Source organism: Panicum virgatum, chromosome 5N (assembly GCF_016808335.1).
Source record: "Panicum virgatum strain AP13 chromosome 5N, P.virgatum_v5, whole genome shotgun sequence".
Taxonomy (NCBI): Eukaryota; Viridiplantae; Streptophyta; class Magnoliopsida; order Poales; family Poaceae; genus Panicum; species Panicum virgatum.
Window position 1 is genome coordinate 17,925,526 of NC_053149.1, and position 71,130 is coordinate 17,996,655.

Consider the following 71,130-nt stretch of genomic DNA (forward strand, 5'->3'; position numbering starts at 1 on the left):
TCGTGTCCTGCGTAACATGAGCAAAGGAGGCCCACAAACCAGACCAAACCGACCAACCAAGCCCCCGCACCGACCATCTAACATCAGGACCCACAAAGCAGCGAACCAGAGAAGGTCGGTGGGAAAAGGCGCCAAGGGGGGGTTGGCCGACCCCACCTGTCTGCCTCTCCCACTGATGTTCGGCGGAAAGCTTGATCCTATCCTCCTGAAGGCGGTTTGGCATGTTTCCATGTTTAGAGATGGCGGGAACCGACCTCTCGAGCTATAAAAGGGGTCTCCCACCACTCTCACCACACACACACCACTTGAAGGCATCTCTCTCTACACTCTCTTGTGACTTGTACTCCTTAGGATAGTGGAGATAGGCTAGTACTTCATCTCCTTAGAGAATCCAGTCGTCCTCGGGGTCGGCGAGCAACCCTCGGCCTCTGGTATGGCTTTATATTCTGACTTTCTCTATGCTATTCATATTGAGTTCGTTCTTGATTATCTTGCTATGTTAGTAGCTTGCTTAGCCTTGAACTGTACTTTATCAAGTTATTCTAGTTGCATGCTTAGACCAGATGATCTGGGTAAGGATATCGGTTCGTTGTGCTTTCGGGCTTGCCTTAGCATCATATTTGTCCATCCAAAGGGTGGGGGACCTGGGGGTGCTAGGGTAGTGACCTCATATGCGGGCATGGTGCCCGAGTATGCGGGATCCTTCGGATATGATGGTGCTCCACGGTGTGACTGGGGTAGACCGCAGGTGGTGACAGTCCTGTCGGTCTGCTGGGAAGCTGCTTCTCGGTTAGCGTACTCCCCGACGTTCGGGTACGGTGTAGGAGTTCATGCAAAGATGAAACGGGACTGGATGTTCTCCAGTGCGGGTCATTCTCCCCGATGTCCCTAATTTTCCGGTACCTGCAGCTCTAAGCAATGTGGCTAACGTAACTTATCTGCTAACATGAATAGTATACTATGAATCTTTGCCTATGCTCCCACTAATCTTAGGATTGCTTGTTTATTCTTTATTCATGAGAGTTGGTTATTCTGTGTGTGTCACATTACCCCTGATTATCCTTTATATATCACTTACTCCTGTATAGTCAGTGGTCTTCATCTTACTTCATACGTGTCATGGTTATGCAACTAAGTAAATACACTTTACACAACCTAGCCATCCCTTGGGAAAATATAAATAACGATACTCTGAGTACTTCCGAGTGAAATCCTACAACGGTATATCCGTGCGCTTGCGGATCCTTCTGTAAACATTAAGACATACCACACCGGCATTTTCGAGGCGCCGTTGCTAGGAACTAACCACTCCTAGTGATGACACTAAGAAATGCCAACAAGCATTTCTGGCGCCGTTGCCGGGGACTAACCACTCCTAGTGATGACGCTAAGAAATGCCAACAAGCATTTCTGGCGCCGTTGCCGGGGAAGGCACTAGGTGTAAAGTTATTTACTAAAGTACATAAACATGACAATATAAGTAAGAGGTAGCTACTGCTTATACAGGCTAATGTGTTTATCTTTTTGTTTTCTCCTGATTGGATGAAAACAGGGTAGTGTATGTCTGGTTTTTCCTTGCCAACAAATTTTGTTGAAAATCCCGAGAAGCTCGTGAGAAGGGTCCGACCTCGCGTCGTTCCTCCTCCGATCTCGCAGTCGACAAGCGAACCAGCTTCCCAAGCACCATCAACTGAACTCATGGCTGAGAAGACTCTCCGCGACTTCTCCGTCCCCTCAGCTGCCAATGTGGCAACTGGACCCAACGTTGATGTTGGGGACGTGAACTTTGAGCTGAAGTCCAGCCTCATAAACATGGTGCAGGCTAGCCCATTCTGTGGCAAGCCGAACGATGACGCCAACACCCATCTCCAGAATTTTCTGGAACTCTGCAAGACCGTAACCATATGTGGCGTTATGCCTGATGCCATCATGCTCCGCCTATTTCCTTTCTCCCTTCTAGGGAAAGCGAAATAGTGGTTTTATCATAATAAGGAAGCCGTCAGCACGTGGGACAAATGTTCCACGGCGTTCCTCGCTAAGTTCTTCCCGTTGGGCAAAACCAATGCCCTGCGCGGAAGAATTTCAAGTTTCCAGCAGACAGGGATGGAATCCATCCCAGAAGCTTGGGAAAGGCTACAAGAGTACATACTCGCCTGTCCTCATCATGGGATGGACGAGTGGCTCGTGCTCCAAAGCTTCTACAACGGGCTAACAACAACATCCAGAGCCCACCTTGATGCTACTACTGGAGGAGCCTATCTCAACCTCAATTGCCAAGGCTACGGCCTTAATTGAGAAGATGGTCTCCAACCAGGGCTGGAACGAGGAGCGTTCCCAGCCCAGAACCAAAGGCAGAATGCACACCATCAAGAAGACGGATATGCTCACCACCAAGCTTGACCTCCTACTGAAGAAGATTGATGAAGGGAACCGGCAACACATGCCTGCTCCTGTCCATGCCATGAACTCATACTTTATGTGCGAAGTTTGCGGTGACAGTGGACACTCGGGGAATGACTGCCCCGAGACCCGTGAAGACGCATCCTACATCAACAACAACAACACTGGGTTCCGTCCACAAGGAGGCCAGGGGTGGGGTCAAGCACGCCCACCATTCCAAGGAGGAGGTAACAATTTCAACTCAAATTTCAATTCGAATTTCAATTCGAACCAACCCTCCTTGAGAGACCTAGTCTTTGGCTAAGCTAAAATCAATGAATCTTTAAACAAAAAGCTTGCTGTCAATGATAAAATTTTAGAAAGCATACATGCAAAATTTGAAACTCTTTCTTCTGCTCATAAAAATCAACTAAGTTTCAACAAAATGATAGAAACTCAACTGGCTCAATTCGCTGCTGCTGTTCCTGTCTCTGAAAACGGGAAGATCCCGAGACAACCCGAATCCCCTGTTGAGACTGCAAATATGGTATCTACCGGGTGGGGCAACCTTCCCCGGCAGACTACTCGAACTAACCATGCAGGCAGGAACAATCCCCCGAGGAATGACACTTGGGATGGCTAGTAGCAGCAATTCAAGAAGATCCAGGGGTCCCCATGATCAGCTGCTCAATCTTTGATTAATACTATGAGCACGCGCTCTGCGACCTGGGGGCCAATGTTAATATTATGCCCATGGTGATATACGAGAAACTTTTATACCCTGCTCTCTCCCCAACATACATGTGTGTGCAGCTCGCAGACTCTACAATTCGGTACCCCGAGGGGATAGCCAAGAATGTCCTGGTCCGCGTGCGAGATTCCTTCATCCTTGCAGACTTTGTGATCATGGATATAGAGGGTGACCTCGGAATCGAGCTCATCCTTGGGCGACCATTCCTGAGGGCTGCCAAAGCAAGAATAGATGTGGGCAGAGGAGAAATCCGCTTCCGCGTTGAAAAGGAGGACATGTTCTTCAGATTCAAACAGAGGGAAAGAGCAGCGCATCCTGAACCGACGGGATGACGAAGGGCAGGCAATCTGGGATGCACCAGAATCCCCACTACCAAAACCTACGACCACATGATCCAAAAGAAGACGCGCGAAGAAGCTTCAGCTATACTGCACCAAGGTATCAGGCTATTCTTACAGAGAGGGCCAAAATTGATGAAAGGAAAGATAACAAGCGCAAGTTTCTGGAAAGCAAGTCTCGTCAGTAGGATCGCTTCCAGAAATGAAGAAGCTTCAGCTATACTGCACCAAGGTATCAGGCTCCAATGCAGTATAGGACTCAATCTCAAGTGACAGGCCCACAAGCCTCTAACACGCAGTTCCGAAGCCAGAACACCATGAACGCCCCGCAGAGCAATGCAAGCCAGGTCACCACCAACAGCAGCAATACTAGGGTCTATTTCAATTGCCGAGAGACAGGACACTTCATTGCCAACTGCCCCTATGCCAAGAACAAGCCTGCTACATCAACCTTCTCCAACACGGTGAATGGACCAAGGCCAGTTCTGTCAGGTGCCAACCGAGTGCCCATCCGCAACAACAGCAACGCCAACAACAACAGTCAGCAGATGAGGCAGCCCCAGCAGTCTTTTGGACGAGCCTACGTCAACCACATCAACGCACAGGAGGCTCAAGGAGCTCAGGGCGTAGTGCTCGGTGAGTACCTAGTCAGCTCAGCTCTTGCAACAGTATTATTTGATTCTGGAGCATCACACTCATTCATATCCTCGAGTTTTGTGGAAAAGCATAACATACCTACAGTACTACTAAAAACACCCCTAATAACCCGGACGCCTGGAGGTGACATCAAGTGTCAAGTAGGTTGTCTACGGGTATGGATCAATTTAAGTGGGGTAGAATTTTTAGCAGACTTAGTAGTACTTAAGTCTAAGGGGATAGACGTGATCCTTGGAATGGACTGGCTAAGCCGACACAATGGTCTCATAGGTTGTACTGACAAGGTGGTACACCTAACAAACCCGGAAGGAGTACGAGTGACCTGCCATACCCGAGTAAGTGGATTAGACCCAATGGTGTTTAGCATGGAAGCCAAGTCCTTAGAAGAAGTTCCAGTGGTAAATGAGTACCCAGATGTTTTCCCGGAAGAACTCCCTGGGATGCCACCAGATAGGGATATAGAGTTTGTCATCGACCTTGTCCCTGGAACCGCCCCTATAGCCAAGAGACTCTATAGGATGGCAGCCTCCGAATTAGCAGAATTAAAGAAGCAGCTAGAAGAATTACAATGAATTGGCTTCATCAGACCAAGCTCATCGCCTTGGGGAGCCCCGGTTCTATTTGTCAAGAAGAAGGACGGAAGTATGAGGTTGTGCGTAGATTACCGGGCACTAAACGAAGTCACTATCAAGAACAAGTACCCCCTTCCCAGGATCGATGACCTCTTTGATCAGTTAAAAGGGGTCAAGTACTTCTCCAAGATCGATCTGAGGTCCGGATATTTTCAGCTCAAGATTAGGGATAGCGATATCCCGAAGACAGTCTTTGTCATCCGATACGGGCAGTTTGAGTTCACAGTGATGTCTTTTGGACTGACAAATGCACCTGCTTATTTCATGAACCTCATGAACAAGGTGTTTATGGACGAGTTAGATAAGTTTGTCGTAGTCTTCATCGACGACATACTTATTTACTCGAAGAGTATTCAGGAGCACGAGCAGCACCTGAAAGTAGTTTTGGAGAAGCTGAGAGTGCATAGGCTATACGCCAAATTCAGCAAGTGTGAGTTCAGGCTGGAGAAAGTAGCCTTCCTTGGTCATATTCTGACCGCGGAAGGAGTAGCAGTGGACCCCGAGAAGGTCAAAGCAGTTTCCAACTGGCAGCAACCGACCAACGTCAGTGAGATCAGAAGTTTTCTTGGGTTAGCTGGGTATTATCGGAGATTCATTGAAGGATTTTCCAAGATAGCCCGGCCCATGACAGAGCTACTCAAGAATGAGAAGAAATTCACCTGGACGGAGTCGTGTGGAAGGAGTTTCCAGGAATTGAAGCGAAGACTGACGACCGCTCCAGTACTAACCCTACCGGATATCCATCGGGATTTTGTCATCTATTGTGATGCATCCCGACAAGGATTGGGTTGTGTACTAATGCAAGATGGGAAGGTCGTTGCATATGCTTCTCGCCAGCTCAGGTCTCATGAGCAGAACTATCCGACCCATGATTTGGAACTTGCAGTCGTAGTGCACGCTCTTAAAATTTGGAGGCATTATTTGATTGGAAATAAGTGTGAAATCTATACCGACCATAAGAGCCTGAAGTACATCTTCACCCAGCCAGATCTGAACCTAAGGCAGAGGAGATGGCTGGAATTGGTTAAGGATTATAACTTGGAAATCCATTACCACCCGGGAAAAGCAAACGTATTAGCCGATGCCCTAAGCCGAAAATCCTATGGACCCAAGGACGATCACCTGCGCGAGGAAATGGCACGATTAAATGTGCACATTGTTCCTCGAGGTTCCAGCCAAGTGCTGAACGTCCAATCCACACTGGAGGACAGAATTAGAAAGGCACAAAGTTCGGACAAGGGGCTGATGGAAATCCGGAGGCAGACTGGAGAAAATAAGGCACCAGATTTTAGGGTGGATAATAGGGGAACCTTATGGTATAAAGATAGAATTTGTGTGCCCCAGAAAGGAGACTTCAGGCAAATAATCATGGATGAAGCTCACAACTCGGCTTATTCCATTCACCCCGGATCCACCAAAATGTATATGGACTTAAGACAAAAATATTGGTGGAATGGAATGAAGGCGGATATTGCACGGTTTGTCGCCCAGTGTGATACTTGCCAAAGGATCAAGGCCAAACATCAGAAGCCAGCAGGGCTATTGCAACCCCTACCCATCCCGGTCTGGAAGTGGGACGAGATAGGAATGGATTTTGTAGTGGGTTTGCCCAGGACCCAGAAAGGTCACGACTCCATATGGGTAATAGTGGACCAACTCACTAAATCGGCTCACTTCATACCCGTACGAACCAACTACGGCGGGGAAAAGCTAGCCGAGCTCTATATGAAAAACATAGTAAAGCTGCATGGTGTGCCCAGCCGAATTGTCTCAGATAGAGGGACTCAGTTTACCTCCAGGTTTTGGAAAAGTCTGCATAAAGCCATGGGCACCAAGTTGGATTTCAGCTTCGCTTATCACCCGCAAACAGACGGCCATACAGAAAGAGTGAATCAGATCATGGAAGATATGTTGAGAGCATGTGTCCTCACCTATGGCAAAGATTGGGAGCAGAGTTTACCTTATGCGGAATTTTCATACAACAACGGCTATCAAGCAAGCTTGGGCATGTCACCGTTCGAAGCTCTTTACGGGAGAAAGTGCAGAACTCCCCTAATGTGGTCAGAAGTTGGAGAACGGGCCTTAGTCGGACCCGCACTCATCAAGGAAGCAAAAGAAAGAGTTGCCGAGATTAGAGAAAAGCTAAAAGCAGCCCAGTCTCGACAGAAGAGCTACGCGGACAAGAAAAGACGGAAAATAAGTTTTAGTCCAGGAGATTTCTCGTATCTCAAGGTTTCACCCATTCGAGGAACCCGAAGGTTTCAGGTACAAGGAAAGCTGGCCCCTCGGTACATTGGACCGTACCGAGTTCTGAAGAAAGTCGGAGCAGTAGCATACCGTCTGGAGCTACCGGAAGCAATGTTGGATATACACCCGGTATTTCATGTCTCACAATTAAGAAGGTGTTTAAAGGTACCCGAGACAGAACACATGCCAATAGAAGCAATAGATCTGCAGCCAGACTTGCGATATCAGGAGATACCGGTCAAGATTGTAGACACTGTCACAAGAAGGACAAGAAATTCTGAAGTACGGATTTGCAGAGTTCAGTGGAGTAGACACGGAGTTGAGGAAGCTACGTGGGAACGCGAAGACGCTTTGAAGAAGGAGTTCCCCCATCTGTTTAGGAGCCAGCCGAATCTCGAGGACGAGATTCATTTTAAGTGGGGTAGGTTTGTCACATCCTGGAAAATTTACCAAATAAATCACACGCTAATTTTTTTTCAAAATTTCTTTCCATCGTTGAGCTCAAAACCCACCTAAACCCCGAACCCTTTTTCCCGGAATCTTTCCATATTCAAAGTGTCCGATTTCCGACCCTCGGCCCTTTCCCTGTTCGCCCTCGACCCGCGAGTCGCAACCGACCGCGCACGCGTGCCCGACCCTGCGCGTGGCCGACCGGGCGCCGCGATCGTCGCCGCGAATCTCTCTTCTCTTTTCCCTGCCGCGTGCACCCAAGCGCCGCTTGGCCGCAAGCGCCGCGCGTGCCCCACCTCCCCTGGCCCGCGCACACGTGACCGACGCCGCGCATGGCCGACCGCGGCCGCGGTCGCCACCGGCGCGCACTCGCCCCCTCCTTTTTCCTTTCCCATTTCCTTTTCTCTTTTTCTCCATTTCTTTTTTCCCTTTTTCTTTTTCTTTTCTCCCTTTTCTTTTTCTCTTTTCTCTTTCTCTCCCTCTCCTTCCTCCCTTCCCTCTCTCTGCCCCGAGCACGGCTCGGCCCGGCCTGCCCCGGCCCCCTTCCCCCCTGTCGCGCACGCCCAGCCGCGCCGCCCCTCCTCCACGCTCGGCCTGCTGCCGCACCTTGCCCACGCGGATGAGCGTGCCCAGTGGCCGCTTGCCCACGCGCGCCGCCCCGGCCTGCTAGTACGCCCATGCGCGCGCACACGCACGCGGCCTCGGCGCGCCGAGCCGTGACACGCGCGCACGCCCACCGCGTGCTCACGCCGCACGCCGTGCCCCCGCCGCTGCCACCTCCGCGTGCCCGCGCCGCCCGCCGGCCCGCGCCAACACCGCCTCCCTGTGCCGCTCTCGCCGCCGGTCACGCGCACGCGCGCGCACTGCTCGCGCGAGCGCCGCCGCCTCGCCGCTCGGGCCACGCAACGCGACGTCGAGCTAAGCACCGGGTCCCTCCACGTGCTCGCCTCCCTCCTGCACCGTGCCGCTGCCGAGACGTCGCATCTGCACCGCCCTCGACGCGCCCGCCACTCCCCGATGCGCGAACTCGGCCGAGTGCCATTAAGGCTCGCCGGGCGGCACCAACCCGCCCCGCCCGCTCCACCGCCTTAGCTCGCCTTTAATAGGGCCCCCAGTGCCGCCCCTCCGCTCCACAGCCGCCTCCACCGCTGCACAGCCTCCTCCCGAGCCCCAGCACCACCGCCACGCTCACCTCTGTCGCTCGCCGCCCGCCGCCGTGGACCGACCTCCTAGCTACGCCCCGGCCCAAGTCGAGGTGGGGAACAAGTTCCCCGAGACCCTCTCTCCCTTTTCCCCTCCCCTTGACCACCACCAAGCCTCCAGGGCTCCGGCCCAGGACCGCTGCCACCTGCTGACCACCGGCCGCCGTGGCCAGGGCGCCTCGGGCCATCTCCGCCCGAGCCGTGGCCGGGGATCCACCCCCTGTGCTGCCCTCCCCTTTTTCCCTCTCATCCCGACCGCCCCCGAGGCCCGGGCCGCCGGCCAAGCCGTCGCCGGCGAGCCGCCTCCCCCTCCCCTGTTTCCCAGCGATGGGAAAGGGGGAAGAAAGGTAGTTTTGCCTTTAGGCCCCCGCCCTCCTCTCTATTTCTTTAAGAGTCCTTCCACCTTTCTAACTATTTTGCAAAAGAAACCCCCTCTCTTACTATATTTCAAAACAGACACTCCCAGCTTATGAAAACATTTAAAAATAAGCCCCTGCCCTTTCTAGTATGCCCCAGACATTTCTGGAAATTACAATCTAGTCCTCCCCTTTCCAAAACTAATTACAAACAGGTCCCTGGACCCTTACTTAACCCCTAAAACCTTATACAACCTATCATTTGATGCGCAAAACGACTTCGGATCGATCTAAAACTTTACCACGCCACTCATGACATAATTTTGTCCATGCCATTAGGAAACCGCCCGAAAATATTACTCCAAACTCCATATCTTAATTATTTCCGATTCGAGCTCGACGATAAAACTTTTATTTCTTTTTCTTGATTGTGTGTTTGTTTGTATGCGTCGTAGATCACGGTGTGAACGAAGGAGAGCCCGGTGACGAGCAGTACTGTGAGCAAGCGAACGAGGATCAGTTCTGCGATCCCGAGCCCGAAGGACAACACCTCGATCAGGACTTCCCCGAATGCTTCGAAGACGGCAAGTTCAATCCCATCCTTTGATGCATGCTTTTGTCCTAGGTTTTATAAACACAACCTATTGGCCTGTTTTACAAAATTGCATATGTTTTGTGTGCTGAAAACACGGTTGGATAGCCACCCCTTGATTTATTATAACCATTCCTTGACCACCTAGATTAATGTCTGAATGTGTTTTGTTTGGACGTTAATCACTGCTAGAATGCTACGCTTAGGACCTTAAATTCAATACAACTTGTTTTATAAAGAAAAGGTGTGTGTGTGGGAAGGGATAAAAATGTGAGATTTCGAAAGATGTGTCTAGACGGGATGGATGGCATTTCTGTGTGATTTGCCGATTGGTGTGCTCGTGCCTGTGTGGCTGGGCAAGGAAGGGAGATATCCATCTTATCACAATTAAGGACCGAGTTGATGTGTCATCTCACCTAACTCCACTATCGTGCAAACCACTCGACCGTTGTATGGGCAACGGCTTAGCATAAACCCGACTAGTTAGTCTGATAGCCATCAGGAGAGCTGAGAGCAACGGGTGATCAAGGAAAAGGGATTAGCTCTGTGTGACTTATGCCCCTGTTAAAACCTCTGTGTGATAGGTCAATGACCCCTTGGTGCATCCTGTGATGGCTAGTCAGGTCTAGCTAAGGTGGGTAATGGCTTTGTTGGGATCTGCACCGACACCAAGGTGATCGAGTTGCGGTACCCCGCTTGTGGGTAAAGTTGCACACCTCTGCAGAGTTAAGAATCTATTCGAATAGCCGTGTCCACGGTACTGGGCGAGTTACGGTGTGGTCACATAACTAGTGTTTAATGTGGGATGGGATGGCGTGAGTTGTTTTGGAAATGTGTCCGGCAGTTGTGCCGTGTGCTATGGCGGATGAGGAGTTCGGTAGCAGTCTTAAAACTTGGATCCTGTGTGGATCAACGCCTCGTGTTACTCGGTACAAGAAATACTGGTTTTGGAAAATGCTTTCTTTTAAATGAACCCCTGCATAAAATATTGCTTTCCGCAAATCAAACCCTAGCCTTATCCTTGATTTACCCTGTGCATTATATTCTGTTTATACCCCCTCCGTGGGTGTGGTTGGACTTGCTGAGCACGTTTGTACTCACCCCATTCTTTATTTTTACAGAAGAAGATCCAGACTTTGTACCTGACGACGTTGAGTAGGGACGTCCTGCACCCAGCCTTGCCTGTGGATTTGGGTCACCCGCAGGAGGTTCCGCATGGCGCAAGACTCTGACGACCCTCTTTTTATAGTTAATATCATTCTGTTGATATGGGTTGTAATCCTCGCGATAGTGGCACTTCTCTGCTCACTATCGCGTAGAGTTGTACGGTAATAAACCATCTGATGTAATAAACGTGTCATCAGCCTCCTGGGACTGATGTTTGTATCACATTTAAGTCTTCTCTTATGAGGGGACGCTTCACCGGCCGAACCCTAGGGTCGGCCGACCCCACCTGGCAACGGCTCCCTGCCAACCTTTTCAAACGGCTAGTACTCTTTGTGTTCAGCTCCTAGCCGTTATGCCCGGGCATTCTCTCTTTAAATAGAGGCCGAGGGGTGAGTGTTGAGCTCTCACACTCAACTCTCATTCACTCACTCCCTCTCAAACTTTGCTCTCAAATTTTCATTAGATTTGTGCTCAAGATTTAATTTCAAGAGACCTCTCTCTCTCATTTCTTTGCTGCAAGAAAAGAAGAGCAACTCAAGGGTAAAAACGTTCAATTTGGTTTCACTAACATAACCCGTTTCGAGTTGCATTCATTTTTGTTCCATCATGAAAGGCATAGGACGGAAGGTCTCCAGCGCATTAAAGAAGATGACGGGTGGAAGTTCATACCGTTCGCGGGGTGGCTCAAGCTCATAGACACCTGAACCTACGCCTACACCAAGCACGATAGACTACGAAGAGGAAGAACAATACGAAGAGATGCAAGCCGAACCGCAAGCCGAGGTCATAGGGATTGATGCGGAAGATGCACCATACCTCGACTTGCGAGATGATCGTGAATGACAAGGCTATGCCATCCTCAAAAATAGAAGCTTCGTACACACCCGAGCCTTCGATCCGGACCTCCTCATCAAAACAGGTATGTACAAAGACTTCTCTAACGTTTGGCACACAATTGGATGGGATAACTTCATTCCCGTTGAGGAGTACGGTTCCCGACTCCTCACCATCCAATTTCTTTGCACTCTTCGGTAGGTGGAAAACAGGGTTTATTTTTTACTTTTCGGGGAAGAATATTTGCTTTCTTGGAAAACTTTTGCCAGCCACCTCGATTTCAACAAACGCTGGCCTATTTCTCTGGACCAAGCTTGCCGAGGTTTTAATCGTCATGAGTTTTGGGGCCAGATTTCGGGTCAAGTTGTCCATGGCAAGTTTGCACTTCGGTACAGCGATATTCATAATCCAACTCTTCAGTTGATGCACAAGTGGTTGACCATCACTCTCTTTCCAAGAGATGATGTCCGACCCGTGCGCAACGATGAGTTGCTCATTCTCTATGCCATGGTCAACAAGATCAAAATATCCCCCGCGCAAGCTTTGGTTAAGCAATGGCTTTCGAATTTCAAGATGACGGGTCCTATTGAGTGCACTTCTTTGATTACTCGTACCGCTACACGTATCGGTGCCTTAGAGGGGAATTTTATTCCTTTCATTGAGGGCGACCGTGCGTATATCGACGAGGACTATTTGATCCAAGGTCACACACTCAAGAAAGGCCCGAATGACTCTTTGATTTTCTTTTACATGGGCTATACAAATAAGATTTCACTGCCCAATGCAGAGTTCCATTTGTATAATTGACATTCGCTAACCATCCCTCTCGTTCCACGAGAAGGGGGTCGTAGGCATAGATCTTCTAGTTTGCCTGGCAGGATGACAAGAAGCAGGACCAGAAGGGAGATAGAGCCGACGCCACCGCCTCAGCAGCCACATCACTCATATCAGCATGAGACCGGTGGTTCGTCATGGCACAGTGCCAGCACTGAGGAGTGGACACGGCAGGCACCAGGCCGCCGGTCCACTAGTTCCAGCTCCGGTGGAGCCCCGAACCTCATCAGACGGACATCTTCGTCCCGAGGTTTCGGTGCCATCACCCAGCAGCTAGGTGAGCTGCGGGTGCAGGGCGACAACATACAAGAGACGCTGAACCAACACATCGACAATACCCAAGCATGGCAGCATCACACTAGCGAAAGACTCCAAGACATGGAGCATTCGTAGTTGCAGCGACAGGAGGAGTGGAGGGCATACTGCTGCTGGACGGGTTTCAACCCCGATCAGTCATAGTGAGCCTGAAGCTAGCTTGGGGGAGGACTCTCACAAGAGGTAACTTATATCATTTATCTTTACTGTTTTTTCATAACCTTGCATGAAACCCATAAAAATTTGCAAAATCAGAAAATCCATAAAATTTGCATAACTAAAAACAAATAAAAATTTGCAAATCTTAGAAAATACCAAAAATATTTCTTTAATATGTGTAGTAAAGCATGGTGTAAGCTTTTCCTTGTTGAGATGATGAATAGTTGCTCTGTTAATTTCATTCATATGCTTAGTTACAACTTTATGCTCTACCTAGTTTTGGGTTTGGTGGCTTAAAAATGTTCATACCTTAAACTTGAAACTTGTGGGTAGCAAAGAGCATGATCCAAATCTAAGTTGTTGTGAGCTATGATATGGTTAAGTAGAGTTGCTATGATCCTCTCTTGTGTGATACTTGACATCCGGAGTATTTAATTTTGAAAACACAAAAATATAATAAAGTTCCTCGATGATATGAAATTCCTATCCAAAGCCATATGTTGTTTTTCATTGCAAAACCTTCCACATATGCAACTTGCTATCTCATTGAGCTTTGTCAAATTATTGTGACCCTTAGTGAGATTCATTTCATACTCACATGATCAAGATCACGTACACATCTCCACCACATGCTATGCTTCTACACTAGAAGTAATCAAAATTTCATCCATCCACAAAATAAAACTCCAAGTCCATGTATGACACCTCTCTCTCAAAAATACATCAAGGATATGGGGCTATGAGAAAATAAAAGATGCATACCCAAAGAATGTATGCCACATGCTTCGGCATGTCAAAAAAAAAAGAGAATAAAAGATGCATACCCAAAGAAGGTATGCCACATACTTAGGCATGTCAAAAAAAAGAAAAAGATAGCCCCTTATCCAAAAAGAAAGAAAAAGAGGGAGTTGATGCATACAAAGGAGTTCATACACCATCCACCAAAAATATCCACACACTTGCACATCTTGATCAAGGTTTATGACTTGTTTCTCCTTTGGATCCGGTCTTTGACTTAGCAAAATATGAGAAGCAGATATGCCTTCAAATCCTCCATACCTACAGCTCCACAAAAATAGCCATTAGAGATAGGTTGAGGAAGAAAGACAAAATAAAAAGGCTTGGTGAGGAATTATACACATTGAGCGATCCGAGAGATCATCCGAGGAACTTTATAAATCTCTTTTTGAGAAACTTTACAAAACCTCCGGATTGACGGATGAACTAAAGAGAAAGAAATATGAGCACTCTATGATACCATTCTGACTCTCAACCACCAAAGATGAGGTGAAGCTATAAGCACCACAGGAATAAGGTAAGAGGTAAGAACAAAAGGGCAACTTATTCAAAATCAAGGTAAGAAGCATTCGGTTGTGCCTAAGTATAAGTTGGAAATTCAACATTGTAGCAATTCCTGATCAATAACAAGCGCCTTGTTTTGCTCAGGGACGAGCAAAAGGCTAGCTTGGGGGTGTTGTTTGATGGTCGTTAAGTGCGAAATATGACCGTCAACTATACTCATTAAAGAAAGAAAACTATACCCCTTACTCGCATATTTGTATCACTAACCTAGCTCCACAGTTGTTTTCGAGAATTTATGTTTTTAGGAGCACAAGTCCGAAATAAGACGAAAACACGACGAATACGCAAACAGAAGTCACAGACGATTGTCCTGCGTAACATGAGCAAAGGAGGCCCACAAACCAGGCCAAACCGATGAACCAAGCCCCGGCTCTGACCATCTGACATCAGGACCCACAAAGCAGCGAACCAGAGAAGGTTGGTGGGAAAAAGCACCAGGGGGGTCGGCCGACCCACCTGTCTTCCTCTCCCGCTGATTTTTGGCGGGAAGCTTGATCCTATCCTCCTAAAGGTGGTTTGGCATGTTTTCATGTTTAGAGATGGCGGGAACCGACCTCTAGAGCTATAAAAGGGGCCTCCCACCACTCTCACAACACACACCACTTGAAGGCCTCTCTCTCTCTACACTCTCTTGTGACTTGTACTCCTTAGGATAGTGGAGCTAGGCTAGTACTTCATCTCCTTAGCGAATCCAGTCGTCCTCGGGGTCGGCAAGCAACCCTTAGCCTCTGGTATGGCTTTGTATTCTGACTTTCTCTATGCTATTCATATTGAGTTCATTCTTGGTTATCTTGCTATGTTCGTAGCTTGCTTAGCCTTGATCTGTGCTTTACCAAGTAATTCTAGTTGCATGCTTAGACCAGATGATCTGGGTAACGATATCGGTTCGTTGTGCTTTCGGGCTTGCCTTAGCATCTTACCTGTCCATCCGAAGGGTAGGGGACCTGGGGGTGCTAGGGTAGTGACCTCATATGCGGGCATGGTGCTTGGGTATGCGGGATCCTTCGGATATAACGGTGCTCCACGGTGTGACTAGGGTAGACCACAGGTGGTGACAGCCCTGTCGGTCCGCCGGGAAGCTGCTTCTCGGTTAACGTACTCCCCGACGTTCGGGTACTTGTAGGAGTTCATGCAAAGATGAAACGGGACTAGATGTTCTCCAGTGCAGGTCATTCTCCCCGATGTCCCTAATTTCCCGGCACCTGCAGCTCTAAGCAATATGGCTAATGTAACTTATCTGCTAACATGAATAGTATACTAGGAATCTTTGCCTATGCTCCCACTAACCTTAGGATTGCTTGTTTATTCTTTATTCATGAGAGTTGGCTGTTCTGTGTGTGTCACATTACCCCTGATTATCCTTTATATATCACTTACCCATGTATAGTCAGTGGTCTTCATCTTACTTCATACGTGTTATGGTTATGCAACTAAGTAAATACACTTTACACAACCTAGCCATCCCTTGGGAAAATATAAATAACGATACCCTGAATACTTCAAGGTGAAATGCTACAACGGTATATCCGTGCGCTTGCGAATCCTTCTGTAAACATTAAGACATACCACACCGGCATTTTCGAGGCGCTGTTGCTAGGAACTAACCACTCCTAGTGATGACGCTAAGAAATGCCAACAAGTATTTGTGGCACCGTTGCCGGGGACTAACCACTCCTAGTGATGACGCTAAGAAATGCCAACAGAGCTCTTCTATGGCACAAGTAAATCTGGTCATAGGTCGAGTTTGATAGGGTTGGGTCAAAAAAATCTAGTGTTTTTTCTTCAGCCTGACCCAACACATGGTCGAATCGAGTCGGGTTAAACCTGATTTTTTATGCACAATTTTTGGAGGAGATTGGCCTTTTCAGATTTTGGGTAAAAAAATCAACCCATTCCTCTCCTGATTTTTGTTGTAGATCATAAATTTTAGCTCAAACCTAGAAAACATATTGGTTGGGTCGGGATTTCTTTGGGCAAGCCAGGCAAAGTTCAGAGTCTGGCAGCATAATTATATGCCATGAGGACTATATGGACTAGGTCCAACCCATAGGAATGGGCTTTTAGATTTAGCATCAACCTCTGGAATGGGTTTATGTGGAAATAGGATGCTGGGATAATTGTACATTGCTATTTTTATATATCCAATTTTAGTCATATGTATTTATTGTGTTCTTGACTTGTACTGGAAAAACATTAAGAAATTTATTATCAACAAGTTGCAGTTAGCATGTATTTTAGTGAAATAGAAGGAGTTTGTCCATGGGATGGAAAATGGTACATACTCTTGCATGGCTTTGAGACATAACTATGTGTCTTGCTTCCATATATATTTGCCTAGATTTGTATATTGATGTTGAATTTTAGTTTCATTGATCCACCCACTTTACATAGCTGAACATTAATAATTTTGTAGATCGTAGCTTTCATCTCTATATAAGCAACTAAAATAATACAGCAGACATGACAAATATTTATTTTGGGATGCATATGTCGAATTACAGTAAGAACGATTTTGCTACGATCTTGGCACATGGAGCTTCGTAATGTGTGTAGCATGGCACGACAATATCCAACAACAATATAGTCGTAAATTGTACATACATGAACTTGTTGAGACTTAAGAAAGTATGATTATGCATAAGTGGTCATATGTTACGAAAACAATTTTCGTGGCCATCAGGTCTTAGACATTACATCACTACAAAATGTTTTCTCCAAATATCTTCCATACATTTTTCACATACAATTCATATTATGAGCCAGCTGTGGACATGGTGATGGTCGCCTCATGGTCCATTATGTGAAATTGCATTGTCACATTTATACTTCTTAAGGAACCGCTTAATAAATCAACTACTTGTACAAATGTGCTTTACATACCGCTCATAAACCTATATATGAAATAACTCCATTTTTGCCCTTTTTGTATTTTTAATTAAAGTGAGTTTAGAGATAGAGTTGTGTGGAGAAATTGTAATACATGTCCCCATCTCTAGTTTAATTTATAAATATTATCAGATTGTTTATAACTTGTCAAAATGGAATTTACACCATTGAGACAATCTTCAGCATACCAAAAGATTTGCAAATATTTTATAATAATTTTACTAAAGATGGGAATGGACACTTCCTCCATATAATCTCATAGCTAAACTCAACTTAATCACAAAAACTATAAAAATATAAAAAGAAAGCTGGAAGGAAGGAGGAGTCAGGGTTTAGGAAGGGTGGAAGCATTTTAGCCCAACAAAATTTTCCATGGGCAAAAAAATTGTCATATCCTTATGTAGAAGAAACTACAAGCAGAAAGCTTGGATGTTAAACCATTAGGCATATTGCATTCTTTCCATCCTAAATAAGCTAGACCTAGTCGTAATTAAAAAGCTCATCTAGTGAGTTGATTTATTGGAGGTCTGCACATGAGTTAAGTCTTTGAGATAATGTAGTTGCTTCGAGATGAAAACTAAGTATTCAACGTTGCAATTTCAACATGAGTAATAAGAAACTAACGATCTACATGTCTAGAAACTTCAAACTTAGTTTATAGTACCTACTAAGAGAATGGCCCCGCAATTACTGGACTGTAAGGCTTCTCCAGCGAGAGGTTGAAAGTGAATCTTCATCTAACTTGGTACGTGCATGAGTTGAATATACCGCTGAAGAAAGCAAATCTCATCAGGGAGAGAGGGGAGTCAAATCATAGTTGAGAATCGATCTTGACAAATAAAAAATGGATCGGTCCCATTTATCAAGCTTTATTACTCGGGCATTTGCAGCTTTAGAAGGGAAAAAACCGTTCTTTTATGGAGTGTGAGACCTATAGATTGGTTTGGTCCAGAATTCGTGTGGAGTGTGAGACCTACAGATTGGTTTGGTCCAAAATCCAACTCAAGTAAGAGCAAGTAACATAGAGAGAAGAAATCGGACGTTTGGCTTACCGCCGCCTAAAGTGGGTATTCCAATTTCTACTTGTGGGTCTGAATAGACTCAACCGCTAGCACGAAAGCAAGCGCATACAGCCAGTTACATTATTAGTCCTCCTCTAGTGCTTATTATTATGTGGCTGCGTTTTAATGATGGGTCAACTCGCTACTTGAGATGGCCTACGCGTTCAAAAATGGCCTTCTGTAAGTGCTTAATTAGGAGTCCAAACACATCACGCCGCAGTAAATTCGCATCCATGCTTTGGCCCGTAGTGATGGTTTTATCTGTTGGTCTATGCGCCGGGTTTACGTAGGTCGCATTGCAAACCAGCGAGGCCGGCTTCGGCGCATCGACAAAATTGGTCTCGGCAGCTGACGGCCCCACCGTGTGTCAATCCGGGCCCACAGGCAGGCAGGCGGGCGGCACGTGCACTCGTCAGATCACTATCAGGCGCGGTGCCACTGGTTCTTGCCCTTTTTTTCTCTTTTTTTGAGATGGCTACTGGTTGTTGAGTGAATGAAATGGATTCGCAACCGAATCCGTGGCACCCCTACTTGGATCGTACTCCTACTGCTAGGCATGGCCAATGCCCAATGGAACCGTGGGCCGCCACACGGAAGCGAGGGGCTGACGCCGGGCCCACGATTGGAAAGTGGCCCACATGTCATCGTCCCGCGCGTGGGAGGAGGGTGTTTAGCTGGGTCAGTGTGGGCTTTTTGGTCGGGTGGAGATCCCGAGGTCGTGGCACTGATCGTTATGGGGAGGAGAGGAGGGTTGTCTGCTGTCTCTGCGTGGGCCCCGGAGGGCAGAGGCAGAGCTCGCACGGTTCAAGCTCCGAGGGTGGCTCCTGTTGTGTATACAAGTGGCGTGTGCGTGTCACCCCAAGCTCTTGTAGCTCTACAGTACACGGGTTCGTCCACCGAGCACATGGCCGCACGATCAAATCCAAGACGAACGAAAGATGTTTGACTTCTTGATGACTAATCAAATTCTTGAAAAAGTATTCTCCGTATGGGATGTACGGTTGAAACTAGAACCAAGAGAAGTTTTTGAACGAGCAAGAATCCGAAGTTTCTAACAGGTTGTTAACGAAATGACAAAGATTTGCTTTTAGAGAACTCTTGCTATTTATTTGTCCAAAGATGGCCTTTTCCCCCTTGGTACAAGTCTTTCTTATTTGTGCCTGTCTTTCAAAACATATTCGCCCCCGGCACACTCGTTTCTTCCCTTGTTAATTAGTTGGGGCCCGGCGTCTTTCGTTAAGAACAATGCAGCAGCATGGACCAAACAAATGCATGCCATCCATGTACAGCGACAGGTCAGCCGACGCGTCGTGGTCTAGCTGTTTAAGCACACCGGCAGGCACACATAGCTTCTAACGCTCCCCTGACGCTAACCCCCAACAAGACCTATCAACGTGCGGATAGCTCCCTAGCCCCTAGTGTAGCAGTCGGTCCACGGTCGCTTAATGATTCCTGTAGTTGCAATCCACTGCCCACGCCAGGATTAATTTGGTTGCGATGCCAAGACTGAAAGGAACAAGAAAGGGTGTCTGGTTGCCTGGTTGGCGGCTAGTGGTTGGTACTCCAGCTTGGTACATGGCACAGATGCATTACCAGATCCATGTTCTTTTTCCGTTCTGATGAATGGAATGCTTTGGAGAGCCTTCAAGTCAAAGCAAGTAAACAGGTGAGGTTGCAGCAAAAGGGACAGAGAAAAGAACAATTGATAGTGGTACTAATCAGTTAGTTATGCCGTAGTAGCATTTTTGGTATTCTTGATAGGTGTGGCACCGTAGCCTGACACTTGTTTTGAGTGTCATGTATCAGCCAACCACTAGTTCAGCTGGCACCATCTCATTCAGTCATTCGGACTTTGGTCCCACTGCAATTGAGTCACTAACCCACGCATCAGCGATCGGCAACAAGACCAGGAAAGTCTCGTCCCTCATTCGTGTGCCCAAGAATAAAAAATCACTAGGTGATACCTCGCGATGCTTGGGATTTCTTAAATAAAATTTTAAAGTCAAATTTGAAAGTAGAAATACTAAGATGATTGTATGGCAGCATTCACAAAAAAATTGGTAGAAGATATAAATAAATAGTCCTATCCTAGTGGATAGTGATGTGACGTATGATATAATGAGTTCCTATATGACGTGGATATATAGCTGGCATGTTGAAAAACATAGATGATATAAATTTTACTTGCATGTTATTTTTTTAATCAGATGTGGTAAAAATCGATAAACTAATAGAAGAAACACCAATATAATATTTGATCACATTATAGAAGAATAAGTGATGAAAAAACATCGATATATCACTTTACATTAATAGATTAAAGATCAAAAGTATTGCATAAATAACATGGACATTTTTTTGTTTATCGGATCAGGTAAAAGTCGATACGCTAGTAGAAGAAACCCCAATAAAATATTTGATCAGATAGAAGAGTAGGTGATGAAAAAATAACGTAGATATATGACTTATATTAATAGATTAAAGATTAAAAGTATTACATATAGTGGAGATGACATGAATATTTTTTTGTAATTAATAGAAAAACATGAATAAATTGCATAAAAGAATTGGGACACTTAGTAGGCAATGATGTGGTCACTTTTGCATGAAGAGATAAAAAGTTAGCGAAGGCCATCGATATAGGGTATCGAAGCTCTCTATTCCTGCGGAATTCACGCCCCAGGACCGCGGCTACGTCGCTCCTTTTGGCGACCATTCGATCGGAGTAGATCCGGCCGTCCATAAGCAGCCAGGCAGCCGCGTGGAGTTTTGCAAAAAAATCCTTCGTGTCTATCGAAATCGACCCGCAGTCCGGAGAGGCCCTTGGCCTATAGTCGGAGTGGCTGTTTTCTTACATAAAGCCCCCTGCTGTTCGGAATAATTAACACGAATAAGAGAGAATTTGAAAGCTGGTAGCCAGGCGCGTGGAGTTTTCCAAAAAACCCCTTCCTGTTTACTGGATTCAACCCGCGGTCCGGGACGGCCCTTAACCTACAGCAGGTGCGGCTGTTTTTTTAAACTAAGAACCCCTGACGTTATGAATACTTAACACAAAGAAGAGAAAATTCGAGGTCGCCGGCAATTTTGCAAAAACACGCCCGCAGTCATTTTCGCGGAGAACCCCCTGCCGCCCTCTCCACGCGGCGCCTGTCCGCCCCTCAGCCTTCCCCCTCTCATCCAAGGATTACCTTATCGGCGATACATCATTTATCAGTGACCTCCGGTAATGATAATCGATTGATAATCAGTGAATAATCGCCAAAATCGATTGGTAAGAGGAATCAAATTCAAAAAACGAAAATCGGTTGATAATCGATGCAAACCGAACGATTTATCGCTTCGCCAACTGAAAATATGTTTTAGCAGTAAAAAAATAGAAAAGTTTGATAGCATTTAATTTTTTAGGTTATGTATAATATCCTATTAGATAAATTACACATAAATGCACAATTTTACATATGGAATTGCCTAAGAAATAAACATGTTTACATATTTTGCCCATGAAATTGCATGAAGCACATGAATTTGCACATATATACAAACCACGAAGTGCATAGTCCATATAAACAAATGAGTGCATAGTCCATACAACCCTCATAGTTCACACAAAGAAAAGAATGCATAGTTCATACAAACCTCATAGTGCATAGAAACAAAAGAGTACATAGTCTGTACAATCCACATACAAACTAGCAAGCTCATAGTCTATACATGAAGGCATTCGGCATATCAATTTAATCATTCTTCGTTCTCTTCTTGTTGTTACGTGTGATATCCATAATAATATTCCTAAATATTTAAATGAACTCAAATAAGAGGGGAACACATATCGACGCCACGATCACAGCTCCCTCGCTCCCAGCTGCAGCATCATCGATAATCACCGCATATCTATTGATTATCGGCCTTAATCGCACGACAACCAGTGGATGGTAACGGATCGTTAGATAAAATTATTTTTTCCCTCACCAAATAATTATTGTTTTCATCATGTGACAGCATTCTGGAATCAAGAGAAACTCTAGTTTTTTATAAAAATAAGTTCTCTATTTTTTATGAATTTTTTTAAATTTTTGAATTTTGCATTGAAATCCATCGAAATTCCAGTCGGTTTTTATTTTCAGCTAGTATCGATAACGATAAATGATCGATTTTGAATTCCCTGCTCTCATCTCCCCCCTCTCTCTCTCCTCTCCCCCCTTTCCCCGCCGCTGCCGCCTCCGACACCGCACCGCCCGTCGCCGCTACCCTCGTCGAGCTAGAGCTGCCTCTGCGGGCTTCCCCTGTTGGTGCCCGACTCCCTCACCTTCCTCGCGTCCTCAGGGCCCGAGGGCGCGGCGCGGTGACTGCGGCCCGCGGTCCTAGCGCGCCCCCGCCGCAGCCGTCCCCTACCTCGCCGCCGGCAACGAGGTGCTGACATTATCATCATCACCGTCATCGTGTCTTGGTGCGTCGACATTGCCTCCGCCGGGAGCGACGCTGTCGTTGACTTGCTTCTTGACAGCTCATGTGGGGGATCACACGGGCAGCCTAGGCCCGCGTCTCTGGTGATTGATTCCTAGGTAGTGGCCACGGCCTCGTGTTGCCTGCTCCAATTCGCCTTCTTGTACCAATCCACGCATAACAAGAACGTGATGCCAGGTCCTAACGTTTCTTCTCTTGTTTGGATTTGGCTAGTTGCCGTAATTTAGTTTGGGGAAAACTTTGCAATAGTCAAATTCCACGGAATTCTTGATTATGTGCTGCACTTGCCTCTTATCAAGATAATTTCTAGCAGTGAAGCATGATTCTCTTATGTCATGTAGTAGTATTTAGATGTTAAGATGCTGTGTGAATAAAAGCTAGGACCCGAGCTTACAAGTGGAAAAAAAGATCATACTCATGTTTTGCAGTACTAGGATGTCAATGTCATGTCATAGTATGTGCTGAATTTGAGCGTTCCTTGTTTTTAACCTTTTATTGTTGAATGGGTTATAGAATGGAACCTATTTCAATGGGTTTCTTTTTTAGTGCCGAAATTTATATTGATTCCACTTGATTGATTGGTAAAGCTTCTTGCTGGGAGTTCTTTTTTAGGAATATAGAGGAAAGGTATAGACGGGTAGCCTGATGGGATTTCTTCCTTGGGAGTCATAGGAACTGGTAGCAAATGAGAGCTCATCTATTTGGATGACCAGCCACCACCACAGCTTCTCTGCCACCTTTCAGGTATTGCTTTTGCTACTTAAGGATGTGATTTTATTATGTCAAATGTTTGAGTGCTATTTATATATGTTTCGGTTCATGTCTTGCTTCCGTTGTGCTTGTTAGCCGATGAGAGATGCCAGGTCCAACCAACCTGTTCCTTCCTGATTCTGATTTTATTGCTTTTGTTAGCATGCTAAGCAAGTTCATTCTGAGCTGACATCACTGTCTAAACTGGTATATGGGTAGGCTATCTGTTACTACTTCAGTGTTGATGAGATGAATTGATGTATGTTTCAGAGCTTTGGGAATTGATTTAGCATGGATTGTGTCGTGGTGCTGCAAACCACAGCCGGGTGGCGGAAGGCACCCGCCCTAGCCCAGAGTACATGGCTGTTGGGTCCCCGACAGGTGGGCCCAACGATATAGTATAAAATAACATACTGTTCATACATTATGGCGTCGCAGGCAAAGGAGATCTCTCTCCTGGATTCCCTTGCCTGCTCCTGGAGTCCCTCGTTCATCATGTCCAAGCGCTGTCTTGTCAGAACGGTGCCAGACGTAGCTAGTGGCGTCGTCTGCCACGTAGCTGGACGGGCTGTGTAGCTTGCGGCGTAGGCGGCATGATGGAAAAGTGATGTGCCGTCGTATCCATTTAATGCTGCAGACGGGCTCTGCGCGGGTGCGGCATAGGCGGCTACACTGTATACCTTGGTAATACGCGGTGCACAGTGAGGCCTGACAAAGGCTGTCCCGCGTCCGGCGGCGGCAGAGCACACCTCAGCCATCTGCATTAAATGCGGTGGGTGGGCGAGTCTTCCAGCGGAAGGCTCGCGCTCGAACCCGTGCCTCCAGGACACGTGGCGGCTACGGACCCCCACGCAGTATGGGAGATCCGGATGGACGTAGGAGGTCCCGGATCCCTATGGGGGGGTCCGAGGCCTCGGCTGTCGATACGGATCTTCCCTTCCTTAGGGGCACGTGGCGTCTCCGGACCCATCCCCAGGCGGAGAACAGGTCCGGGGCCATTGGCCTGGTGAGGAAGGAGCCTGGCCCATGGGCCTGGCTACTCCGTCCTTTGCGCGTAGTTACGGATAACTACGCGGGTCCTGCCTTACTGCAGTAGGAGTGGGTATCCCTGCTACAGGGTACCGACAGTGGCCCCCGGGCCCACCTTGGGGGAGGTACGAACCCGCAGGTGGGGCCACTACTGCGACTTGGCTCTGCATAGCTTGAAGCTTCCTACTGCAGGGGACTTGACCGGCTTTGACCATCTATCGGGTTGTTTGCTGCCTCATCGCTTCGCAACGGCTTACTGACTCATGGCCCCCACATACAGTGGTTCACCTCGTCACGCGCGCGACGCTCGGCATTGTTGCGGCCGGAATAAACGAGATATTTACTATCGCCGCAGTTCCCGAAAAGCTCGGCCACGCCAACGCTTAATACGTGCACGTCAGCTCAGCTTCCACCTCGCTTCGCACGCGGGCGACGGTTCAGATCCCGTCTTTTCACACCTTTGTTGGTTACCCGATCACCCCGACAGGTGGGCCTGGGCCCCCATGTCATGGACTGGGCGGTTAACACCAGGTGCAGGCGTCGCTTGAGTTCCGGCGACGGTTCCGGGGCGCGTCGGTTGAGTCAGGCTTTATAATGGGACGAACCGTATACCGCGGTTACTTTCCCGCATTCGCCTTCTTCCTTCCAACCTTTGCGCCCCTTTGCCTTCGAGCTTTCCTTGCCCCTTGCTCCCCCACGCAGGCTGCTCCTCACCTCCACCGAGAGATGGCATCCCTTGTTCATCCCCGCCGCTTCCAGACCGAGGAAGAGTTGAACACGGTGCGCCGCCTGCTTGGGTGGAGTGCACAGGAGACCGGCTGGGGGGTCCGAGCAGGCTCGGTTCCCCTTGGCAACCTCCGCGCCGGGGAGTTTGTGCTATTCACCTCGCACATCTCCACTGGCGTGGGACTGCCGATTTCTTCGTTCCTGCTACTGTTGCTGGAAGACTTCGGTCTCCAACTTCAGCACCTGATGCCCCACTCCCTCCTCCTGACGTCCATCTTCGTGCATTTGTGCGAGATGTTCGTGGGAGTGCGGCCCTGCGTCATCCTCTTCCGCTACTTCTTCATCCTGGTGAGGTCCGGAAGGAGCAAGGACGAAGTGGGGGGGGTACTACTTCCAGATGAGGAGTGACCTGTCGACTCCTTACATTCCTGGCCTTACTGGCGGGAAGTGGGAGGAATGGCGCAGGGATTGGGTGACCGCCACCACCGAAGCCAACGAGCGCCTCGCCCTGCCGACTGAGGGGCCCACCACCGACCGTGCATCCTGGAGGGCCAAGCCGTCCCTGCAGCCGGAATTCGACTCTGTGCTGGGCAAGATCAGGTCGCTGGTGGAGAGGGGCCTCACCTTGTAGCACGTGCTTGGAGATTTCCAGAAGCGCCGGATCGCCCCCCTGAAGCAGCGGCCGCGCCCTGCTTGGAGCTTCACCGGCCTTAACGACTGCAGCAGGACCCACCACGGAGAGGGGAGCGACCTGACCCAGGAAGCCTTGGAGGTCCTGGTGCGGAATGTGACGGGAGATGCCTTCATCCCGGAGAACCTGATCCTTCCTTAGGGTATTGTTCCCCTATGCGAGGACTCCGCGAGGGTGGCGGTGCTGGCTACCCTGCCAACTCTTGACGACGGGGGGCTGGCCCCACGCCAGACCGGAGGCGATCCGAACCGTGGGCTCCGGATCCCTGGAGCGTCCGGGGATCAAGCTACGCTGTGCGCTGTGGGGTCCGGTGCCACCACGAAGGGGAAGCAGTCCATGGCCAGTAGCGCCGCCACAGCCGGTTCCAGCCAGGTACAGAGTAGCTCTGGTGCATCGTCGGGGGATGCAGGCCGGCGCAGGCTACTCAGGGGTGACGGGACCCCAGTCACGGAGCCCGCCATGAAGCATCAGAGGACCGCTGAGGGCGCGGGCCAGGGTAGCACCCGGGCCACCGGCCCTCGCGGGTCCTCCGGGGCGACTGCGCCGCCACCATCGCCACCGAGAGATCCCTCCTGCCGGCAGCAACAGCAGCAGCAGCAGCCGCGGGAGCAGCCGCAGCGGGCGCGAGAGCGGCAACAGCAGCAACAAGTTCAGCCCCGAGTTGCGCCCGCGCCGCAGCCACGGGAGCAGCAGCAGCTGGAGGAGGAGCAGCCCCGGGTTGCGCCTGCATCGCCGCCGCGGGAGCAGCAACAGCAGCAGGAGCGGAGGTCGAGCCTCCGAGGATGCTGGGTACCCGGCACTTCTGGGTTAGTGTTACTCTGCTTTCTTCCCCTGTGCCAGGTGCTCTGCTTTTTGTTGAAGGCTTCTCCGCTTTGTTGCCAGGGCTCCTCGCTCCAGCAGTTCTTCTACCATCGCCGGCTCGTCGGTGCTGACAGGCGCGTCATTACCAAACTCAGCAGCACCTAACTCTGCAGCAGCAGGGGCGCCTGTGACGGGCACGGCAGGCGCAGCGGCGGCGGAGGCGCCGGTGCTGGGCACAGCCGCATCCGACACGGCGGCGGTGGAGGCGCCGGTGCTGGGCGTAGCCGTACCCGACGCAGCGACGACGAAGGCGCCGGTGCTGGGCGCAGCCGCATCCGACACGGCGGCGGCAGAGACGCCGGCGCTGGGCGCAGCCGCACCTGACGCAGCAACGGCGAAGGCGCCGGTGCTGGGCGCAGCTGCACCCAAGGCGGCGGCGGCGGAGGTGCCGGCGCTGGGCGCAGTCGCTCTTGATGCGGCGGAGGCGGAGGCACCGGTGCTGGGCGCGGCCACACCCGACGCGGCGGCGGCGGAGGCGCCGGTGCTGGCGCCACCGCCCCTGACGCAGCGGCGGCGGAGACGCCGATGCCGGGCGCTACCGCACCCGACGCACCGGCAGCGGAGACGCCGATGCCGGGCGCTGCCGCACCCGACGCAGCGGCGGCGGAGACGCCGGAGATGAGTGCTGCAGCGGAAGCTCCCACCTCCAGCTCCGATCCTGTTGCAAAGGAGGAGTTGGAGGTGGTCTTTGGCAGGCAGCTCCTGCAGCTCTAACTCCCGGAGGAGGAAGCGACTCCCCTTCCCCAGGTGCTGACCCAGGTCCGGCGGTCGATAGTGGACGCAACTTCCTCCACCGAGGCGGCCTTCTGGCAGGAGTGGTCTGCCCTGGAGAGCGAACGCCAGCGCCTCTCCAACTGGCACACCCGCCTGGAGGCGCACAGGAAGGCGGAAGCTTCCCGTGCTGCGGAAACCCAGTCAAAGCTCAAAGCCGACCAGGAGGCCTATCGAGCCAACCTTCTGAAGGTGTTCAACCGGGACCTTGCAGTATCGAGCCGGGAGAAGGCCCTGGCCCAGCGGGAGGAAACTTTTGCCTTGGAGGTTGTTGGCTTCGCGACTCAGCGGTCCGACCTCGAGACTCGCCTCGCGGCCCAGCAGTCCGAGCTGGAGACTCGCAGCCAGGGTCTCGAGGTCCGGAGGCAGGAGCTCGACGTCTTCTCTGCGACTCTGCAGGGATGGCGCGAGCAACTGCAAGAGAGAGCAGGCAAGCTGACTGTTGCCGAGGCGGAGCTGGAGGAGGATCGGAAGTCCCTCTATAAGCGGGAGGCCCACGCCACCGGCATAGAGAAGGAACTTGGGCGTCAGCGGGACTCCCTCAAGAAGCTGGAAGAGTGGTCGGAGAAGAGGAAGGCCGAGCTCGAGGAGAGGTCCCGCGAGGTGGAGGTGGCCAAGGCGGCTCTGGACACCCGGGTGCAAGAGGCGGTCCTGGAGGCGGTCCGGAAGCACCAGGAGGACCAGCGTGTGGAGGCCCAGCGGATCGCTGACTGGGCGATCGAAGCGAGCCTAGCACTGGTGCCACTTGGAATGAGCCCAATCCAGGTGGCGGAGCCGCCAGCTTCGATAGCTGACGCCCTCCCAATGCTGAATTCTGCTTCGGATAGGCTCCAGTGTCTGGGGCCGGTCCTTGCTGGCCAGCTCGAAGCTGAGGGTCGCGAGCTGATCCGGATGGTGGAAGAGCACATCTTGACCTGCCTCCGGAGCCACGACCCGGCCATCTCGCTGGCGCCCGTGGTCGATGGCCCTGTAGCGGAGACGGAGGCCGCCGCTCGAGATAGCGTGCAGGAGGTCGTCGACTTCGTTGCCGCCTACTTCAAGCGGGAGCCTGCAGACCCTTGAGCTGGGCATTGTATCTTTGTATCTTTTGCATTATGTAACAACATTGTACTAGTTGAAATTTTGGAATAGAAGAAACTTCAACTTAGCTTTTTGTTAGTTGTTGGTTTGTGGTATACAGCACCCCGGCGCCCTGGCCCCCTGGCGGATAGGTTCAGTTGATTGGACCTGTCTACCACCTGAGCTGTAGAAGATGCTCCGGACATCCTTGGGCATAGGTGCCGCATAGTTTGCAGACTGAGCGAGTGTCTTATGCCTTTCCCTGCGTAGCAGAAAATTCTACAGAGAGAAGAATCAACTTGCTCGCATGCTAGAAATGATACTGCGACTTAGCTGCTTGACGTATGCAGATGTCGTGGCATAAAGCGAATGTCCCGGCCCCCTGGGAGATAGTCTCAGTTGTTTTTGAGTCTGTCTACCACCGAGACTGGATCTTGATCTGCATGAAACTTTAAAGTGGATGCCGGGACCCCCTGGTAGGTAGGCTCAATGGTTGAGGCTGGCTACCACCATTCAAGGTTTGGCCTGTGTACCACTTCAAAGTTACAGCTTTGTAGCAGGCCCGTGCGAGCTATTCTGGACCGGCGCCCAGTCTAGTACAAGGTCCGGAGCTCCAGATATACAGGTCCGGGCACTTCAGTGTTTGTTACAGAGTGGTGGAGTGTGTAGGCTTAGGGTGCGAGACCAGGCTAAGGCGCTGCACAGGGCTCCGGACCACTCCAGGAAACAACACGAGTTCTCCGGACCTAGATCTGATGCTCCAGACCCTTCCTAGGAGTGGGTGAGGTCACTTTGTCGTATTCGATCCTTTGAGATATGGAGCTGGACATGCCGTGTAGGACTGAGGAATCCAATTCTTGAGCTAGAAGGAGGTCCGAGCCCCTAATTACCCGGCTCTAGGTACTAGAGCACTCGTTACAGGGCGGTGGAGTGTGTAGGCTTTTGGGTACGGAACCGGCTAAGCGGCTACACAGGACTCCGGACCACCCCAGGAAACAAGCACCCCATCTCCAGAGCAGGTCCCTAGGGGTTCGGACCCCTCCCCAGTAGCAAGATGGTCCGGTATCTGTACGGCACTCCAGCAACTCAATACAGATCTTAGTTGTAGCGACAAGAGTGGAAGTCCGCACGGGGGTTAGAAAGGACAAAAACTCGAGAATTAGAAAGCGAATTTAAATTTTGACACAAAGACAGGACTGGGAGAAAGTCTTTCCTTTGCAATCTTGATGTACATGGCTTGCGCGATGGATGCCAGAGGCCGGGTTTACGAGATCGGACCTCTACCGCTTTGAGCCGCGCGTTAGCCGACGGTGCGATGGATGCCAGAGGTCGGGTTTACGAGGGTGGCCCCCAACCGCTCTGGGCCGCACACTAACTCTATCTTATTACAAAGGAAAAGTTTATTTCCCTGCTCTGCCTAGGTGTAAAACTTACGCAAATGCTCTATGTTCCATGGGTTGGGCAGCGGCACTCCATCTTTTGTGGCGAGGCGAACGCATCCGGGCCGGCATACCTCTGTAACCTGGAAGGGTCCCTCCCAGCTGGGGGAAAGTTTGTGGAGCCCTGCTCGGCTCAGGATCCGTCTGAGGACGAGGTCGCCAGCCCGGAGCTCCCTACTGTGCACGAACCGTTGATGATAGCGCCGGAGCGCCTGGTTGTAGGGTGCATTTCGGATTGCTGCTCGCCATCTTCGTTCGACAACGAAGTCCACGTCGTCATGCCGCAGCTGCTCCTGCATGGATTCGTCAAAAGCCTGGACCCGTGGTGAGCCCAGGTGAATTTCTGGGGGAAGGCATGCTTCAGCCCCGTAGACCAGGAAGAATGGAGTCTCCTCGGTGGCTCGGTTGGGTGTCGTCCGGTTGCCTCATAGTACGCACGGAAGCTCGTCAACCCATTTGGCACCATGCTTCTTCAAGCAGTTGTAGGTGCGGGTCTTGAGTCCCCTGAGGATCTCTGCATTCGCTCTCTCAACCTGTCCATTGCTGCGGGGATGTGCCACGGACGCAAAGCATAGCTGGATGCCGATGTCCTCACAGTACTCTTGGAAGAGTCTGCTTTTGAATTGGGTCCCGTTGTCCGCGATGATGCGGTTTGGGACGCCAAATCTGCACACAATGGACTTGAGGAATGCGACTGCTGATTTCTTAGTAATATTCACCACAGGGGTAACCTCCGGCCACTTTGTGAATTTGTCGATGGCGACATAGAGGAATCGGTACCCGCCGATAGCCTGGGGGAATGGCCCCAAGATATCCACACCCCACACAGTGAATGGCCATGAGGGCGGAATCATCTGCAGAGCTTGAGCCGGTGTGTGTATTTGCTTTGCATGGAATTGGCATGCTTTGCAGGACCTTACCAGCTCAACCGCATCCTGGAGTGTTGTTGGCCAGTAGAAGCCATGCCAAAAGGCCTTGCCAACAAGCATGCGAGATGAGGAATGACTTCCACACTCGCCTCCATGGATCTCCGCGAGCAACTCGCGGCCCTCTCCCTGGAAAATGCACCGCATGAGGACACCATTGGCGCCACGGCGGTAGAGATCCCCTTCTACCACCGCGTAGCGTTTAGCCAATCGGACTATGCGCTCAGCGGACACATCGTCATCAGGGAGGATGTTATCTTTCAGGTAGCCCCGGATCTCGGAGATCCATGCATCGGGAGCTTCCTGAGTAGGTGGGAGTGGCTCAACGAGGTCACCAGGATCCTCAACAGAGCACACAGCCCAGGTTGGGCACCATAGGTGGGATGCCACCGGGATTGCTAGCTTCGAGGTGCTAGCTTGATCCCCTTCACCCAGTTCAGCAGGCTGGGTGGTAGGTCTCAGCAGCCGTCTCTCGAAGACGCCCTCGGGCACGGATGCCCAGGTAGATGCTCTTGCAGAGAGATCATCTGCTGCTGTGTTGAGTTCGCGGGGAACATGTTGCAGTTCCAGGGCGTCGAAGTCCTTCTCGAGCTTCCTCACGTGCATGAGGTATGCCGCGAGTTGGGGATTGTTGCAACTGCAATCCCCTCGGACCTGCTTGATGATTAGCTGGGAATCGCCCTTCACCAGAAGCTGTCGGACCCCCAATGAGAGGGCTTGCGTCAGGCCAAAGATCAGAGCTTCGTACTCCGCCATGTTGTTGGTGGCCTTGAACTCAAGGTGCACCATGTACTTCAGCTGATCTCCGTTTGGGTCGATGAGGACAACACCAGCTCTGGCCCACTTCTCGCAGGCGGACCCATCGAAGAAGAGTGTCCAGTGGGGCTCGGTGAAGACTGGTGTCCTGATTTTCGGCTCCGGGGGTCCGGCGTTGACGTCCGGACCCCCAGAATTGCTTGGGGAAGGAGTCCACTCCACTATGAAATCAGCCAGGATCTGGCTCTTGACTGCATGGCGAGACTGGAAGTCCAGTTGGAACTCAGCCAGCTCTGCCGCCCACTTGGCGATATTGCCTGTGGCGTTGGAGTTGTGCAGGATCGCTCTTAACGGGTAAGAGGTCACTACGACAACTCGGTGTGCCTGAAAGTAGTGGCGCAGTTTCCTAGACGCTATAAGTATCGCGTAGATAAGTTTATGCGTCTCAAGATACCTGGCCTTCGCCTCATGGAGGACTTCGCTGACATAGTAAACTGGCTTTTGGACGGTCCGGACCCTGGTTACCGGGTCCGGTTCGCCCCCTTTCACCATGTCTGGTCCTTGGTCCCCCAGCGGCTCTGGGTTCCCACTGGGATGAGGCTCCCCCGGACCCCCTTGTGCGGGGTTTGGCCCTTCAGGCTGGGGTGAGGCTGACGGGCCCCCGTGTCCGGGGTCCGGCTCACCACCCTTGGCCGGGGAGACCCTGGTGTTCCCCTGGCGAGCCTGCTCCGTCCTTTCGGTGACCAGCACCATGCTAACTGCCTCCGCAGATGCAGCAAGATACAGAAACAACGGCTCACCGGGCTCTAGAGCCACCAATACTGGCAGCGAGGTGAGGTGCTACTTCAGTTCCTGGAAGGCCTGTTCAGCCTCTTCGGTCCAAGAAAATGGACCGGACCACCTCAATAGCTTGAAGAAGGGAAGGGCCCTCTCAGCCAGCCTCGATATGAAGCGGCTAAGAGCAGCGAGAGATCCAGTAAGCTTCTGGACGTCCTTGATGCGGCCAGGAGGCCTCATCGCTTCGATCGCCTTGATCTTGGCTGGGTTTGCCTCGATGCCTCGATGTGAGACCAGGAAACCAAGCAGCTTCCCTGCTGAGACGCCGAAGATGCACTTCTCGGGGTTCAGCTTCGTGCGCGTGGCGCGGAGCTGGTCGAAGACGAGGGACAGGTCCTCCACTAGTGTTGACCCTACCTTAGTCTTGACCACAATGTCATCGACATAAACCTCAACAATATCTCTAATTAGATTACAGAAGGTTTTGTTCATAGCTCGTACAAACGTGGGTAAGGCATTCCTTAGACCATATGGCATGACAATGTAGCAATAAAGCCCATCTACTGTTACAAAGGCAGTATGCTTCCTATCCTCTCTAGACATCTGAATCTGGTGGAAACCAGAGTATGCATCTAGGAAAGACAAAAGGTCACACCCGGAGGTGGAGTCCACGATCTGATCGATACATGGAAGGGGATAGGGGTCTCTAGGGCATGCCTTGTTGAGGCTGGTGTAGTCGATGCACATCCGAAGCTTCCCGTTGGCCTTTGGGACGACGACCGGATTGGCCAACCACTCAGGGTGGTGGACCTCCTCGATGAAGCCAGCGTCTAGGAGCTTGCGGACTTCTTCGCGGATGAAGTTCTACCGCTCCACGGACTGCTTCCGAGGCTTTTGGTGCACCGGCGTGGCGTCGGGGTAGATCCTCATATTGTGCTCGATCACTTCCCTGGGGATCCCGGGCATCTGTGACGGTTCCCAGGCGAACACGTCGACATTTGCCCGGAGGAAAGCGATGAGTGCGTCTTCCTATTTCTCCTCCAGGTTCCCCGCGATGCGGGTGGTCCTGGTGGAGTCCGCTCCAATCTGCACCGTCTTCACGGGAACATGGTCCGGATCGGACAGTTGGACCTTGGGAGCCTTTGTAGGTGCCCTGGGTTGCGAGGTGGATGGATCCTCCTCGGAACATGCAGCCTCTGCCGCCAGAGCATGCAGTCTCTCAACTGCAGCGACGGCAGCGGTGCGGTCGCCCTGCACGGTGAGGACTCCGGCAGGAGAAGGCATCTTCAAGACCAAATACCCGTAATGAGCAATGGCCATGAAGCGGTAGAGTGCCGGTCGGCCAATGATGGCGTTAAATGGGAGGTTCACCTCCGCAACATCGAACAGAACGCTCTCTGTGCGGAAGTTCTCCTCGGTCCCGAACGTGACCGGCAATGTGATGCTCCCCAGAGGGAACACCGGATGTGGGCCCACTCCGGAGAATGGGCGAGAGGGAGTCAGCTTGGACTCCGGGATCTGCAGCTGCTTGAACACTGCATAGCTGATGACGTTGAGGCCAGCCCCACCGTCGATCAGCACGTGATAGAGCCTCATGTTGGATATGACAGGAGCGGTGACTAGAGGTAGTACACCAGCTCCGGCCATATTCTCCGGGCAGTCGGATGGCCCGAAAGAGATGGTGGTGTTCATCCACCTCTGGTGCGGCGCCGCCTTCGGGACCCCCGGCTTCACCGAAAGGACCTCTCGGCGAATGGTCTTCACGTCCCGCCGGGAGACAAGCTCCCAGCTTCTGCCGTACATTACGTACAGCTTCTTGCGGCAGTCGCCGTTGCCGGAATCGGAGTCGTCGTCGTGGTAGACGCCCTTCAGCTCCCGAGCGGGGGACTGGTACCCCAGCTCCTTCTCCCCAGCAGCGGCTCCGCTATCAGAGGCTTTCTCCTTGCCAGGCCGCTGGCGAGGAGGGGGTGAACCATCCTTGGAGGACTGCTCACGCCGCCCACTGACCAGCTTCGCGAGCTTCTGGATCTCGCGGCAGTCAGTGGCGCTGTGGCGAGCGGTGGGATGCACTTGGCATGAACCTCCGCTTCCACCTTGCGGGCGAGGGCGTTTGCCATGGGCATTCTGGCCCCCAGCCGCTGCTGCTGCTGCTGCCGGCGCCGCTGCTGGCGCTGCTGCTGCAATGACTGGTCCGCCAGAATGCGGCTCCCCACGACTCCAGTTCTTGTTCTTCTTCTTCTTGCCACCGCCCTGAGCGGTAGCACCGGAGCCACCAGCCTTGGCGTCTCCGTCATGGGGGGCTGAGTGCCATGCACGGCCCTCAGCGGCCCTGGCACACTTGTCTGCCAGGGAGAAAAGCGTAGTGACGCTTTCCACCTCGTGCGTCGCGAGCCTCTCGAGCATCTTCTCGTCACGTACCCCCTAGCGGAAAGCAGTGATAATAGATGCATCTGAGATACGAGGAATGGTACCCCGTACCTTGGTGAAGCGCGAGATGAAGGCCCGGAGCGTTTCTCCGGGTTTTTGCCTCACGGCGTGAAGGTGTGCCTCCACACCATGCTGCTGGTATGCGCTGGCGAAGTTCGCTGTGAACCTCGCACAGAGCTCTTCCCAGGACTGGATCGTCCCAGGTGTGAGGTTCATGAGCCAAGTCTGGGCTGGCCCAGACAAAGCTACATGAAAGTAGCTCGCCATGATGGCGCCGTTACCACCAGCCACTGTGATGGCGGTAACGTACACCTGCAGGAATTCCGACGGGTTAGTGGTACCGTCGTACTTCTCCGGCAGGTGCGGGCGGAACTTGGACGGCCATGCCATGGCGCGGAGGTGCTCCGCCAGCGCAGCACAGCCCACCCCAGCCACTGGTGCGCCTGACTGTATCTGGGCGTTCACCGGGGGCTTGGGCGCCACCACGTCCAAGTCGGTGTTGAGGTTGCGGCCCTCAATGTTAAGACGGCGCTCTCGCGCCCTCTCAACGGAGATGCGGGCATCCTCTCCCGCGCGTCGGCGGTTGAGCTCCGCCCGCAAGTCTTCTGTTCGTGCACCCCTCACGGTGGTGGAGCGCAAGGACGCCGACGCACCGCCCTGACGCTGGCAGTAAGGTACTACCGTGTTGCCGGGCGGAGGTCGTTGCCCAGTCCTTGCAGAACTGGGGGAGGCCTGAGCCAGATGGAGGAGACGGTCAACGTCGTCCCGCCACTGCCTCAGGGCGTCTGGCGAGGCTGCCTCAGCCGGGGGGTTGCGAAGCAACTCCCTAGCCGCTGCCAGCGCTCCGCCGCTCGCAGCTTGTGAGGGGGCTGGGGGCCCTTGATGGGCGCCCTGATTCTTGCCGGCGAGCAGCACGCGCCGCCGCCGACGGTGGCTGCTCCACAGGCACAGTTGCCCCTGGAGCAGGGACGCGAGAGGCGTGTGGCGTGGAGGACACCACACCCTCTGTCATCTCTACGTCGTCCACACGAACCATGGAGACGAAGAAGAGATGAACTGCGACCAGCTAAACGCCCCTACCTGGCGCGCCAAATGTCGTGGTGCTGCAAACCACAGCCGGGTGGCGGAAGGCACCCGCCCTAGCCCAGAGGGTGTGTACTCGGGGGTTAGCTAGTCCTAGTTCGATCTCCCTCAAGAACACGATGAACACAGCAAGATTTAGAGTGGTTCGGGCCGCCGGAGCGTAATACCCTACGTCCACTATGTGTTGTATTGCCTTGCCTCGAGAGAGTTCGAGAGAGCTTGTGCGTTGTGTGACCGTTCTAGTCTGCTTGTCGTGCACAGCGAGCGCCTCCCTTTTATATCTCAAGGGAGGCGCGTACATGGCTGTTGGGTCCCCGACAGGTGGGCCCAACGATGTAGTATAAAATAACATACTATTCATACATTATGGCATCGCAAGCAAAGGAGATCTCTCTCCTGGATTCCCTTGCCTGCTCCCGGAGTCCCTCGTTCATCATGTCCAGGCGCTGTCTTGTCGGAACGGTGCCAGACGTAGCTAGTGGCGTCGTCTGCCACGTAGCTGGACGGGCTATGTAGCTTGTGGCGTATGCGGCATGATGGAAAAGTGCCGTGCCGTCGTATCCATTTAATGCTGCAGACAGGCTCTGCGCAGGTGCGGCACAGGCGGCTACAATGTGTACCTTGGTAATACGCGGTGCACAGTGAGGCCTGACAAAGGCTGTCCCGCGTGCCGCGGCGGCAGAGCACGCCTCAGCCATCTGCATTAAATGCGGTGGGTGGGCGAGTCTTCCAGCGGAAGGCTAGCACTCGAACCCGTGCCTCCGGGACACGTGGCGGCTCCGGACCCCCACGCAGTATGGGAGGTCCGGATGGACGCAGGAGGTCCCGGACCCCTATGGGGGGTCCGAGGCCTCGGCTGTCGACACAGAGCTTCCCTTCCTTAGGGGCACGTGGCATCTCCGGACCCATCCCCAGGCGGAGAACAGGTCCGGGGCCATTGGCCTGGTGGGGAAGGAGCCTGGCCCGTGGGCCTGGCTACTCCGTCCTTTGCGCGTAGTTACGGATAACTACGCGGGTCCTGCCTTACTGCAGTAGGAGTGGGTATCCCTGCTACAGGGTACCGACAGATTGATTGTGGGAAAGGGAAATGTTATTTTAAGCTCAATTTTTCCATGATACCATGTAAACATTTTGACACTACAAAATGAGCTCCTGCAAATTCAGTTGGTTTCAAGGATCTATTATGGTACTGCTAACCAGTGGTGCATCCAGTTAATCATAAACTTTTTTTGGTTGAATATGTTGTTTATGTCCAAAATATTATATCTGAATACCTGCACTACTCTAAATCTGTTGGAGAAATTTACATAGGTTTAGTATTATGGATACTAACCTTTTTCCTTTCTGAATTTCTCTGGTCAAGTTTGCAGAGTTTAATGTTCTTTGCGTGTTTAAATTTTCATCACAGCTTACGGAAACGCGAAAGGAGGATGGCTAGGCCTCCTATTGCTGCCATTTTTGGGTGGCAGTTACATTGCACCAGCTTACTTCAAGATGTGTGCAGATAGTTTGTTGAATATTAAGGCGTACCCAGATGTTTGACAATGCAGAAATCTGCAAGATTTAAATCAGGCATTGGCCTCTTTCTATTGATGCTTGGCAGCTAGCTCCTCAATACAGGATAAACTGATATGGGAGATTCGTTCATGCTCTACCACAACCTTGTCCTCTGCTTAAAATTTTACAGGAATCTGAATCCTAGGTTTACTCAAGATCTTAAAATCTTTATTACAGATGAATAATATAATATAAAACATCTCTATTTTTTAAATCTTGTCCAAACATGCCTTTAAATGTATGAGTCTGCTTTCTATCTATGTAGCACAGATACGGATACGCGTATCGGTATAAGAAGGATACGGATACGCGGATACAGCAATTTCCTAAAAAAACCCGATACACGGATACGTTTTACTATTTTTTAAATAAATAAATAATGGCACATATTAAGTTTGTAAAAGCAATAAATTACCTTGCAATAGCAATTACCAGCCAAAGCAAAGACCGGTTCCAATTGTGATGTCCAATTGTCCATTCTCGAGCTCTCTTTCTCCAAGTCCAGAGTTACCATAAATTCAAAACATAGCAGCAGCTCTCAAATATCCGTCCTATCCTTCTCTCACACTCTCATTCCTCTACTCTCTTCCTCTACTTCTCTTCCCCACCGAACTCTCCCCTTCCTATTTCCCCCTCCGCCCCGTCCCTTCCCATCTTCCACCACCGGCCCCTCCACCCTCTTCCCCCTCTGCTGCAGGCTGCAGCGTGGGGCAGGCAAGAGCGCGGAGGAAGGGAGCAGCGGCGGGCACACGGGCAGCCGGCTCGCAGGGCCGCGGCGGCGCGCAGGCAGCGGGCGCGCGTGGCCGGTGCGGGCGCAGCGGCGGCCGGCGCGCAAGGCAGGCGCGGTCGCGGCTGACGGGAGCAGCATCGGGTGCACGGGCAGCCGGCTCGCAGGGCCGCGGCGGCGCGCAGGCAGTGGGCGCGGCTGTCGACGGCTTGCGGGGCTGCGGCTGTCGGCGAGTTCGCTGGAGCTTGGATCCGCGTGGCTGGAGCCTGGATCCGCATCGTTGGCGGCCGGCGAGCAGGGACGGACACGCCGTTGGATACGTCGCCGTTGGATACGTATCCGTTCGTGAGTTTCTAGCATCACTGTTTAGGGATACGCGGACACGCCGTGGATACGTATCCCAGCCGTATCCCAGGCGTATCCGTGTCGGATACGTATCCGACACGGGATACGCCCCTTCCCTGCCGTATCCGTGTTTCTGAGCTTTCTATTATGATGGTGTTCCTACCTCTTGCCTGATCTTCGTACTGAAGTATTGTTGTCATCACAGGTAAACCCTGATATGGTTCCAGAGTATAAATCAAATATGGTACAAAGGCATTTCATCTCAGCTAGGAGACACATCATAAGGTAAGTTTGTAAAAGAAAATATGGTTAAATGTGATATGTATTACTTTAAGATGTGGATTGTTCACCAGTAAACTATTTCCAAGTAATCATAATATATTCTACATACATTTAAATTTGTTCATGACGATACCGTTAGTACATTCTTTATCGAAAATCTTGCCAATTTAGCACATCATGCTTTCCCTTATATATAGGTTTATTATTAAATTTGCTTCTTGCCAATCTATACTGTTGATTGAACATTGTGTCACATGGAGAACCAATCTAGACCAACCGATCAAGATTATGCCCAAGGTTACAAGATCATGTTTACAGATTGCTTCACGTTTCTGATAGCCTCTCAGGTACAGCTCATGAGTTCATACTTTTATTCAGTTTTGAGATAAGTGTTGTGTAGGAATGTTGCCAAACACAAAACTTGTAGTTCATAATGCTGTTTAATTGTGTTGCAGGACTCACTGGATGCACTAAATGAGATTCTTAAAGAACATGTACCAATGAACCATTTCAGACCAAAGTGAGCATCACACATATTCACTTGTAATTTTGTTTTCTGAATATCTTTTTAATTGGGGTATCCTGATTCCTGACTTGGTTGATAGCTAGATTGTTACTAATTGCGTACTTACCTTCTTACTAAGATATTTTTTTGGTAGTATTTTAGTGGATGGATGCCAACCATATTCGGAGGACCCATGGAAAATCATAAAGATAAACAACCTAATATTTTAAGGCGTGAAGCTATGCAACCATTGCAAGGTAAGATACTGTCACTAATACTCTCCTAGCTTTAATTTGAAATTGATTATGCAGTTTACTTCAGCACTTGATTAGTGTAATTATTCAGTCAGTTTATGTCTTTCAAGAGCCCAATATGCTAGACATTGTTGTAATGACTAATGCACGAACAAATGAGGTGATGGTGACTGCCAATATTCATTCGGTTCTTTTTAGAAAATATATCATTGCCACGTGTAAACATTAACTTTAAATATAAAATTCGTATTCATGATTTTTTTTTTAAACATGTGCGCGCTCTACGGTGACCGGTCCTACGTGCCGAGCCTCGTCCTCTCCATGCGGTACCTGCACGGCACGCTCGCCGCAATGGAGTTCCAGGGGAGCGTCAAGGTCTCCTCCGCGCATGCCTCTTCCGTGCTTGCGATGCCGCCGGCCCTCGGGGTGCCGTCGCCCTCAAGCTTGCCGCTCCTCGTCGCCGCAGCCCGCTTCCCGCTGAGTCTGCACAGCGTGTTGTTAGGCGACGACGCGGCGGGCTCCTCGTCCTCGCAGCTGCCCATCCGGGCCTCCCCGGCCGTGGTTCACGTCGAACCCGCGTACGAATGGCATCTCGTTGCAGGGACACGCCGTCGCCGTCTCCCAGTTCCACATCGGTAACCGGCTGCATTGCCTGCCGCCGGCATTGTAGCAGGTCAGCTCCACGCTGCCTTCCCTTATCTTTCCTTGTGGATTTTGCTCTCTATATTGCCAGGATCTGGTGGGCTAATATTCGCTTCGTTAGGGAATCAGTTAGCAACTGAAAAGGAGGATCTTTTTCAGGTAGACCTTTACAAGTTTAGATTTGGAATCATTAGGTGTTTTCAAATACAATTTTGGGATATGTCTTTTTGGCATCTAGGTGTTCTCAAATTCAATTTTGGGACGATATGCCTTATTTGCATCTGCTGTTTCCAAAGTTCCTTGTTTTTTGAACGAGATAGTGAGCTTAGTACATTAAGCATGAGAGCTTATAACTGGCTCATTTTTCAGCTGGGTGCTTACCAATTGCTGTGGCTGCGGTACCATTGAAGGTTAATTTGGTCGACCTTGTGACAGGATTATCACCTGCTCTAGCTTCCTTTTTCTCTGTTTGCTAACAAAAAAAAAAGTCTAACGACAAGATGATCCATATGTGCAATTTGTGCTTGTTTCGATCTGTTTTGGTCAATTCTTGCTTCTTCTCTTAAATGAACGAGCAGCACTCCTGCTTACTTTTTAAAATAAAAAACTTCTCTGAACACATTGTTATATCGGCATCTTCCTACCTGACAAAGGGTTGCAGGGTAGTTTAGTGTGTCCATTATATGTTCTAGTGACAAATTTGTTCACCATGCATTATAACTTATATACTAGGTGCACTTTTAGCTTAGCCATGACATTTGTGTGTATAATTTTCAATGGCTTGCGATTTTTGCTGCTGCAGATGTTTGGTAACTCCCACGGTCACTATTTTGCTAATGGTGCATAAGTTCTTCATATGAGAGAGAGAAATAAAGAGGTACCTATGATCCTATAGTTCCTGTAATATTTAGGGTGTTTCACAAATGAATAATGTAAGAAAAGGTAAAATTGTGTCATTAATTTGTTAAGCTGTCGTGTTTAGTTCATAATATTTTTAATGCAGACGGTACATATTGACAGAAATGCAGCTTCTAGGGCCTGTCGGAAGGGCAGGTAATATATTGAGAAATTGAAAACAAAAAGGATGAACTGCTATCAGGAAACTGGTATGCACTAATAATTCTTATGTTTCTCATTGATCGGGCTACCGTGCATCAAGTTACTTCTAGCAGTTTTTGCTGACTGCAAATGCAGACTATTTGCACGATCAGTTAAATATACGTTGATGCAAACATGACCAAATTCAAGTGGCAGACATGACCCTACCGGATAAGGCCGGTGTAATTCTGATTGCTTAATATACTATTAACACAACAATTCCTTACCATGCGTCACTACCCAAACAACATTGTAAGACAAAACAGGCATAACAACATAAAAAAACAATTACACTACCAACATTTGCACTAAACTGACGTAAGCATTTTTCATTTTTTTTTAAAGGCAATTTCCTCTTTAACACCGCATTAATGGTGCGCCCCAGACTCTAGTATAAATTAACTATCATACAACAATTTGGAATGACTACACACCTGGCTTCCGCGTCAAAACTTTAAGCCAAAAGTGTCACAAAGGGACGATCAACTTTCAGATTTCTTTTCATCTGCAAAATTACTTGAGGGGAAACCGAACAGCTAGCATCTACTCCTGACGTGCTCATTTTGTCAGTGCTCATTTCTCGACCCCTAAGAGTAAAGCTAATTTGGCGTTTACACCCTCTTTCTTATTATATTCTTCCGTGGCTCCTTTTTGGTCGGTGCAACACCTGACCCGAGGGAAGTCATTCCTACAGCACTCTGGTACAAGTCCTTTAACCTGTACAAATCAAACATCGACGAATATAGTTACTAACCCATTGTTACCAGAGTTTGTACCATGAAATCTGCTGTCAGAAAGCAGCAAACCTTGGCATACTGATAACCAGTGCAATCACAGAAACTCCAACTATGAGCGGAAACACTGGTGCTGGGGTCAGTTCCTGCATCATAAAAAAAAATTACATGATTTCCTAAACAGATAAAAATGCAATTAAATTTGACTCACTAGCATATCAAAGTTTCAAGGACTAGACCAAATCTGCTGGAAAAATGACAAATCATTTCATTTACCCCAGCAGTCCCGAGGGATTACTTCTAATCCCCAAATATGTAAACAAGAATTGAGGTAAATTACATGTTTCCACTTCATTTGCAAATCTAGAATGCATAGAGTATCTTGGTGCTAACAAAAAGAAAATGACCACAGCATTTTCTATTCTTCGTATGCAGTATAAAGTACATAAAATATCTCACTCGGTGCTGCATAAACAAGGAGATTAATATTTTCTACCCCTCATGTGCAGTATGGGTACCTCTTAAGCAAAGTAACTCATGTCCATAGTTCTCATCTCTTCAAGTTTGAGAATGCAAATCAACCAGTGCCAGTTGTGTGGAGAAATTACCTGCTTCTGATGGCGCTCTTCCGTTTTATATTTAAGGGGGCCAACATGAATTTGGGGTTGCTTTTCCAGATCTACTTCGACCAACTCTGATTCAAACCTATGGGTATGTGATGGAAGGCCAGATCGAAGCTGAACAAGATGCTTGCCTTTGGGCAAATCTCTCACTTCAAAGTAGTATGAAAGAGGAACAGGAAGAACAGATTCTACTCTAGAAGGTTCTGCTGCTGATCTGATTTCAACAGACAGATGTGGCTGCAACATATCAATACCATCACCTTCCACGTGACCACTCAAGATTGTTACTTCTGGGCGTTCAAATACCACAAAATCAATACCAGTGATATCTTCATGACCAACCTAGAAATGCATATGCTGTTAAATATAAACAATAAAGGAGCACAAGAAGTGTGTTATCTGTAACTGAGAATGACATTGCAAACAGTATTGGACTTCAAAAAAAATTATGTTTAAACTTACATCAACTGACAAATAATCTGGTGATGCACGCTCAACTGCTGCAAACTGGAGATTATCTTTTGCAGCCACTCTTATAGAGTAAGTTGATCCAGGAACAAGTCCTCTAAGACGAAACCTACCAAAAGAATCTGTAGTAGCTTCCTCATAATAACCTGTGGATTCAGATCTTGCTTCAACAAAAACACCCTCCTTTGGTTGACCAGTTAACAGTGTTACAGAACCCATGGCACTACATTGAAATGTTGGTCAAGTTAGTACTAAGATTGGTAATGTATAGTATACATAAAAATAGTTTTCAATCAAGCATGGATCTTATCATAACTCATGAATCACTTCCCGTGCACATGATGTGGGAACCATACAGCAAAACTACTAGATAACAACTGAGCAGGTTAAGCTAGGTGTTCATCATTTTGTAACAAGACCTACTGTTATCAGTAAAGCACCATTTGAACCACATATGGAACCAAACAAACATAAGTGGTGGGTCCATTTGACACCACTAGTTAGCCACTCATGAGTTGCCCATGCAGCAAATATAGCGGTACTTTACCTGGAATGACACTAAAGCACTACTATGGATCAGTAACAGTGACATAGCAAATACAGAGTCTCATTGTGAACTTGAATAAGGCACAAAGCCACAAACTTTCTGCAACCCGATATGTGTTTCTTTGCATATAGACACGAGAAATATTACAGACCAATAATAATTGTTCAAAAACAAATAATGAAACAGACCTATAAGCCACTCTGGTTGCACGGAATTCAGTCTCTCTAGATTCCCCAGAATTAAGATCAATAGCAACTGCTGATGGATTGAATTTATATTCCTACAGCAGAAACATCCAAAACCATTAGCAGCTCTCCAGAAAAAAAAAACAAATATGATTCTGCAATGTCTCGATGACACATCTTGTGCTCCTCCATGTATTGCTTCCAAATTTCAAAAAGTGCGTCTGATTATGAACTAACAAAAGTTTATGTGGCGACAGGATTTCAAGCACTCAAACTCAACCCACATCAGGGATATTAAAAAAAATCTAAATTCACAAAACTCATTAACCTGTTATCATATTTCTTAGAGAATTAATGCAAACTTCAGTCATAAGTGATAAAATTACATTAAGTAAACATGGGATGGCAACTGATGATTGAAGTTATAGTTCCAAATTAAGTAATTAACATTCATGATACATTCATGAACTTTTACATTATTAAGCAGATGGGATACAAAGATTAAGAGAGAGAGAGCATAAAAGAAGAAGCACCTTAAGAAGAGGTCGGAGATAGAAACTTCCAGGAAATAAATTGTCAAAGATGAAAGTTCCGCCAGAGCTACTAATTGAGTTATTTCTGTACCCTTCCTCACCACTCAAGGATAATAATACTGATGGTAACAGCTCCGAATTTTCACCATAAATCCGGACTGATATCTGACCAAGCTTCTGACAAGCAAATGTGTATGGGCCAGTTCGCTTGAGATGATAACCATCCTGCACGAAGGTCAAAAATGATATGAGATAGGATATTCAATAAAACACCCCTTTGTGATTTCTGATTAAAGATTCCTAGTTATGCTGCAATTGTAGCTTAATGTTGCAGCTTTCTAATAATGTTAGGCCATGTCTCATTAAGCAGAGGCCAGAAGTTTATGTCCAGGGGCAAACAGAATACTAATCCCACCTAGCACAAATGGATGTCATTTTAGAGTTGAGCACAATAACTGGACAGTGATGCTCCCGTAATTGCCACTACTACAGGTGTTGTACATCATCAACACCACAGCAATGACCTATTCCTTAGACATCAGCATCTTGTGTCTTGCGGTAATTTAGTAGGAAGTTTAACTAAAAATAGAAACATATGCTCAAAATGTTATACAAACCTTTGAAGCTTCAACTTTATATTCTATGTCATCGTACAAGGGACCTGCAAAGAATGATCCATCAGAATCTGTTTTTGTCTCTGTTGCTACATCCCCTTTGTTCAGATGGGTATAGCTGCTCTTTCCAGCTGATAGAATCTTGACATCGACATCAGAAGTTGCAGGTGACACTGATCCTTCAAGGTACAGACCAGTTTTTGCAGTGATTTGAGGAACAGTGTCTTGGCATCCATTCACAGACACTGAATACTGCAGTTTAAAGATTGCAAGCAATTACAACCATGGTTTCAAATTTTTTTAAAAAAAAGTTCATTTATCAACTGTCGCCCACCTGTTGTCTTGCTGGATAAAATAGAACCTTTTTCCTTCCAGTGCTGACAATACGGCAAATCATGTCAGTATAATAAAACATTTACATAATTATTTTCTGATAAAAGAAAAGCTATCTCCGAAAAAAAAGAAAAAGAAACATAAATGAAGCAGTCTACAATAAAGATAAAGAAGGGTTGAAGTAGAACTTCAGGCCCCAAAAGAACTAGAGCCTCAAAGCATTCTGATTAATATGAACATCCTGGTTGCAGAAAACAAAGTAATGGAATAGAACACTATACCTAGAATCATGAGGAACAAAGATGAAGTCCTCCCCAAGGTCAGCCCAAATAAAGTACTCAAAGGAAGCAAAGCCATTCTGATTACTCTTTCCAAGAGCAGGTTTGATGGATATCTTTTCTACGAAGCTGCCATCACTCTTTAAGACATCCACGACTATATCCTTGGAATCAATGTTTTCCTGAAGGGAGCCCACGTCCACATGGATTTCACCTTTTACAAGATACTTCTTTGCGCTGATATGAACCAGCTAAAAGGGAAACTTTCAATGTTAGGGTGTCAAAATAAACCTTGTAGGAATATAGATATATGCCAAGCAGGAAAAAGGCTCACCATGGGATTAGCTGTATCAAACAAAACAGATGAGCTCCCAAAGGAAATACAAGGATTTGTTAAATGAATCTCATGTTGCCCTGAAGTTTCGACACAAATTCTTTGAGATCCTTTCTGTCCAAGAAGAAAAATGGATTGTTGTTAAATGAAGGTTCCATTATGCAAACATAATGTATTCCTTTAGTTGTGAGATAGGACCTTTATCGACAAGTCAAGTTTAGAAGAATCTGGCAGCTGAATATATGCTTCAGTATCATGAGTTGAAACTAGCTCAATCCAGTAGCCTTTTTGTACAAACACAATATCCCTCACATCATCAGTGCCAATGTCTACATTCAAGGTATTTTGGTCCCAGCACCAATCATCCTTAGTTGAGCCCTCAGATGAAGAATACTTCACCTGGAAGAAATGTACAGGAAATAGTTAAAGACTTGGAAACACTAGCAAGTTTTTTTGTGTGGGTGTTTGGGGGGGGGGGTGAGCAGTAACTGTGACACGAGGTTTTACCTCTATACGATATTTCCCCGGAAATACTTTTGTGAATACAAAATTGACATTATCTTGCTCCAAAGTAGTTGTCTCCTTTTCCTGCTCAACACCGCCAGCTAATCTAACAAGTGAGACCAGAACATTTTGGTTGCATTCCTCTTTGCACGACACTTTACCATGAACATTTACTTGTGACTGCAACAAAGAGTTAATCCTCTGAGATATTATCTCAACCTAAAACAAATTATAAAACTTGGCGGAAGCTAACAAAGTGTTTCTAAGGAAAAGATAGGTTAAAGTGATGCTTTTGTTTACCTGAGAGAATGCCAGATCAAGCAATGGGCTATTTACATTGACACTAATAGATCCTGGTGAAAACATAAGACTAGAAGAACGTTCGGAATCTACAGGTAATGCAGATAACTGGTATTCACCAGCAGGAACCTGCAAAGTACAGCAAAGATGCCAAAGAAAGTTAATTAGTAATGATGTCATCTAAGGTTCAAATCAAGCATTGCAGAAGCTATTAACATCATAAATCGCCAAGATCATATTTCACAAGGGTATAAAAAATATTAACTGGAATATTATAGCATATACTCCTGTTGACAATCCTTACGGCCTATCAGTGCTTTGTGTATTATTCTCAATGCACAAAGGATTACCCACTGCAGGTAAATGTATAATATGATTTTTTGCAAGGGAAAAATAGGTGGGGGGCACAAACCTCAAAGCAAAATCGTCCATTTTCTCCCACTAATTTCCGTTGCGGCTTTACGTTTTCAGGTCCATGTGTTATAGTCACCTACCATCCCATCGAAATTGTAAGAATAGTTTCTGAAGTGATCTAACAAAAAGATGGATCAAGATAGTACCATTGCTTTTGAATTCGGAGTTACAGTTCGAATAATACCACATACATCATATCTAACTGATCTGATATCATGAATGCTGGCCAAATTTGGTAAAATCTAACAGAAAGAATGTATTTAGTTAAAATGTAAAACCAAGGCATTTGAGCTGTAAGTCTAACCGAAGATAATATTGTCCAAGCAAACTCAACATTACCATAAAATTCTCTAAACGGTTGAACTTATAGTGATCCTTCTCGGCTGTTATAGTATACTTCTTGGATGTAACCTATACAAGGCCAGCACAGAAGACAATTTATTAAAGATGGAAAACTTTATAATAGTGACTTCAATTTAAGTGTCATGTTGAGCAAATGTACAAACTCAAAGCAGGTGAAGTATCATGTATTCTTTTCCATGAAGTTAGGTAACTATTAGGTGATTGCCAAAAAAAATTATGAACCCTTGCCATTTCAAAGGTTCCATTGTGTCAATTCAGGGCCATACCATAACACGAGCTGAACAGTAAAATGGTATATGAAATACTAACACCAATTTTAAATTTCAGGATATATATCAAGTTTGCCGGTCAGCAAGCAAAATCCTCAAGAGTATATGATGCAAGCAAAGTGCACGCATGAATACATAGAATCCAAATTATTATTCTCCCCAAATTCAAGACATCATCGGTGCCCCGAAGCCGTTGTATGCTTTATTGTCTCTGCCATGTAGAGAAAGACAGGATATTATGCCAGGTTTGGAGCTTTGTCAAGCGCATATGCCAAAAGTGGTGTGAAGAAACAAAGTGATGGTAAAATAAACCAAGGGTACGATCAATTTGTTGAATGTTCCAAATGAACCTTACTGAGTTAATTTTATGGCTTGTTGATTTTTGGTGCTTGAAATCTTGCAGTTCACTTATTTTAGGAGTTATTAACCAAGCACTAGGTTTGGTCAGCGTTCTGCTGCGTAGTTTAATTCTTCAGTTGTTGTTTTTTCGCCTGATTGCTAGTTTATTTCCATTACCTTACAGAACTAATTTGCATATACTTGTGGCTGAAAGAATAAAAATAATTACTGAAACATTATATTCGATATCACCTCACTAGTATTGGCCTATTGTTGCAAACATGCAGTAGAATTCACCTTATTAATATTGTTGATAAGCACATAAAATACAGGCACTTCCATTTTGAGCATCTAATATAAGACAGCTTATAATACAGATTTGCAGCTTCTATATGAGACGTATGTTGAGCCACTAAACTGAGTTCATAATTTCTCTTCCCGTCAGTAGCTAACTATGTTACTTTTCACCCTTCATAATGAATGTGTAAACATTACTGTCATCTTGCAACCTGCTAGGTTGCACCACAACGACCATATTGATCAAATAGCTAGAAAAAACAAGTCCCAAAATGGCTACTGTGAGTTCGTAATGAAAAAAGAAAATAGTACAAAGAGAAAGTGACATCAACATGAGTAAGAGACTTCAAATATCAACATAGGTGCTAGATTTTACCAAATAAAACCAGTTTAGTACCTGATCAAGTCTGTAGTAACCAAGACTATCTGTTACGGCTCTCAACTGGCCATCGACTATAACATTGGCACCCTCCACACCCGCACCATAACCATCAACAACACGCCCTCCAACAGAAAATCCAGTAACCTAATTAAATATATATAAAGGAATTGCAAAAAAGTTAGTGATCAAATGAACAGTTCAGGGGGAAGATAATAACAAAACAGAGCATATGAATTAAATCATCAAATGGAATTCTTAAGGAGCAGAAAGATAGTCTAAAACCATCACACAATCCCTAAAACTTGTGTGCAGTCAACATTGCAACAGTTGAGTTTTGGCTCCTTGAATCATGTACAGTTTTCTATTTGTATATCCATTGCCATTTCTAATTACTATTCTGAAAGCATAAAGGCTAATTCAACTGGTGAAAAATCTAATCCTAGATTCTATCAATAGTACATATTTAATTTCTATTTTTTTTCTCAAACACGCAGGAGATCTGTGTATCATTATATTAAGAAAAAAAGGTAAAGAACACTAGTTACACTCACGCATACACCCATGAGGTTCTCAAATATATTCATTTTCTATCATCCTTGAGCGAACGACTTTTACCAAAACTTCTACAGATTGAACACGGATGTGAAGCAATGTCAAACATCACCTGGAATTTTTGGGAAATGGTCATGTGACCATGCTCAACAGAAACAGGAAGTGAAGATGGTGAAATATCAAATACAGTGTTCTCCCCCTTGTAGTATGGCAACAGCTCATAGCTACCTGCATATTATAGCAAACAGTAAAGGGTTAACATTATATAGGACCTGGAAAGAACAGAACATGATCCCCAGCGAATAAGAAACAATTAAAAGTGTTCACCATGAGTACAAGGAATCATGTTTGTGGTATATTTTCTCACTTAGATGTTACTTTCAGTTAGATGAGCAGAGGGATGTAAAACAATAGTTAATGTATTGATGCACTTGAAGACATCACAAGTATACATCTCACAAAGAAATCCCCAATAAATTTTACAAAGAAATTTGACATATGATTTTATCACACTGAGATGACATTTTATTCGTTGAACAAGTTATCAACATACCACAAGGTAGTGATCTAAACATGAACTTCCCATCAGCACCAGATATTGCATGGCAAAGAGCACCTTCCCTGGGTGCATCACTGAAATCTTGTGGGCAAGGGACCTCTGTTACATCATTTGAATATAAGTACAGGTGGACTCCCAATATCGGATTTCCCTGGCAAAGAAAATGCATGGAATATGTTTAATGTAAGAATTTGCTAAACAAAGCAAATCAAAATTCAAAAGGGATGTGCAAAAATATGGTCGCAGTGTTAGTTATTATTATAAATAAAACAGAACCATTCAGTTCTTCCCAACCTGTGCAACCACAGTGCCATAAATGTTGTATCCAGATACAAAGAAGACATCATCTGCCACAACATTTCCAAATCGCAAGTCAACCTGTACATAGTAACATGTAGTGCATAAGACAATAAGATCATTATTACATCATCAGTCAATCATATGTGATCCTTACCTCTGGTGAGCCTCTCAACTCGATATCATAATCAGGATGAGAAGCGTGTAATCTGTAACGCCCTGGAAAAGGGGCACAAGCATGAGAAAGAACAAAAAGGGCTATGCACAAAAAAAAATACACCCTATTTTTCACAACATTAGTTCAAGGTCACTATTGGCACAGAGCCACAGGATATGAAACTCAAGAAAGAATTTCTACAAAATAAATTCTAACCCATTCAGCATTCTCGCATTACTGAACTAATGGTTTGGGGTGACAGAGGCTGACGTGTTGTGAACCTCGTGGTGGTCCAAGGTGCTGGATGTGGGGAGGGGAGAGAGAACCATGAATAAATAAGTTGGCACGCTTGGTACGAGGTGATGAGCATAAGTTTATTTTGGGCATTTGAATCATGGTACACAGTCGCAAAGGCCTATATCCCTTCTTTCCAGTGGCAGAACTCGGGCAAAATCAAAGCAGGTTCCGAATTGTGCAACTTCGATGTGGCAAAACAGGTATCCCAAATAGTAAAGAACTCATTCTTAGTATTTATGATTTTGTAAACAAAACATCACATCAGTGGCTAGAAATGGAATCATATCGTATATAATTTTTTTTGTAAGATAGAACTAGAATATCCTAACAAAAAAACTGTGTGTAACAAATATACAGGAAATGAACAGTACTCGTACCAGATTTTGCATGTACAGTTACATTGTTTATTAAAAATAAAGCACAGCAAGCAAGGAAAAACCTGGAATTATGTTTGTAAACGAATATTCTCCCGATGATGATGTTAATGCAGATGCAACCAACTCATCAGAATCTGTCAACAGCTCAACTTTCACACCAGAAGGTCCTCCCCTTTTCGAGCAGCTCTTACCACCAACAGGGCCCACTACTTTACCCGATATCATGAACCTGCATGGTGTACACATGTATTAACAGCTGAACTTTCAATGTGGCTCTTGTTCATACAGAAAACAAACTAAATGTCTAAAGAAACAAACCCAGTGAATTGGAAATTTATATCTGCATTTCCATTGCATCCATTCTGATCGATGACGACAGGAACCTGAAGTTTTAGGTGGTGTCACCCGAGAAAAGGACAAATGTGCTTAGTACTGGTAAAAAATACAAAATGCAAATGAACGACAGATTCAGTCAAAGCATTATTTTACAGTTTCAGGCTTCCACGACCATCCCTTGGGTCCCTTAACTCTGACCACGAATGAACCCTGTGATGACAGAAGCAACAAGCTTTTTAGTGGCACAGCGAAGAACATCAAAACTTATTTTAGTGGAAATAGGGGAGAACATCAAAATTATGAGCTTAACATCAACATGGTCACAGAGTAACTTACGTTTTGTAATGTTCATTAGGAACTTAACTACTACCTCGTCACAAAATCAGTAGTACAAATATACAAAATATGTGAACGATGTAATGGCATGAAACTACTTTCCAAAGGCAAATATAGCTTGGCTGTTTTAAAAGTTTCAATGTGCTCGGCACAGCTGCGGCGGCTGCCAGCAGCTGCAGCAGCCGGCACCATGTCTTGGGCTGGTCTGCAGCCGAGCGGCTGTGCTGCGGCTGCAGCTGTTCAAAAATGTTGATGGGCACAGTTTAAAAATGCTGACTGCACACTACCCAAAATGTCGCACATTCCATGACTGGAGGGAGTAGTTTCCTTTAACCCTTGTTCTACTCGTAATAAATTCATATATGTAAACAAAATAAGGACGCTTGTAAAAGACAACCCAGAACTAACAGCAAACATAAGGATACCTTGTCATAGACTGGAATGAAATAGTAGCCATTAGGTGCACACTGTGTGCTTTCCTTAACCAAACCATCAGCAGTGCACAGCTCAACCTGATAAAGGAAGTTAATAGGGAATCAGCTTGAAGCTTAGTCCAAATAACAGACATAAAAGCATGTACACCAAGCATAAATATGACTAACAGAATATACTCAGAAACAAAAAAAAAAGTACGCCTACATTTATAGTCATGTGTTAAATGTAAGATTAGTTTTTACAGACTACAGTTTGCATAGTCATATGAGAATATCCCTCTGTGCTCAAGCAGTGAAGAAGAAAACTAGATCATAGCCTTGTGAGACTGTATCAATTTTGATAGAACAGAGAATGGAGTATTCAGCTAATACAAACTTTACAGAAAATGAATGCAAGTGGCTATTCAATACGCAAACCAACTATTATGCTTACAAGTGAACCTCATAACATTTACAGCAAAACTCTAAATGAATTTCCAACAGTTACAGCACTCTCAAAGTTAAGAAACCTCCAAATACATGAAACTAACCCAATTTTCATCTGCCCTATGACTAATTGGATCTGAGCATTCAGCTCAACAACGTGTAACCGATGTCCATCAATCACCAAAGCCACCATTAACTAGATCACAATGTACACAATATCAGCACTCAAAACACAAGGAAGCACAACACTTTAAGTTTGTGACCCTCTAATGACAATTATTAACAATCCTGATAGAATGTAAACCATCTATGCATCCCAAAACTGCAAACTCAGACGATAAGGACTAAGTTGCCGAATCCAAGTAACCAACAAAACTAGAGGCAATTCAAACTAATGCACATCGTTCCACTAGAGGCAGTGAGTCGAGAAAACAGCATCACGCAACCAGGACATCATCAGCTCGGCACGAGGTCCAGTTCAAAGACATCAAGCAAACTGTGCACTGAGACTATCCCAATCATTCATCAAAATACCAGGCACAGCACGATCACCAACGACATCCAGCAGAGCGCAACTACAAGCTTACGAGATGGGACAACAACTAGAGTGGGCCACACGAGGGCTCGGACGGCGTACCGTGATGTCGGAATAGTCGAGCTTGGAGTCCGACGCCTTCCTCGACTTGGCCAAGCCGGAGCTCGCCTGCAACCAAAACCCAAAACCCCAAGCCGCATCAGTGTAAACAACCTCGACGAGGCGAACCAGAGCGAAGAGCACGCGGAGATCCAGCAGCGTGAGGCACACCGACCTCGACGAAGCCGCCGCATCCGTGGATCTCGTCGGAGGCGGCCGCGGCGGAGAAGAAGACGAGCAGGAGGACAACGAGGACGGGGAGACGGCGGGGATCCATAGATAGATCGGATCTAGCGGGAGCGGAGCATGCCACCGGGGAGACGACGACGAGATCGAGGATAGCAATAGCTGCGGTGGTGGCAGTGGAGTTGAGAGATTTTGCTAGCAAGGGCTGTGTTTAGTTATCCATCACATTAAGGCTCTGTTTGGGGAGATTAAGCTTCTCCAAAAGCTCCACTTGGAAAAGCTCCACTTGATTCCCTAGAAAGCTGCTTTTCAGAGAAGCTACCTAGTCTATTTGGGGAGCTTATCCAAAGCGATTGTCAGGGAGCGGAGCTCCGGCCGCGCCGTCAAGGGAGGGAGCTCCGACCGCCACCGACCCCCAGTCGCGCCGCCTAGGGAGCTCACCCCACCGCCGCCGAGCCCCGGCCACGCCGCTCGAGGGCGCTGGAGCTCCGGCACGCTGCCCAGGGAGCTCGCCCCGGTCGCGCCGCTCAGGGGAGTTGGAGCTCCGGCCGCGCCGCCTAGGGAGCTCGCCCCCGCCCCAGCCGAGCCCCCGCCGCGCGCCCTGGGGAGCTCGCCCCTGCCGAATCCGCCCAGAGGAGGTCGCCCCCGGTCCCGAGCAGCGGCCGTGTCGCGCGGTGAGGGCCGGATCTGAAGGCCGGAGCCATGGGGGCTCGGGGCGGTGCCGACCGGCGTGGAGGGGAGGGGCGGCGGCACCGTTGGGCCGCGCGGAGGGGAGGAGCTGCACGCCGCTGGCGTGGAGGGGGGGAGCTGCGGCGGCCGGCGTGGAGGGGGGAGCTGCGGCGGCCGGCGTGGAGGGGAGGGGCGGCGGTGTCGTCGGGCCGTGCGGAGGGGAGGAGCTGCGTGCCGCCGGCGTGGAGGGGAGGGGCGGCGGCCGGCGTGGAGGGGAGGGGCGGCGGCCGGCGCGGAGGGGAGGAGCTGCGGCAGCCGGTGTGAAGGGGAGAGGCGGCGGCGGCGTCGTCGGGCCGCGCGGAGGCGAGGAGCGCCGTCGGGCTGCACGGAGGGGAGGAGCTGCGCGCCGCCAGCGCGGAGGGGAGGAGCGGCGGCCGGCGCTGAGGGGAGGAGCTGCGGCGGCCGGCGTGGAGGGGAGGGGCGTCGAGCGGCCGGCGTGGAGGGGGAGCCCGCGCGGAGATGTGGGCAGGGGATGGGTGGCGTCGATCCGAGCAAAAGCTCGGGAAGCTAGTCCTCAGCAACTTCTTCGCTTGTAGTGTAAATGAGGCTTCCGCAGCTTTTCGCTGGTTGGAGAATCTACCCCGTTTGGGGTAGATTGTAGCTTTTGGAGCTTCCTGCAATCCCAAAAGCTCTCAAAAGCTTCCCCAAACAGGCCCTAAGTGTTCGTTTGAAGTACTGAATAAAAGTCTATTTGCAAAAAAAATTTAAGGATGGGTGTAATTTTTCGAGACGAATCTAACGAGCCAAGTTCCACCATAATTGGCTACAGTGATGCTATAGTAACCGCCTCTAATTATCCTCTAATCATACGGTCAAATGCTTTATTAACTACAGCACAGACTACCATATCATAATTGTGGAAATTATTTTATAATTAAATTTCATTTAATACCACTAATTAGTGGTAAAAGGCAAAAACTTTTTCACCCCTCCGTGTCCGTGGTTTGAGATGGGCCTTTCCCCCTCTGGCTGAGCCTTCGAGAATGGGCTGGGATAATGGGCTTCGCGAAGTGCTCCCCACAATTTTCTTTTCATAATTTTTAGATTCTCATAATATCCCTTTTTTCATTAAACTATAATATACTAAATAGAGTGTCTCTTTCCATTTTTTTGCTTCTCTTGTCAATGTACTATGTCTGTGTAGAGATTCTGTGTAAAAGGGAAAATAGAAAAAAAATCACACATAAGTGATGAGAGCATAACCAGCATACACCATTAGCTTCGTTGCTAATAGATAAGAAATCACTTCACAATTTGAGTAAGAAAGATATAAGAAGCAGTCATCGACTGACAATTAAATACAAGAGCAGAGGTAATAAGAACGGGCGAAAACCGTAACCGAAATGAACAAAGCATAGATATCAGCGACTAATGATATTTTCGATCCCATTTTCACCTTTTGGGTGCCATGGTCCATGAACAGAATGGTATATAACTGGAATATTAATGTGGGCCAAAATAACAGAAAGTAGAACGGTAGTACGATATTTGATTTATAGATGGTTCTATTTCACTAGTTTTCTCCATTGTTATCATCGTCTTGAGGTCTATGTATGCCAAGCTATTGTTAACAAATTAGATTTTTTTGAAGAAATCAAATTACATATTTTCATTTTAATTCTAAAAAATACTAAGTAATTCAACAATTTGTTTAGTGACCTCTCTATAAAAAAAAAGTATGTGCAAACTTCCATGTTTATCACATGTTCTAACATGAGCAGAAACAGTAAAATGAACCGGAGAAGATTAAAAAAAGGATAAAAAATACTCAGAGGTACCAGGTGCCCCGTGGCCGTTCCTAGAACTGGAAATTGCGTCCATCCGAGTTATTTGATGGAGTCAATCTAGCCCATGTTTAAATGCATAAAGTTTTAGGTGTAAAGTATTGTACCACTTTCGTTTGTATTTAATAATTATTATCCGATCATAGGTTAATTAGGCTTAAAAGATTTGTCTCGAAAATTATAAACAAACTATGTAATTAGTTTTTTTAGCTACATTTAATATGTCGGTGTCCTGACCCGGGGGTCTGGCACTAACTAGTAAAGATGCTGCGTGATCCCAATCCCAGATAGTTGATGCAAGAGGTAACACAGACACGCACGGTTTTATCCTAGTTCCGGCCGCGGGGCCGTACGTCCAGCAAGAGGGTGTGCGAGTGCACTGTACTATATTGCACCGGGGGTGCCTGTAGTAGGGGATACAAGCGAGGCGAGAGAGGGAGAGAAGCTCCCAAATTCCTGCTAGAGGAGGTGATTGAGGCGAGTGCCAATATCGGGGCTCATGAGAGCGGGTGTATGTTCTACCAGTCGTGCTGAGCGTTGGAGAGTGAGAGCCCCACAAAGACAGAGCCCGCCTCCCCCTTTTATAGACACAAGGAGGGGCGGTGTACATGTACGGGAGGGGGGAGAAGTCGTCGTTCTTCCCTGAATCGGGGGTGTGCAGTGGCTGACTACTGTAAAAAGTACACTGTGCCGCACTAGAGAGTGAGGCGCCGGGCGTGGCGGTTGTCCTTGGCGTCGTCCTTATCCTTGCGGAGATCGCGCCAACGTCCTGGCAGCTCCAGCGGGTGGCGTGGTGGCTCCTGTAGAGGGTACCGTCCTCTGCGCTCGATGTGGCGGTGTTCCGATGGTCCTGCAGGCGGGGGTCTTGATCGGGTCAAGGTTCGGGCCGCGCGCCGAGGGTCGTGCTCATGCCATTCGAGGCCTGCAGCGAGGAAAGTACGAAGGAAGTACAAGGAATTGGCAGCACAGTGGAAGGAGCAGCACCGCGCACGTTCGCATAGTGCATCACAAGTTCCCACAGTGGTGCCACAGCGCCAGGGATGGCTGTGCAGTGACCGGAGTTGGCGGATAAGACCCTGGTCACAGTCACAGTGCGGAGTGGTGGCTTGACGCCGTCTGACCCAGGTGTTGTGGCGGAGTTGTTAGCATTTAATGCCTTCATACGGCGGGTGGGTGAACGGGTGTCCGTTTGTCCTTTCCGTCGAGAGGTGGCCTCGAGCGAGGCGGAGACGCGGGGCGCTGCTGAGGGTCTTGGCGGGGAGACCTCGAGCGAGGCGGAGACTGCCCTGCGGGTTCGGCGGGTTCGGATGGGCCGCACTGTATTCTTGGGCCGTGGATTGGGCTTTTTTGAGTCTTTTCCTTTCTTTTGGATTAGAGGGAGGCTGTAGGCCTTCGTGGGCCCGATTGTCTAATACGTGTTTGCGTTTTTAGGGCGATTTAGTCCCCTGGTTCTGATTATGGTATCCGACATAATACTTCATGCATGCGTTCAAAGATTTGATGTGACGAAGAATCTCGTAAAATTTTAGAAATTTGAAGAGGCTAGTACAATAATAGAGAGTTGAAATCCCGCCGGCAGTCATATATGAGTATGCACTTGTTTTCACAGCAGGCGCCATAGAGGCAGAGACTTGGAAAGGGAAGCCTCATGATCGCGGAGTTGACAACAAAGGGCGCGGATGGTCCTGGGGTGCAGGATGTGACCCCACTCCGCTGCCGTACAGCACCCGCAGGCAGGGTAAGCGTCCTTGCGTGTTTAGTTGGTGAAAAAATTTGAATTTGACTACTAATATATTTTGTTATTATTTGATAATTAATGTCTAATTATAAATTAATTAGTATTATTAAATTCATCTCTTAGGAATCAATTAGATTATGTAATTAGTTATTTTTTCAACTACATTTAATACTTCGTAGGAATTAATTAGATTATGTAATTAGTTATTTTTTCAACTACATTTAGTACTTCATGTATGTATTTAAAAATTCAATGTGATAGATACTGCACAAATATTTTTGGAAACTAAACGCAGCCTTTCATATCTATCGGGCCCTGTTTAGTTCCCTTTATATAAACGCAAAATTTTTTTGCGAAGGAATCTTATCAATTTGAAGTACTGAATGAAGTCTATTTACAAAACTTTTTGCATAGATGGGTTGTAAATCGCGAGACGAATCTAATGATGCTAATTAATCTATGATTAAGCAATAATTAGCGGATGTTTACTGTAGCATCGCTGTTGCAAATCATGGATTAAGTAGATTCATTAGATTCGTCTCGTGATTTACAGCCCATCCATGCAAAAAAATTTGTAAATAGACTTCATTTATTACTTTAAATTAGTAAGATTCCTTCGTAAAATTTTATAATTTTGTGTTTTTGCGTTTACAGGATGGTACTGGCCTCAATCGCCCACGCCCCCTCGAATCAGTCGGTATTAGGCTATCCGCTCAGCCTCAGCTCACACCACCGGCACGGCGCACAAGATGGCCGTCGCGTCCGACGTTGCCGCCTCTCCCAATGGCCGGTGTTGCTTCACGCGCTTCGCGGACCTCGCAGGTTTGCAGCGATCCGGGGACAGCTAACCACCTGCCCCGGCCGGCGCGGCGCGCTAGATACAGCGTCACTTCGACCAAGGAAGGCTTTCCCACGCAGGAGTTTTGGCCAAACTTTGTTGAGTTTTTTTGTTTGCGAAACAAAGCGTGAAGATTAGCGAGGTGGCCATCAGGCCATGTCCGTATCCCTCCGTGCTCTCCCAAGAAGACACGGAGAGCCCACCACCTGCACCTGCGTGGCTGCGTGCCTTTTTTTTTTTTGCCCGTCACTCCGTCTCGCATCACCGCGCACCACCCTACCCCAGTTTCCTTTAAAATTGCAAAACTTTGGCCGTGTTTGGTTTAAAACCATGAAAATACTGTAGCAACTTTGACTAAAAATTTAGAGTAGTAAGCGAAGTCTAATTACAAAACTACCTCCACAACCCCCGTGTAAATCGCGAGACGAATCTAATGAGGCCTTTGACCGCGCGATTAGAGGATGGTTACTGTAGCATTACTGTAGCCAATCATCACTTAATTACCACCATTAGATTCGTCTCGAAAAGTTACACCCATCCCTGAAAAGGTTTTGCAAATAGACTTCATTTAATACTCCATGCGTACGAGATTCTCTTCTCGAAAAACGTGCGCGAAAAAAATCACACGTAACCAAACACGCCCTTTACTAGATTCCCCGTCACATCAAATTTTTAAACGCATGCATAAAGTATTAAATGTAGCTAAACAAAATAATTAATTATATATGTTGTCTATAATTTGCTAGATGAATCTTTTAAGCCTAGTTAATCCATGATAGGATAATAATTACCAAATACAAACGAAAGTGCTACAATACTAGATGTTGTTTGGTTACATAATCTTTTTTAAAATCCCTGTCACATCAAAAAGAATCTTACTATTTTATAGTATTAAATAAAATCTATTTATAATTTTTTTTGACAACTGAGTGCTAATTCGCGAGACGAATCTAATGAGCATATTTAATCTATAATTTGCTACAGTACCATCTGCTAATCATAGATTAATATACCTCATTAAATTCGTCTCGCAGTTTAGGGTTCTGCCGTTAGTTTTATAATTAACATTTATTTAATATACTTTTAAATGTTAAAATTCTATTTGATATAATATAAACTAAAATTTAGCCCTTAAACCAAACAACCCATTATCCATCTTGCATACTCCATCGGTCCGTCCGAGGCCCAGCCCCAGCGGGCGCAGGGATGTGACGGCGGCGCGTCGGAGGCCAGTAACGTCGCCGTCCGTGTCCCCGGCGGCGACGCGTGATGGACTGACTAGTGACTACTGACCACGGACGCGACGGGCGACGGGAGAGCCCGCCGCCTGGCTGTCCGAGCCTAACTTCATATGCGGGTGACGCGTACACTGTGTGCGTGGGACTGTGGGCCGTATCACCCTGAACGGCCCATGGGCCGATCGCGCGGCCTTCCGCTCGGCTCTGCCGCGCTCGGTTCCTCCCTTGGCTCGGCTGGCTGCCTGGCTCCGTTCCCACCCTCGATAGACGCGACGGGGCGCGCGGGGAACGACGCGGCGCTCGGCGTCGGCAAGCACGCGCGGGACGGAGGAACCCGAGCGCGTACGCCGTCCGGGACCGCGTCGCCTCCGCGCCTGCGCCTTGGTCCGGGGGGCGGGCAGCGGCCTCAAGAAGATGCCGCACCGGCACCGCGTCTATCGGTCGCCGGGAGCGCGAGTTTGGCGGGCCCCGCCCGCAGTCCACGCGGCGAGGCCCGAGGCCACGGCCGATCGGTATCCGAGCTCCCCCCCTCTCTCTCGCTGGCAGCGGTAGTGGAGCACTTCGCCGTAGCCATCACGTACTTCCGTCTCATTCCGTGCGCCCAACGAGGCTCGGCTATGTAGCCTAGCTCCGCGCCGATCAAGGCGTGCGGACTCGCGCATCCTCCCAGACTAGCTAGACGGACAGCACTACCAAAGTACCAACGGAACATTTTTTTCTCGCTCGCTGCCTGTATCGGCCGATGCGTTATACTAGGGCAAGTATATTTTAGTACTGCCCCTTTGTCACGGCTTGTTGAATGGCATCACCAAATCAACATGTTTGATGCACCGTTTCCAATCAGAACAAAGTAGCCCAGGTCTTATCACGGCAACAGTAAACCTGTTGTTCCTGTCACGAAAAGGGAATCATTTGACCCTAGACAGGCAGGCAGGCCTGATGATTTTGCCCGCGACAACAACCTTTGCCTGTGTTTAGTTGTTTACGTGTAAAAATTTTTGCAAATGAATCTTGCTAATTTGAAGTACTAAATGAAGTCTATTTATAAAACTTTTTGTACAGATGGGTTGTAAATAGCGAGACGAATCTAATGATGCTAATTAATTTATGATTAATTCATAATTAACGGATAGTTACTGTAGCATCACTGTTGCAAAATCATGGATTAAATAGACTCATTAGACTCGTCTCGCGATTTACAGCCCATCTATGCAAAAAGTTTTGTAAATAAACTTCATTTAGTATTCTATGTATGTGTCAAAACATTAGATGTGATGTTTTTTTGTGTTTATGGATTTTACGGGTAAAGATTTAAACAGAGCTTTTGTTGGAGCCACCCCCAACAAAGCACAGCAGCAAGGCCTCCAGGTCAATAAGATCAGATTCATCAGAGCGGTAATAACCCAACCAAAGATTAGAGATGTGTCCGAGGATTTGGGTGGGAGCAACCCCAAGCCTGACAAATGCAAACCACCCCAGCCCTCTGCCGCCGTGCAAGCAACGAAGCAATCTTGCTCGCTCACATGGAGATGAAGACTGGAGTGATGGACTATGCAGGGGTAGGGTAGGCTGTGGTAGGAGCGAGAGCGGAACACAAGACCTGGCAGCGAGCCGGGGCGCTGGCATTGAATATGTGCACGAATTCGTGTGTCGTGGGCGTTTCCGAGGCCTTGAGAGCATCACCCGCCTCTGGAGCCGCAACAGGCGACGCGCGGGAACCCCAGGGCAGCGCGCCCCTGCCCGGCTGCCCCTGCGCTGCGCACGCACCTAGGAGTAGATGACTGTGGGGACTTCGAGAGCTGCGAGCTTTCTGCGCCACGCCACAAATCCCTAGGGAGGCAAAACATGGGAGCACTAGTTTATCGATTAGGCGCTGTGTACATCTTTACATGTAAACGCAAAAAAAAACCGTAAACGCATTAAAGTAAAACGGAATCTTGCTAATTTGAAACACTAAATGAAGTCTATTTACAAAACTTTTTGTATGGATGGACTGTAAATCGCGAGACGAATCTAATAAACCTACTTAATCCATGATTTACAATAGTGATGCTACAGTAACCATCCGCTAATTATTGATTAAACATGGATTAATTAGCATCATTAGATTCGTCTTGCGATTTACAACCCATCTATGCAAAAAGTTTTGCAAATAGACTTCATTTAATACTTCAAATGCCCTGTTTACATCTTTACAAGTTTTTGCAAAATGAACTAAACACACCTTTATTATTGCATCTGGTCGACTTGTTGTCGGCACCCCAGGACTGGGGTACCCCCTCTTGCTGTGTCTAGGCAAGGATCTTGTAGTTATCCTTAACTACATCCAAACAGCCGGACCCCTGCGGTCCGGAGTCCTGTTCTCCCAGCAGCGGCCCGGACCGTTCCACAGTTGGGAAAGGTCCGGAGACACCACGTGTCCCGGAAGAGGCAGGAACTCGTGCGCAAGCAGCCGGGGCTCCGGACCTCCCAAGGAGACCGGACCCCGCAGGGTCCCGGACCCCTCATGGGGTCCCGGACCCCCTGTATAGTAACCGGACCCCTCACTAAGGGAGAGATCGACGCCCCGCGTCGGGGTGGTCCGGGGCCGCCACGTGTCTGCAAGACATGGCCGTTTGGGTTTCCATACCAACGTTCGCCCACCATTGCATTTATTGCGGTAGGTGAACGTCTGCATTGATATGACAGAAGCTGAGGCGTTTCATTGACCAGGGGATACTATTGATCGCGTATTACCAAGGCAGTGGAGCCGCTGGCGCCGCCCATGCTGCGTCAGCCAGATGGATACGACGGCTCAGTTTCGCCCATTATGACGCTACATAATAGCCTCAGCAGGCCACGCCGCAAGCTACGCTACTCCAACGGGCGCCTAGCTGACGGGACAAGAAAAGACCCCCCCTGAGTCAGGAGAGCAGTAGTGTGCATATCGGAGGAAAGATTCGCTACCACTGTAGCCACAGTCACGTTGGGCCCACCTGTCGGGGCACCAACGTCCTATGTATCCGCTCCCCCTTGATCTATAAAAGGGGGGCGCCGCTAGAAAACCTCAGGCTGGGCAAGAGCCAAGGCCAGCAGAGGATAGGTTCATACACACCACCAAGAACAATACATCTCCCAGTGGACGTAGGGTATTACGCTCCGGCGGCCCGAACCACTCTAAATCGTGTGTTCTTGAGTCCCTTTCTCAGCGTAGATCCAGCCCCATCGCCTAGTACTTCCCCGAGTACTCCCTCACTGGGAATAGGCGGGTGCGTTCCGCCACCCGGCTGTGGGTACCCCTAGAGCCCCACAACATTTTGGCGCCGTCCGTGGGGAAGAACAGGCGCTGACTGGATCTTCAGGCTTCTGGGGCCGTGTTCATCCTCTGCAACGACGAACAAGAAGATGAAGGAAGGCAGGGCCATACTCACTCCACCTGTCTTGGCACCGGCGCGGCAACGCCCTCGGTGCGGCGGCGCACGACAGCGACGCCTGCTGTGCGTCGCCACTGCGACACCTCGGAGCCGGCGTAGCGGCGCACAGCGGAGGCGCCGCTGGGCGCTACTGCCCCTACGTCGACTCAAGATTTTCTCTCAAGCGACGGCCACATCTCCTCTGCGGTGGCATGGTGTCGGCTCAAGGCTTCCTCTCAACATGGAGCCTGGAGCCGACGGCCATCCCGGAGGAAGTGGACCGTGTCGTCCTGCCGCCTCCAGCACCGGAGATCCACCTCAGCGTTGCTCGGTGCTGCTGCAGACAGGACCCCGCCTCCTCGCGCGGGGGCCCCTGGCGCTAGCACCAAGGACAAGCCGGCGAACGACCGCACTTCTCCACGCAGTCGCACCGGTCCATCTGCTGCGCAAGCGCTCTGGTTTCCATCGGCAACGGCGACGGCAGGGGGAGGGGGCCTCTTCCATTCAAAGCCAAAGAATTTGTCTCATGTCATGTAAGCATGTGACAGCTCTTAGGCAAGGAGGGGTCCCCCGAGCTCCCGAGGTGATGCTGGATGATGCGGTTCAGGCACGTCCAGGGCGCCTTCACCTCCGAAGAACACGCTGTATAGCATGCAGCCGTAGGTTACTCCTAAGAAAAGACTAAGAGAATTCCTCCTTTGTAATAACGTGGTGCCTACGTGTGTGTCCAGAGCGGTCAAGGTCCGACCTTGTAAACCCGACCTCTGGCCCTATCACACAAACAGGCAAAAAACGGTCCGGAGCGGTGGAGGTCCGACCTCGTAATCCCGACCTCTGATGTATACCGTGACAACCACAATAATAAAGGAGATTTACTTTCTCGGTTTTACCTAGGCTCCACCCTGATTACATTTATTCGCCTTGGTTTAACTATTCTTTCCTCTTGAACGGAGTTTACCTTTGTTGCTAACAATCCAAGTTAAGTTGCTGGCTTGTGGTCAGGAGAAGACACCCCTTCTAGCTGGAAGGCAGTCCGGACCCCCTAGGGACCTGCTCTGGGGAAGTGGTATTTGTATCCTGGGGTAGAGAAGCTCCGCGTGGCTTAGCCTGGTAATGTACCCTAAGTTTACGTACTTCACTACCCTGTTACAAGTACTCTAGTATCCAAGGCTGCTTGTCTTTAGAGGTCCCGGGCTCTCTTCTAGTATAAGGCCTGGTTTCTTTGCACCTTACTATAAGGTCCGGTAACATGCTTCATCGGATTGTCAGCAACGGTCGCTCTAAGTCCACTCCGGTGGCCCGCTCTGGCGGAGACCACTCGCCACGGTCGCTCCAAGTCCACTCCGGTGGCCCGCTCCGGCGGAGACCGCTCTCCACGGTCGCTCCAAGTCCACTCCGGTGGCCCGCTCCGGCGGAGACCGCTCGCCACGGTCGCTCCAAGTCCACTACGGTGGCCCGCTCCGGCGGAGACCGCTCGCCACGGTCGCTCCAAGTCCACTCCGGTGGCCCGCTCCGGCGGAGACCGCTCGCCACGGTCGCTCCAAGTCCACTCCGGTGGCCCGCTCCGGCGGAGACCGCTCGCCACGGTCGCTCCAAGTCCACTCCGGTGGCCCGCTCCGGCGGAGACCGCTCGCCACGGTCGCTACAAGTCCACTCCGGTGTGAAAGCATCTAGGCCCCTAATTCGAGTTTTGGTAATTAATGACAACGGTTTGTGGATTAACGATTTCATTTGAGATAATGAGTATAGGTTGATCCAAGGATGAAAGAGATTCGGTTGTGTACGTATGGAATTTTGGAGATGATGAGCAAAGCTCGGGCTCAAGGCAAAGGTATAAAATAGGGCCTTTGTATTTTACCGGTCACAAGGCGTTTAGTGGTTGAAAAGTGACCGGATTTGTTGGATAGATAGCCGTACTATCAAGAGGGGTTGTGTACTCATGCTTGACGGGTCTTTAGTGCCATTTTGCTCAAAATGTCTAGTTGCATGCATGAGGGCTAACGGCGTTTTGAAAAGATTTGAAATAGACTAAGTTCGAGAGCTAACTGAGTAACGGCGGACAGTCCGCGCCTGAGGGGCGGACAGTCCGCGCCCGTTCCAGAGAGCTTGCAGAGGCTCTGGTGGGCTGGCGGACAGTCCGGCCCAGAGGGGCGGACAGTCCGGCCCAGATTGGCGGACAGTCCGCGACTATTCCAGAGAGCTTGCAGAGGCTCTGGTGGTCTGGCGGACAGTCCGGACCAGGTGAGCGGACGGTCCGCCGGCTAATTTCAAATTTGTACCAGAGAGGTTGTTTCTCTGGTTTGGGCTGAAAAGTTTAACTGCGGACGGTCCGCTACTGAGGCGCGGACGGTCCGCAGGCTAAATCTCAAAATGTTCCAGAGACGATGTTAGTCTCTGGTAGGTTGGAACTCTTAACTGCGGACGGTCCGCCACCAGGGCGCGGACGGTCCGCCAGGGGTTAACGGCTAGTTCTGACATGCATTAAATGCACTCTGACTCACTGGTTTATAACGGCGGACAGTCTGGTTTTTGAACCGCGGACGGTCCGCGATTTCGCAGAAAAGAGTGTAACGGCTAGTTTTTGGAGGGATGTCTATATATACCCAATGCCCGGCCATTGGGTGTATCTCTTGGCCATTTGGATTGCATTCTTGACATATTAGAGCTAAGGCATCCCTCTCTCACACACACTTGCTTAGAGATTGCATTTTTTGAGAGTGTGAGAGCTTCCTAGTGCATTGCATCAAGAGTTTGAGCTTTGTGGCATTAGGGATACTTCAACCAAGCGTCATCAACTTGTTACTCTTGGGAGTTGCCGCTCCCTAGACGGCTTGGAGAAGTGGATTTCGTGGAGCACCTCCAAGGAGATTGTTGAGGAGCCCCGATTTCGGTTGTGAGAGGTCTTGTGCTCACCTCACCGGAGTGGTGAAGAGCAACTCTAGTGGAATCGAGGTGTGGAGCGGTTCCTTGATTCAAGCCGGCTCAAGATCAAGAGGTTCTTGATAGAGGAGCGGTTGATTCTTGGAATCCACCTCAACGTGGATTAGGGGTGACCGGCAAGTCATCGACACCACGGGATAATTTCTTGTGTCAAGCTTGGTTACTACTCTTGCTCTCTTTAATACTTGCATTTACTTTGAGCAATTTTCTTTACTAGAGCTTGAATTGTGTCTTGTCACCCTAGGTTGCAAACCCATCTAGAGATAGTAATAGTTTGACATAGGGCTTTCCTTTGTTACTAATTAAATTTCTCTAGTGGTATTGGTTTTAGTTTTTAAACCGCCTATTCACCCCCCCTCTAGTCGGTGTTCTTGATCCTACAAGTGGTACCAGAGCAAAGTACTCCATTAATTAAGGATTTAACCATCTTGGAGTAGAACAATGACTAGTGATCATGGGATTCATGTTGAGAAGCCACCGTTCTTTGATGGGAACAATTATGATTATTGGAAGACTAGGATGTCGGCTCATCTCAAAGCCATGAGTAGAAAGCTATGGAGAGTAGTAAATGATGGATATGTCATTTTGGACCCAAAGAGTTTGACACCCCTAGATGAGGAAAATGAGACACTAAATGATCAAGGGGTTAATGTGCTCTTTAGTGCTCTTGATGTAAATGAATTCAATAGAGTCAAGAGCCTCACAAATGCAAATGACATATGGAAGAAGCTCATGGAAATTCATGAGGGTACATCAACGGTGAAGGAGGCCAAGCTATACTTGCTTAAAGGAAATTTTAGTGAATTCACCATGAAGAAGGATGAGAGCATAGCCGAGATGTTCAACCGGCTAAATGACATTGTAAATGATCTCAAGGGACTTGGATTTGAGGTACCGGATGGGGATTTCAACCACAAGTTTCTTAGATGTCTTCCGGAAAGATATGACACAATTGTGACCTTACTTGTAAGGTCAAATGTGAAGACCGCAACTCCCACACAAATATTGGGAGAAATTCTCACCCATGACATGTTCAAGAAATCTCAAGATGAAGCTCATGGTGGAGAAATTGATATGAAAAAGAAAAGTGTGGCATTCAAAGCTCAAGATAGCAAAAATGAAGAAGAAAGTGGATGCCAAGAAGAAGAATCGGATGAGGAGATGGCTCTTTTTGTCAAGAGATTCAATAGAATGATGGGCAAGAAGAGCTTTGGCAAGAGAGGTCAATCATCAAGAAAAAATCCTTTTGTGGACAAGACTTGCTTCAATTGTGGTGAAGTAGGTCATATCATTGTCAATTGTCCAAATAAGAAAAAGGACAAGAAAAATGATGAAAAGAAGAAGAAGAAGTTCATCAAGAAGAAAAAGAATGGCCAAGCTTATTTTGTTGAATGGGATTCCGATGCAAGCTCCGATGATGATGATGATGATGACAAGCCATCCAAGGGAGTTGCCGGGATCGCCATCAAGGAGGCTCCATCACTCTTCTCTACACCACATTGTCTTATGGCAAAAGGTGGTGCAAAGGTACAACAAGATGATGAACTTGATGAACTTTCATATGATGATCTTGTTGAAATGCTTAATGATGCCGATGAATTCATGACAAAGGAAAAGGCTAAATTGAGGGACTTGAAGTTGAAGTTTACTTCTCTTCAAGATTCCTATGAGGAGCTAAAGACTTCTCATGAGAATCTCAAAGAAACTCATGAGAAGCTTGAGGAAGCTCACAATACCTTGCTTAGTCATGAAAGAAAAGCAACATTGAGCATTGGTGTTAGTTGTGATTTAATTGATGATAAATCTTGTGGTTCTAGCTCTACTAGTTCTTTGTGCACTAAAATTGATAACTCATCTTGCAATAAATCTCTCATTATGGAAAATGATTTGTTAAAGAAAGAGGTTACTTGCTTGACTAATGATTTGAGAAAATGCTATGATAGTAGAGCAAAGTTTAATCATTGTTGGGCAAGCCAAAAGTTCACCTTGAACAAGCAAGGGTTTGGATATATTCCTAAGAAAGGGAAGAAGGCTTTTGTGAAAACCAAAACTACCTTTGTGAAGAGTAGTGGCAAGCCATATTGTGAAAAATGCAAGAAGGTTGGACATGTTGAGAAGAATTGCACCAACAAGAAAGTCATATCCTTTGATTCAAGTTACATGCTTATGAAAAATTCAAATGGCAATGTTAGTGCAAAATTTGTTGGGATACCTATAAATGGTGCTAAAAAGAATGCCATTTGGGTGCCAAAAGTCTTGGTCACTAATGTGGTTACTAACGTTCAAGGACCCAAGAAAGTTTGGGTACCTAAAAAGGTTACTTCCTCTTTGTAGGTGAATTACAAGTCCGGGGGAAGACATTGGGTGCTTGATAGTGGATGCACTCAACACATGACCGGAGATCAAATGATGTTTTCCTCTCTAGATAAGAATGTTGGTGGCTATAGTGACATTATCTTTGGTGACAATAGCCGGGGCAAAGTCAAAGGAGTTGGTACAATTCCTATCTCAAGCAATCATTCTCTCTCAAATGTATTGTTGGTTGATTCTCTCAAGTTTAATCTCTTAGCGGTCACTCAACTTTGTGATTTTGGATATAAGTGTAGTTTCACTAAAGATGATGTTGTAGTGACTAGCTTGGATGGAAAAGATCACATCTTTACGGGATTTAGACATGAGGATGTATATCTTGTGGATTTTGCAACTAAAGAGGCAAATTTGTCCACTTGCTTATTCACTCAATCATCTTTGGGTTGGTTATGGCATAGAAGGCTTGGTCATGTTGGCATGAAACAACTCAACCGACTTTTGAAGCATGATTTAGTAGTTGGCTTGAAGAATGTGAAGTTTGATAAAGATAAGCTTTGTAGTGCATGTCAAGCCGGAAAGCAAGTTGCAAATACTCATCCCACTAAGAGTGTCATGTCAACCGAGAGACCTTTGGAATTATTGCACATGGATTTATTTGGTCCTACAACTTATAGAAGTATAGGTGGAAATTGCTATTGTCTTGTGGTAGTGGATGATTACTCAAGATATACATGGGTTTTCTTTCTTCATGACAAGGCCGATACATATGACACATTCAAGAAATTCTTTACAAGGGCCGAAAATGAATTTGAGCTCAAAGTGAAGAAAGTGAGGAGCGACAATGGAAGTGAGTTTAGAAACACAAGAGTTGAGGAATGGTGTGATGAGAAAGGAATCAAGCATGAATTCTCAACCAAGTACACTCCGGAACAAAATGGTCTTGTTGAGAGGAAAAATAGAACCTTGATTGATATGGCGAGATCAATGCTCTCCGAGTATAATGTTTCGGATAGCTTTTGGGCCGAAGCAATCAACACGGCTTGTCATGCCTCAAATAGATTGTATTGCCATAGATTTCATAACAAGACCCCATATGAGTTGCTCATTGGAAGGAAGCCAAATATATCATATTTTAGAGTGTTTGGTTGCAAATGCTATATTCTCAAGAAGGGAACTCGGTTATCAAAGTTTCAAAGCAAATGTGATGAGGGTTTTCTTCTTGGATATTCATCTAGTAGCAAGGCTTATCGGGTCTACAACAAAACACATGGCATTGTTGAAGAAGCTTATGATGTCGAGTTTGATGAAACCAATGGGTCTCAAAATGAACAAGAAAATCTTGATGATGTGAGAAGTGATGGGTTGAGAAATGCAATGAAAAACATATCAATTGGTGATGTTAGACCAAGAGAAGAAGATGAAGATGAAGATGGTCCTTCTATCTCAATTAGAGTTAATCCTTCAACTTCTATCTCAAATGATCAAGCACAACAAATTGTACAAGATTCAAGTAATGATGATTCTCAAGTACAAGATCAAGTTGGTTCATCTAGTGCACCTTCTTCATCAACTCAAGTACCCATTATTCCTCAAAGAATTCATCATGTTCTTGCAAAGGATCATCCGGTGGATCAAATCATGGGTGATATTAGTAAGGGTGTCCAAACTCGATCTCGCATCGCTTCATTTTGTGAACATTATTCTTTTGTATCTTTTCTCGAACCTAACCGTGTAGATGAAGCATTGAGAGATCCGGATTGGGTGAATGCTATGCATGAAGAATTAAATAATTTCACCCGGAATCAAGTTTGGGATTTAGTTGAGAGGCCCAAGAATTATAATGTTATTGGCACTAAATGGGTCTTTAGAAACAAGCAAAATGAAGATGGAATGGTTGTGAGGAACAAGGCAAGATTGGTCGCTCAAGGCTTCACTCAAGTCGAAGGTTTGGATTTCGGTGAAACTTTTGCTCCCGTTGCTAGATTAGAAGCTATTAGAATTTTATTAGCTTATGCTTGCTCTCACAACATTAAACTTTTTCAAATGGATGTGAAAAGTGCTTTCTTGAATGGCAAAATTAGTGAACTTGTTTTTGTTGAGCAACCTCCCGGTTTTGAAGATCCCAAGAAGCCAAATCATGTATACAAGCTCTCTAAAGCTCTTTATGGTCTTAAGCAAGCTCCACGAGCTTGGTATGAAAGATTGAGGGATTTTCTTATCTCTAAGGGCTTCAAAATTGGTAAGGTTGATACTACCTTGTTCAATAAAGATATTGGTAAAGACATTGTTTGTTTGTCAAATTTATGTCGATGATATTATCTTTGGTTCAACTAACCCAAGTTTTTGTGAGGAATTTGGTGAAATGATGTCTAGGGAATTTGAGATGTCCATGATTGGTGAATTGAGTTTCTTTCTTGGACTTCAAATCAAGCAACTCAAGGAAGGCACCTTTGTGTGTCAATCAAAATATGTGAAGGATATCTTGAAGAAATTTGGAATGGAAGATGCAAAACCAATCAAGACTCCTATGGCCACAAATGGGCATCTCGACCTAGATGAGGGAGGTAACCCGGTTGACCAAAAGCTTTATCGTTCTATGATTGGTAGTTTGCTTTATTTGACCGCATCTAGGCCCGACATCATGTTTAGTGTTTGCATGTGT

The 71,130-nt window shown here is 47.9% G+C and overlaps 2 protein-coding genes and 1 non-coding gene across 40 annotated transcripts; 1 reads left to right on the plus strand and 2 right to left on the minus strand.

The window, feature by feature from the left end:
• Positions 1-2,064: 2,064 nt before the first annotated feature.
• On the minus strand, positions 2,065-2,171 carry LOC120677162. Its single transcript, XR_005676224.1, has one exon. It is a non-coding gene; the product is annotated as a small nucleolar RNA R71 (small nucleolar RNA).
• Positions 2,172-22,393: 20,222 nt separating this feature from the next.
• LOC120673732 (mitochondrial amidoxime reducing component 2-like) lies at positions 22,394-48,354 on the plus strand. 38 transcript variants are annotated; one of them, XR_005674796.1, is made up of 8 exons: positions 22,395-23,430; positions 38,816-38,895; positions 39,090-39,239; positions 39,348-39,412; positions 39,552-40,324; positions 40,423-40,452; positions 41,096-41,170; positions 47,949-48,354. XR_005674796.1 is itself a non-coding variant. In XM_039954723.1 (6 exons), the coding sequence occupies exons 1-5, from the start codon at positions 23,392-23,394 to the stop codon at positions 39,625-39,627; spliced, it is 336 nt and encodes a 111-aa protein (XP_039810657.1). In that variant the 5' UTR covers positions 22,394-23,391; the 3' UTR covers positions 39,628-39,654; positions 41,096-41,284. The 38 variants fall into 38 exon arrangements, 8 of the variants coding, with proteins under 8 accessions (XP_039810657.1, XP_039810655.1, XP_039810651.1 ...); XR_005674797.1 differs by lacking the exon at positions 47,949-48,354 and adding an exon at positions 41,297-42,000; XR_005674798.1 differs by lacking the exon at positions 47,949-48,354 and adding an exon at positions 41,314-42,000.
• On the minus strand, positions 41,694-53,717 carry LOC120673731 (nodal modulator 1-like). The gene is made up of 27 exons (XM_039954715.1): positions 53,489-53,717; positions 53,317-53,382; positions 52,245-52,331; positions 51,637-51,693; positions 51,466-51,530; positions 51,210-51,376; positions 50,474-50,535; positions 50,314-50,397; positions 50,014-50,170; positions 49,573-49,688; positions 48,924-49,052; positions 47,598-47,669; positions 47,405-47,500; positions 47,257-47,334; positions 46,845-46,973; positions 46,548-46,724; positions 46,239-46,439; positions 46,041-46,154; positions 45,710-45,957; positions 45,430-45,472; positions 45,099-45,347; positions 44,482-44,706; positions 43,952-44,043; positions 43,211-43,439; positions 42,734-43,090; positions 42,198-42,271; positions 41,694-42,108 (listed from the first exon to the last, which is right to left on the minus strand). The coding sequence occupies exons 1-27, from the start codon at positions 53,588-53,590 to the stop codon at positions 42,003-42,005; spliced, it is 3,582 nt and encodes a 1,193-aa protein (XP_039810649.1). The 5' UTR covers positions 53,591-53,717; the 3' UTR covers positions 41,694-42,002.
• Between the last annotated feature and the right edge of the window lie 17,413 nt (positions 53,718-71,130).

What these genes read in the sequence shown, in the direction of transcription:
- LOC120673731 (XM_039954715.1), bottom strand. Translation starts at nt 53,590, where the DNA reads ATGGATCCCCGCCGTCTCCCCGTCCTCGTTGTCCTCCTGCTCGTCTTC. An exon ending in GTTACTACAGACTTGATCAG is followed by an intron (nt 47,670 to 48,923) that starts GTACTAAACTGG and finishes GGCCTTGTATAG; the next exon opens with GTTACATCCAAGAAGTATAC. An exon ending in TTGATCTGGCATTCTCTCAG is followed by an intron (nt 46,725 to 46,844) that starts GTAAACAAAAGC and finishes TCTTTGTTGCAG; the next exon opens with TCACAAGTAAATGTTCATGG.
- LOC120673732 (XM_039954716.1), top strand. Translation starts at nt 23,392, where the DNA reads ATGACCAGCCACCACCACAGCTTCTCTGCCACCTTTCAG. An exon ending in GCTAGGAGACACATCATAAG is followed by an intron (nt 38,896 to 39,163) that starts GTAAGTTTGTAA and finishes GAACCAATCTAG; the next exon opens with ACCAACCGATCAAGATTATG. An exon ending in CGTTTCTGATAGCCTCTCAG is followed by an intron (nt 39,240 to 39,347) that starts GTACAGCTCATG and finishes ATTGTGTTGCAG; the next exon opens with GACTCACTGGATGCACTAAA.